Genomic DNA, 63,183 nt, shown 5'->3' with positions numbered 1-63,183 from the left:
TGCCTCAGGACACAATCCAGTCTTGTAGATCAGGTCCTGCCTTACTAACACAACTGCCACCCATCCTCCCTCATTAACATCATAGAGGCAGGTTTACAACATACAGGAAAATCACACAGTACCAGGAATCATGGCCTAGACAAACTGATACACACATTTTTGGGTGGACGTAATTCAAACCATGACACTTGGCATAGATGAGTGAGCGCATCCATTTGTTGAAACATCTAATTGGTATTCCGTCAATTCCTGGAGCCTTGTTTTTCGCCAACGCCTTCAGTGCAGCTAAAAATTTTTCCTTCAGTACCATCGGTTCCTGATCATATGCTACCTCCTGAAATGGTTGGATGTTGATAATTCTTTTTGGTACAGTGACTCTGTGTATTCCTTCCATTTTCTTTTGAAATTTCCTGTGTCATTCAATATTTTGCCCATAGAATCCATTTTGCAACTCGGGCCTTGAATTTTTTCTTCAGCAATTTCAGCTTGAGAAATGCTGAGCATGCGCTTCGCTTTTGGGTTTCTAACTCCAGGTCTTTGCACATTTCATTATTTTTCACTTTGTCTTCTTGAGCCGCCCATTGAAATATTCTGTTCAACTCTTTTAATTCATCATTTCTTCCTTTTCCTTTTGCTACTCTACATTCAAGAGCGAGTTTCAGAATCTCTTCTAACATCCGTTTTGGTCTTTTCAGTCTTTCCTGCCTTTTTAATGACCTCTTGCTTTCTTCGTGTGTGATGTCCTTGATGTTATTCCACAACTCGTCTGGTCTTCAGTCATTAGTGTTCAGTGTGTCAAATCTATTCTTGAGATGGTCTCTAAATTCAGGTGGGATATATTCAAGTCATACTTTGGCTGTTGGGGACTTGTTCTAACTTTCTTCAGCTTCACTCGCATCTGAGCAATTCATAGTCTGTCCTGTAGTCAGCCCCTGGCCTCGTTCTGACTAATTATATTGAGCTTTTCCATCATCTCTTTCCACAGATGTGGTCGATTTGACTCCTATGTATTCAATCCAGCAAGGTCCACGGGAACAGTTGTTGACAAAAGATATTTGCAATGAATAAGTCATTGGTCTTGCAAAATTCTAACATGCGATCTCCAGCATCATTTCTATCACCAAGACTATATTCTCTATCTACCAGTTCTTCTTTGTTACTAACTTTGGCGTTCCAATTACCAGTAATTGTCAGTGCATCTTGATTGCATGTTTGATCAATTTCATACTGCAGAAGTTTGGAAAAATCTTCAGTTTCCCCTTCTTTGGCAATAGTGGTTTGTGCGTGAGTTTGAATAATAATCTATTAACTGGACTTTCTTGTAGGCATGTGGATATTATCCTATCACTGACAGCATTGTACTTCAGGATAGATCTTGAAATGCTCTTTGACGATGAATGCAATACCATTCCTCTTCAATTTGTCTTTCCCAGCATAGTAGGCTATATGATTGTCCTATTCAAACGACCAATGCCAGTCTATTTCAGCTCGCTAATGCCTACAATATCAATGTTTATGCGTTCGATTTCATTTTTGACAACTTCCAATTTTCCTAGATTCATACTTTGTACATGCCACATTCTGATTATTAATGGAAGTTTGCAGCTCTTTCTTCTCATTTTGAGTCTTGCCACATCAGCAAATGAAGGTCCCGTAAACTTTACTCCATTCACGTCATTAAGATCGACTCTACTTTGAGGAGTCAGCTCTTCCCAGTCATATTTTCAGTGCCTTCTAACCTGAGGGGCTTGTCTTCTGGCACTGTATCAGACAATGTTTCACTGCTATTCATAAAGTTTTCACTGGCCAATTGTTTTAGAAGTAGACTTCCAGGTCCTTCTTTCTAGTCTGTCTTAGTCTGGAAGCTCCTCTGAAACCTGTCCACCATGGTGGACCCTGCTGGTATTTGAAATACCAGTGGCATAGCTTCCAGCATCACAGCAACACGCAAGCCACCACAGTGCGACAAACTGACAGATGAGTGGTGGCCCTTTATACTACAGTAAAAACAGCTTAGGGGCAGTGTCTGACCTCCTCTAACTTCACAAGGGAAAGGAGAACCAAGATCAACAGCACCAGGTTGATTCCTATGAGGCAGAGGTCAGACATGCCTCCTCTCTCTGCCATCTTTACCAGCTCTGACACCAACCATCCTTCCCACAGCACGCTCTACTTCTCTCCTGGGTTCGATAATTCATTGCAATGGCCACACAGAACTCACAGACCATGCTTACAATTATGAGGTGTTTTTTTTTTTTTTTTAGGGAAGTAGCAGTTACAGTTCAGGCTCTGGAACACTCAGAACACGAACAGCCTCTTCCCCACTGTGCTCACAGGCATGCCTCTCCCTGGCCCTAGGCTTCTCCCCAAAGGCACTCAGTTTTCTCTCTCTGTGGGCCAGGAAGCCCACTACACCATCTTCTGCTGCTGGGTCTCTGCTGCAGGGTCTCTCCTGCCACTGCTTCTCACCGTCTTCAGGGTTACAGCTTGCTCTATCTCTGTCTCTCTCTCTCAGTCTTCTGCTTCCAGGAGCTTCTCAGTGCAGGAATCTCCGCTCCTGGCTGTTCTTCCTTGGTGATAGTAGGATGCTCCTCTGCTCTGGAATTGGCTCTCTTTTAAGGCAAAACTGACCAATCCCCTTGGTGGGCCACAAATTACCCTATCACACAGTCCCACCCAATCACCTAGGTGGGAGTTACAAAACCATGGCTAGAAAGGCCACACGAAAGTAATCAACCACACTGCAATTACATTGTATTATTTATTATATATTACACTATATAATATGTATGTGTGTGTGTTCTTGACAGAGGTGCCATAAGAATGAACAGTAATGCATAGGAGATATTTAAAGTTAATCTTTTAATTAAGAAATATTTATAGAGTCCTGACAATGTACAAGAATACGTTTCAGCTCTTGTCTGAAAAATCAGCCAGCTGTTTGAGAAGATGAAGAAACAATTCCTCCTGGTGGTTGTGACAGCTCTTTCCTTCAACTGGAAAGAACTCTCACTTCTGTCCCTCCTGCAGTAGAAAATGAAGACTATACCGAAAGGTACTATGATGGCAAATATTATGTGTAAACTTGGCTCAGCTGTGATTCTCAGTGGTTTGGCAGACACTATAAATTACATTCCTTTTTGTGATCTGATGTGAGCAGCCAATCAGTTGAAAGGGGAATTTCCTTGGGATTGTGGCCTGCCTCCAGCATATTAATGGATGTTCTGGCATTGCTTGCTCTCTCTCTCTACCTTGCCCTCTTCCCGTCGCCTGACTTCCGTTTCCTGGGACGTAAGCCTGCAGAAGTCTCTGGCCTGCAGAGATTGGCCAACCCCTGTAACCCCGTGAGGCAGCAGATGCCACTGGCCTGCCACCTGACCCATGGATTTGAAGCTTGCCAGCCTCCACAATTGTGTGAGCCATTTCCTCACAATTTTGTAGCCATTTCCCTGAAATAAATATCTCTATGTATTTATACACACTTTACTGGTTTTGCTCCTCTAAAGAACTCAGACTAAGACAGATAGTTTCCTAGCAGCTCTATTTTTATAATTGATTGGTTATACCACTAGCTGAATGCCAGGGTGTCAGTCAGGATAGAGTAGGTTCTGCTGCTGTAACGCACACATGCACATCTCAGTAACTTAACACAGCAAAGGTTTATTTGTAGCTCATGCTCCATATGCAGTGTAGGTTGCAGGTTTGCGAGTGGAGGCGATGGGGGCACTCTCCTCATTGTAATAGACCAGGGATACAGGCTGATGGACAGAAGGAAGATCCTTCTAGGTAAATGCCTCCGTCACACTGGAAACATGTCAATAGAATTGTGCACTGGCTTTCAACATACGTAACTTCCACCCACATTTCATTGGCCAAAGCAAATCACATGATATGCTTAACTTTAAAGGGAGAACAAAATGCAAACTCAAGATGTGCCCAGAAGGGTGAAGAATTGAACAGTTTATTCATGTACAGCACTAAAGACTATGAAATTGAGTATAGAAAAATTGATGTCAGAATCAAGAAGCATCTAATCACAAAAGACCAATTGCTGTAGAGTAGAACTGCACTCCACAGAGTTCTTGCTATGGATTGAATTGTGTCCCCCCAAAATGTGTGTCAACTTGGCTAGGGAATGATTCCCAGTATTGTGTGATTGTCCACCATTTTGTGATCTGATGCTATTTTCCTATGTGCTGTAAATCCTACCTTTATGATGTTAATGAGGTGAGATTAGCAGCAGTTGTGTTAATGAGGCAGGACTCAATCTACAAGATTAGGTTGTGTTTTAAATCAATCTCTTTTGAGTTATAAAAGACAGAAGCGAGCAGAGAGTCATAGGGACCTCATACCACCAAGAAAGTAGTGCCAGGAGCAGAGCACACCCTTTGGACCCAGGGTCCCTACTCTGAGAAGCTCCTAGTCCAGGGGAAAATTGATGACAAGGACCTTTTTCCAGAGCTGACAGAAAGCCTTCCCCTAGAGGTGACACCCTGAATTTGGACTTCTAGCCTACTAGACTATGAGAAAATAAACTTCTGTTGGTTGAAGCCATCCACTTGTGGTATTTCTGTTATAGCAGCACTAGATAACTAAGACAGTTCTCAAAGGCTGATTTTTTTGGAAGTTGATTGCCAGGCCTTTCTTCCAAGAGACCTCTGAGTGGACTTGAACGTCTAATCTTTTGGATAGAAGCCGAATGCGTTAACTGTTTGCACCACCGAGGGATTTCTAGTCACAAAAAGGCCCTCCTTAACTTAATAGAAGGAGCCCTGGTTGCACAATGGCTAAGTGCTTGGCTGCTGAATGAAAGGTTGGCAGTTCAAATCCACCTAGCGGCTCCATAGGAGAAAAACCTGGCTTTCTGCTCCTGTAAAGATTACAGCCTAGGAAGTGCTATGGGGCAGTTCTACTCTGTCCTATAGGGTCGCTATGAGTTGGAATTGACTTGATAGCACACAACAACAACTTTGCAGATCTCAAGACCTACCTGCGTGAATGATACTAGTTAATATTTGAGTAGGTGGGTACGTACACGGGAAAAAGGACATGGGCGGAGCTGGTAGTTGCCAGCGAAAACAGACCCAACAGCAAAAACCTACTGCTCAGTTGCCAGTTTATGAATTTACAGCTGGGCCCTGGGTTTGTCAGATAGTTCTGGGCTCAATGTCCTGGCCACAGAGGGAGAGGCATGTAAGTGAATTTCAGGAAGAGAAATTTGAAACTACTTTACCCACGAGACAGTGACTCAGAACAAAACATCTAGAAAAACAAAGCAAACAAGTGAAGAGGCGAAAACTCAGCTCTGGCTGACCTTGGGTTTTCACTTTGGCGCTTATCTTGGAATCATTAAATTTCCAAAGTCCATGGTCTTCTCTGTGCTGGGGCAGTGGGGTGAAATGACTTTCCATTTCTAATAACATTTAACTAATACTCTTTGTGAAATAAAACACTATACAGGACCAAGAAAATGTGCATCAGGGGAAGGAAACTGTGCCACTGTCCCTTGGGGCTTTTCCCAAAAGGAGGATGTGGCCCTCTTGGGGCTGGATTTCTCTGGAAAATGGAAATGTGATTGTCTCTGATGAAACTCTGAGGAAACCAAGCTCCGTCTGCACTCTGTAACACCGCTACAAAGGATAAAGCAAACTTTTAAATCTCAAAACAAGGACTTGATTGATTGATAACAGAACCAAGCAGGTTGGTGCTAAGAAGTTAAGGTTTTTAGCTCCGGCTCTGCTTTCTGTTGTTAAGGGCTTTCTTCTTTGCTGCTGTGCACCTATTTGCTTCTATCATGGTTGCCATTTTATGGGGTGCAAACTCAATTGTGTTACTGGCTCCACAACACCAAGAGGGAGAAAAGTTACAAAAGCCCTTTCTGCCCAGGCACAAGAAAGTGCTCTAATCCCCGGCTACGCAACATGTGGTCCTCTGACCAGTAATATCAGGATGACCTGGGAGCTCGCTGGAAATGCAGAATCTCAGGCCCAATTCCAGACCTGCTAAACCAGAACCTGCATTTTAACAAAGGCCCCAAATTTTATAAGCCAGAGACCAGTTGCCATTGAGTTGATTCTGACTCATGACAATCCCATGTGTGTCAGAGTAGAACTGTGCTTCATAGGATTATCAATGGATGGTTTTTCAGAATTGGATCACCAGCCCTTTCTTCCAAGGCTCCTCTGGGTAGACACACAAAGCCAACCCTCTGGCTAGCAGCTGAGCATGTTAACAGTTTGCACCACCCAGGGGCTCCGCAAGTTATATGTATCCATATTCAAGTTTGAGAGGCACTATTCTGCAGCGTTTGAAACCACCTGTGAAAGAAGGTTTCATTGCCATCCTCTATGGAACAGAAGAAACGAGAATCGAGGCAGTTTTCTTGGCTTACCTTCTCTCCCATCTTCGCTGTAAAGCAGTCAAACTAGCACCAAATGCCTGATCTCTAATTCCCCTGCCTCAGAGCCTTTATGACGTAACCAGTGTTTATATGAATGGCAGGAATCCCTGGGTGGCAGAAACAGTTATGCACTTGACGACTAGCCAAAAGATTGGCAATTCAAACCCACCCAAAGATGCCTCAGAAGAAAGGCCTGGAGATCTGCTTCTGAAAGGTCACAGCCTTGAAAACCCTATGGAGAAGTTCTACTCTGCACACGTGGGGTTGCCATGAGTCGAAATCGACTTGACAGCAGCTAACAGTAACATATAAATGGAACTGTTTACTAAGAAAGGTCAAGTCCATTTTCAGTCTGTCCCTGTAGAATTAAAAGTACAATTCATTTTTTCTTAAAAAAGAAATCATTACTTTTAAATGCTTGCTTCCATAAACAGCATATTAATTTCTCCCAGACATTATTAATTAGGCACAGGTGTCGACTGTTTCATTTCTATCTTTCTTCTCCCCCTCCGTCAACGTTTGCCAAGTCCACACAGGGATAAGTGACAGTTTACATATCTCTATTTACAAATGTTCAGTGGAATGTTGTCCTTTTTGGTTTGTTTTGTTTGAGTCTAACTGGGCAGTCTGGACTATGTCCTGTTTTACTGTATTTATCTGGTCTAGTCTAATATCTATGTCTGTGGGCACAAATACAGTGCTGAGAGATACTGCTGGAGGAGAAAGACAAGAGACCTATTCTCTGTATTTTTAAAAAGCTATGTGCTATCACACTTTAAAATTTCAACGCTTAGTATCAGAGCAGTTTAATTGGAAAATTAGGTTTTATTGTACTATGGAAAATATCATCCTGAAGTATGTATTAATTAAGTGTCCACCTGCTTTGGGAATTTAAATGAAGCAAGTAAGTGGAGGTACTCCAATTCAAGGAGCCTACATTTAAAAAGATATTTTACTTTCCATTAGCATTCATTTCTCAACCTTTCTGCCCTCAAAAGATGGACTTGGTACAGTTGATGCAAATTTGTGTTTCAACATTACTGATGGTAATCCATAAACTGTGTTCTCCGGAAGGTTTCTATGGCGCACAGTTCTCGACAGCCTTTAAATAATCTCTAGTGAAACAGCAAAGACAATGTTTCCAGGTGACAATGAGGCTGGAAGTGATGTGACGTTTGTACGTGATGAGGTCCTCATTTTTCTGAAATGAGGAGTCTTGTGAAAGAGGAATTATGACTTGTATTTACAACAACTTTTCATAAACATCCCCAAATTCCAGGCACAAGACAAAAGGCATGAGTCACATCACAGTAGGCATTATAGCTAGGGAAGTGGACCTTGTGAAGATTGCTTCCCTAGTGCCTGAGAATGGCTCTGGGGAGGTCTGTAGGAAGCTGATAATAGGTTATTTCACTCAAGTATCACCAGTACAATTTGGTTTTTGATGAAGACCATTTCCTTAGCTAAAAATGTCACACTTCCAGAATGTGTCTTGGTTTTTTAGGATATCGTGATTGGAAAGACTGAAAACTTGACAAAAACAATGCGGATGACTTTATTTCTTTCATTTGTGTTGGCATCTGTATCCGCATGATGAGGGTTATCCTGATGGGTGGTTTGCATTCTTCTATGTCTTGCGGTTTTGGGGCGCAGCAAGGCCCTCTCCCCCTCAAATCTCTCTCCCAACAGCTTGTCGGCCTGCCTACAATTCCACTTAAAGGAGGCGCTTCTTTGAGTCAATATGGCAGTGAGCACAGGAGCTTCTCTGTACCTTCCGGGGCCCCACGCCCAGAAATCCCAGTTTACACGGTCTGAGGTGAGTTTATTGTTGCTGTTGTTGGGTGCTGTTGAGTTGATTCCGACTCATAGCGACCTCATATGACCGAGTAGAACTGCCCCATAGGGTTTCCTAGGCTGTAATCCTTATGGGAGCAGATCACCAGGTCTGTATCCTGAAGAGCCACTGGATAGGTTCAAACTGCCAACCTTCCAGTTAGCAGCTGAGTGTTTAACCATTGCTACACCAGGGCTCCTGAGTTGAAGTTAGGAACCTGCATTGCTACAAGCACTCCAGATGACCCTAAGTGGGTGATTCTAAGGAGGTGAATAAACTTAGAGAAACATTGACTAAAATCTAGCCAAAACCAAAAACACCAAACGGTTCGCAACAAGTTGATTCTGACGGAAGGCGACCACGTGTGTTTCAGAGTAGATGTGTGCTCAGTAAGGTTTTCAAGGCTGTGACCTTTTGGAGGCAGATCTTCAGGCCTTTCTTTCAAGGCAACCCTGGGTGGGTTTGAACTGCCAACCTTTCAGTTAGTAGCTAAGCCCTTAACTGTTTGCACCACCCAGGACTCCCAAACCTAGCTAATTCCTTATTCTTTAAAAAATTTCTGTATCTCTGAAAGGGGAAGGATATTATGCAAATAATAAATTTTTGGCTGTATGAGTTTGTTATGCAGGTAGGACATAGAAGAATAGGGTCAAAACCCACTTCTGGAATCCACAATTTATGGAAGTTAAGACACTTGCCCTGGATCATACAGCAAGTAAGTGATGTAGCCAGGATTTGAATCCAGAGTCAGCTGATTCTGAAGCCCATCCAGGCCTATCCTCTTTGCTGCCCCTGGATTGTTTCTATTTGGATGTGAGGAGGAGAGTGTCAAGATGACTCTGAGGTTTTAGGCTTGGGTTACTGAAAGAAGAGGGTACAGTTTACAAAAGTGGGGAATGAAGAGGAGGGCGTTACTGTGAAGAGGGAGGAGAAAGATAAAGGGTTCCATCTGGAATTCATTCAGTCTAGCTGACGAGGAAGCAACAGGCTGTTAGCAATGCTGACCTGGCACTGGATGGAGGTGGATTTGGGAACCGTCGTTGGACAGATTAGTAAGAGTGGAAGCAGAGAGTGGATAAGCTCAGCAGAGAGGGAGGAGCGGAAGAAAGGAGAGATGAGAGAAGCCAAGCAGAAGCCAAAAAAAATCAAACTCATTGCCGTTGAGTCAATTTTGACCTATAGAGACCCTATAGGACAGAGTTGAACTGCCCCATAGGGTTTCCCAGTCTACAGCATTCATGGGAGAAGATCGCCAGGTCTCTTCTCCCTCAGAGACACTGGGTAGGTTCAAACCACCAACCTATCTGTTAGTAGCTGAACACGTAACCATTTGCACCACCCAGGGACTCCTGTTTAGTTATTACCCTCCCTCAAAAAAAAAAAAAAAACAAAAAAAAAAACCGTTGCTGTTGCGTTGATTCCGACTCACAGTGACCCTATAGGACAGAGCAGAACTGCTCCCACAGAATTTTCTAGGTTGTAATCTTTCCAGAAGCAGACTGGCAGATCTTTGTTTCCGGTAGAGTGGCTGGTGGGTTGAGCCTCTGAACATTCGGTTAGCAGCCAAGCACTTAACCACGGCTCCACCAGGGCTCCTCCTGACTCAAAGCCAGAGCAGAGGAAATGCCTACACTGTGCTTAAGAAGCAGATGAGAGAGGCGCGGTGGCAGGGAGAGAAAAGGGAGAGAAAAGGGGTAGGAAAGCATCACCAAGTCCCAGATGGGGTCTCACGATGAGGCTCTCGCTGGGGCAAAATACAACTTCAGGGACTGTTATGGACTGAGTTACGTTCCCCAAAATGTGTAGTGACGTCCTAGCCCTTGCACCTGTGGATGTGACCCTGTTTGGAAAGAGGGTTTTTCTTTTGTTATGTTGATGAGGTCAGATCAGAGAAGGTGGGTCCTAAATCTGATCATTTCTGAGTTCTAAAAAAAGCAGAATAGACCCAGACACACAGAGGGAAGACAGCCACCATGTCACAATGGAGACGGGTGCATCTGCAAGTCTAGGAACACCCAGGATCACCAGCAGAGGCCAGGAACTAGCACAGGAGCCCACAGAAAGAATTAACACCCCCCTGGTTTGGACTTTCAGCTCCAGAACTGTGAGACAATAAACTTCCGTTCTCTAAAGCCAACCAGGCACAGTATTTTTGTTATGGCAGCACTAGCAAACTAAGACAAGGACTAATAATAAAATTAATATTTGTGTCTGTATACATATACATGTCTATTTACTACTACAAAAATCAAATTAAAGAGGTAATGGATGGGAATGCTCTGAGGTCTTGGGAGGAAAACTATGACATCTGAATGCAATGTGTTTGCATTATGCATCGTTGAGTGAGTGCTTTGCACACATTCCTCCTGACAGAACTTGCTACAAAATGGATAAAAGAGTCCATCTTCCCCCATTGTTATTGTTGTTAGGTGCCATCAAGTCAGTTCCAACTCATAGTGACCCCATGTACAACAGAACAAATCACTGCCCGGTCCTGCGCCATCCTCATGATCGTTGTTAATGCTTGAGCCCATTGTTGCAGCCACTGTGTCAGTCCATCTCATTGAGGGCCTTCCTCTTTTTTGCTGACCTTCTAAAGAGCCCGTCCCCTCAAAAATCAAAAGAAAACAACTCCTATAACAGAGGACATACAGACAAATGTAACCAGTTGCCATCAAGTCCACCCAGCGACTCCACCGAAGAAAGACCAAGTGATCTGCTCTTGTAAAGATTACAGCCTAGAAAACCCTATAGGGCACTTCCACTCTGTCACACAGGGTCGCTATGTGTCCGAATCTACTCAATGGCACCTAACAACAACAACAACAATATCAGTTCAAGGTCCCTGGGTGGTGCAAACAGTTTGCACTTGTCTACTAACCTGAAGGTTGGCAGTTGGAACCCACACAGCAGTACCACAAAAGAAAGGCCTGGCAATCTGCTTCCATAAAGATCACAGCCAAGAAAACCCTATGAAGCCATGAGCTGGAATTGACTTGATGGCAGTGGGTTTGGTTTTGGTGTATCAATTCAGCATGTCCAAGGAAGATACTGAAATTGCTCATGTTTAACCAATCATCCAGTCTTAAACTTGCTGGACAAATCTAGTTCATCCCTTGCGTCCCAGGCCAAGACTAAAATCACTTTAGGGAAACCTGGAGACATGGCAATATATAATCTCTGCAGAATCTTTTTGGATTTTAAACTGGCTTCGGAGAATATAGCCCAACTCAGCCCAAATCTCCCCTGGCTCCTACACAAAGCCCTGAGGGGAACTTCTAGAGCTTCACCATGCTCCAAAGCCTTGAACCTTGGCCAAACCCAGAGAAAGTGATAGTGGCTCCATGTCAGCTTGGTCTTAGTTCTCCAGCGCTGCTATAATAGAAATACCGTAGTGGGTGGCTTTAACAAACAGAAATTTATTCTCTCACAGTTCGGGAGGCTAGAAGTCTGAATTCAGGGTGCCGGCTCTAGGGGAAAGCTTTCTTTATCTGTCATTTCTGAGGGAAGGTCCTTGTTTCTTTTCCGCTTCTATTTCTTGGCTCCTTGGTGATCTTCAAGTAGCATGGCATCTATCTGCCCCCATCTTTGCTTGCTTACGCTTAATCTGCTCTTTTTATATCTTAAAAGAGACTGATTCCCAAATGGGATTATAACCATAGGTAGAAACCAAACCCAAAAACCAAACCCATTCATATGAGTTGATTCTGACTCATTGCCACCCTGTAGGACAGAGTAGAACTGCCCCATAGGATTTCCTAGGCTGCAACATCTTTCTCCCACAGAGCAGCTGGTGGGTTCGAACCGCTGGCCTTTCAGTTAGCAGCTGAGCACTTAACCACTGCGCCACCAGGGCTCCTTACCACAGGTATATGGGTTAGAATTTACAATGCATATTTTGAGGGGACACAATTCAAACTATAACACTCAGTGGGAACCTCCAGCATTTTGGCTTCTAAGCTGTCCCGTAATTTATGCCAAGGCTCCCTGTGGTCTTTAATTAGACTTAAGGCAAGCTCTATAGGATGCTTAATTCTCCGCTGATATTTACCGGCAGACAACACTACCTACCTGGTTCAACCGTGAACCTATAGAAGGCAGGGCAATGATTAGATAGCTAAATCCTGATGGTTTCCCCAATCTGATTCTGAAAAGGTTTTCATCTAAATCTCTGAGTTTCCTGTGCTAATTACATAGGTTGCATATTTGGCTCAATGTGATTTTTTTTGTTTTTTTAAGGACATATATAGGCCTCCTAGAGGAAACTGGACAGACATAAACACATTACCTTTTTGTTGTGGCTGTAGGTGCTGTGAACAATAGCAACTGCTAGTACGAGCAGAACAACGGAAAAATGTATTCATCTTTTTAGTGTTAATATTATAAACATGGAGCCCTGGTGGCGCAGTGGTGAAGTGTTCAGCTGATAACCAAAAGATTGGCAGTTCGAATCCACCAGTCACTCCTTGGAAATCCTATGGAGCAGTTCTACTCTGTCCTATGGGATCTCTATGAGTCAGCATCGACTTGACTGCAATGAGTTTTTTTATTATAAACATAATCTTTATGTTTACTCCGTACCTGTTTCCAAAGAGCTCAAAAGGCTTTGCAGACAATTTGTAAGAGGTTGCCAATCCACCACCTGCACCAAGATTGGTGTGGGAAACCTTGGGTCCAAGACTACAAATTGTTGTTGTTAGGTGCCGTTGAATTGGCTCCGACTCATAGAGACCTTATGTACAGCAGAACAACACACTGCCAGGTCCTGCGTCATCCTCACAATTGTTACTATGTTGAGCCCATTGTTGAAGCCACTGTGTCAATCCAACAAGCTTCTAAATTGCAACAATTATAACCTCTTTATTTTGCTGTCCTAGCCCTAGAGGTGGCATCTGCTTGTTGCAGTTACTAGCTCCGTGATGGCTTCCTGTTCCCTTTCTACTTTTTCAGTTTTCCAATACAATTTCCAATAATGATTCTTTACCCTGTTAAGGTAACTGGTGTTGTTTCTGTCTCCTGGCTTGATCCTGGACCAGGTGGGCAAAGTAGTATGTTTTGAGGATAAAGATGAATCAGTAAATGGAAAATTACAGGATCTCTCACTTTCTTTTAGCTCCTAAGGCCTCACGGATCATCTTTTCTTGGCTCCTCAGGAAACCCCCGTAGACTGTTAGTGACCAGTCAAGATAAAACACTCAGTTTATCTACTGTTGTGTTGTTGTTAGATGCCGTCAAGTAGGTTCCAATTCATAGTGACCCTATGTATAACAGAATGAAACACTGGCCGGTCCTGCACCATCCTCACAATCTTTGCTATGTTTGAGCCCATTGTTGCAGCCACTGTGTCAATCCATCTCATTGAGGATCTTCCTCTTTTTCATCAACCCTCTACTTTACCAAGCATGACGCCCTTCTCCAGAGTCTGGCCCCTCCTGATAACATGTCTAAAGACAAATAACACTTCAGTATTCCCCTACATCTTCTTACTAGGTCACTGTCTGGCAGGTTAAATCAAATTATCACAGATCTTTAACTAGTTCCTGATGCGGGACTGTTGCATTTAATGAAGAGAGTAAGAGATTCCACGGCTGGAGTTACCTTTGGTCACAGGACCTGGATTTCACTGTAATTTCTCCCAAAGCAAGGCCTCCCTCATCAGGTTCTGCCTAAAGTGGCCAGTGTCCCTTTCTGAGCATGTCTCCCATGACAATGACAAGTTCAGTAGGAATATATCTTATCTCTGCAACTTTAGAGTAAGGAGTGGGTTTCCTTCTTGTTATGGATTAAATTGTGTCCCTCAAAAATATATGTTGGAAACCTAACCCCTATACCTGTGAATAAGGAGCCCCGGTGGTGCAAACGGTTAAGCACTCAACTGCTAATGAAAAGGTTGGTAGTTCGAGCCCACCCAGGAGCACCATGGGAGAAAGACCTGGAGATCTGCTTCCATGAAGGTTACTGCCAAGAAAACCTTATGGGGCAGTTTGACTCTGTCACATGGGGTCTCTGAGTCGGAATGGAAGGCGCCTAACAACAACACAGTGGAGGGCACCTGTGGATTGAATCCCTTTGGGATTAGGGTTTTCTTTTTATGTTAATCAGGCCATATCAGTGTAGAATATGTCCTATACCTAAGCATCTCTGAGCTATAAAAAGAACAGATTAGACATGAACAAGCACAAACAGGGGAAGATAGATGCCACGTGAAAATCGCCAAGGAACCGAGGCACGCTGGAGCAACAGAGCTGAAAAGAGAAAGGATCTTTCCCCAGACCCGACAAAGAAAGCGTCTTCCCCTAGAGCCAGTGTCCTAAATTTGGACTTCTAGCCTCCTGAACTGTAAGAAAATAAATGTATGCTGTTTAAAGCCACCCACTTGTGATATTTCTGTCACAGCATCACCAGGAAACTAAGACACTTCTATTCTTTGTTTTCTTCATGGTACAGCGGCTGGCATATAATACATGCTCAGTAAAGAGGAGATCCTCAGTTAAATTCACTGCATTGTGATTTTCATTTCCGCAATGGTGATGACCCCAAATGTTTTCCTAGATAGTACAAGAAAGAATAAGGAAGACACAAGAAGGATTGACACCTTTGAATTATGGTGTGGTCAAAGAATATTGAATATACCATGGACTGCCAGAAGAATGAACAAATCTGTCTTGGAAGAAGTACAGCCAGAATGTTCCTTAGAAGTGAGGATGGTGAGACTTCGCCTCGTGTACTCTGGACACTTATTAGGAGGGACTAGTCCCTGGAGAGGGACATCATGCTTGGTAAAGTAGAGGGTCAACAAAAAAGAGGAAGACCCTCAATGAGATGGATTGACACAGTGACTGCAACAATAGGCTCAAACATAGCAATCATTGTTAGGATGGCGCAGGACCGGGCAGTGTTTCATTCTGTTGTACATACGGTCGCCATGAGTTGGAACCAACAACAAGAAGTGTAGGTCGGGAAGCAGTTAAGCAATTCTGGGCTCCTGGGAGCTTGAAAAGGGAGATATGTTTGACCTAAGAACAGTAGAATCAGGCATATCATACAACATTTGCTTTTATTTGCGCCTCTAAGCCCTCAAACTATTTAAGGAGGAGCTGCCAGGTGACAATGAGTTAGAACAGGCAAGTCCTACAAAGAACTTTGGAACCCTTCTGGTCAGACCCCTCCACCTCTACTTGAATCCCCTTCAATGTATGAAGACATGTGTTTCAAGCAAGCTTTAATTGTAACGATAAAGAGAGAGAGATAGTTGCTCTTGAGTCATTTGCGATTCATGGCAACCCTATATACAACAAAACTAAACATTACCTATTCTATATCATCCTCAAGATTGCTGGCATGCAGGAGTCCATCATTACAGCTACTGTGCCAATCCATCTCATTGAGGGTCTTCCTCTGTTTCATTGAAACTCTGCTTTACCAAGCAATTGATCCCTCCTGATGACCTGTCCAAAGCAAGTAAGTCAGACAGTGTTCTGCTGTGACCCATAAGGTTTTCACTGGTTAATTTTCAGAATAAAATCACCAGGCATTTCTTCCTACTCTATCTTAGTCTGGAAGCTCTGCTGAAATCTGTCCACCATGAGTGACCCTGCTGATATTTGAAATATCAGTGGCATAGCTTCCAGCATCATAGCAACACACAAGCCACCACAGGACAGCAAACTGGCAGATGGGTGGTGACATAGTAACAATAGCCTTCTTCATATGCTGCCAAAATGTTCTCCCTGGAAGTGAAATAAAGGGGAGATAGGGTAGGGGTCTGGCTCCCCAGGAAGCCGACTCTGCAATGGAGATTTGCACGCAGGAAGTTTATTGAGGAGTGCTCCTGGGTTGGACACCCGGGAGGGAGTGGAGAAGCAGGACTGGGCTGAGAGAGAAGCAGTAGCTTTACCTGTTCTCTAGGAGCTCTGGAGCTGGGGTGACCTGTTAGAGTTGTGCTGACTTGAGGCAATGAGCCTGGGCTTTGTTATCTCCTCTCCCCCCACCTGGAGTCCCTGGTGACACAAATGGTTAAGCGCTCGACTACTAACCGAAATGTTCGTGGTTTGAATCCACTCAGAAGTGCCTCCGAAGAAAGGCCTGGGGATCTGCTTCCAAAAGTTCACAGCCTTGAAAACCCTGTGAAGCACAGTTCTACTCCACACACATGAGGTCGCCATGAGTCGGAATAGACTCAAGCACAACTAACAACAACTCTCCCTCATTGACTAGGACTTGGATGTGAGTTACCCCCAGGAAGGGAGGCTCCCTTCCCCTGCATTTCCCAGGCAGAGGCTGAACCATAGGCACAGCAGCCAGTACCCAGTCTGCACGGACCGGGTCTGGGCTGCCCTCCCAGCATCCCCTACAGCAGCGTGCAGTGACAGTGCAATGGTACCTGGAGGAGAGAGCTAGGAAAACTAGGAGGAAACTACAGCAGGGGTGAGGACAGTATTGCAGAAAAGATCACAAGGATTTGCCATCAAATCGAGCCTTTAAAATATTGAATAAATTTGCATTTGTAAAACAGTATTTTGGAATCTTAAAGATCATCTTGTCAAACTCTTCATTTAAAAGCTGGGAACAAATAGGTTCGGAGAAGCTGAGAAGCTCCCAAGTTCAAGAGGCAACTTGAGAACTAAGCTGGGAACAGTTGATCTAAAGCCCAGGTGAGAACTTTAACAAATCACTATTAATGACACAACAATATGGGTGGGGACAGTGAGAATGGTGACACAGTGTGAAGTATGTCACCAATCTCATTGAACTGTTCGTGTAGAAACTGTGAATGGACGCATGTTTGCATGTGTATATTGCCACCAAAAGAAAAAAATCAGGTAAAAAAAAACTATGTATAATATGATGCCAATGTTATAAACCTGGAGAAAGACAAACACAAATAATATGTTGTTTAATCATGTGTGTTTGTATTTATGTTGTGTGTGTGTTAAGATACCTGTATAAAGTTTAGGATAGCTGGAGGAGGAACGGGTATAGAACAAAAAGGAAGATGATGCAGGAAGGGGCAAGTTACTGGTAATGTTCTACTTTGTTCTAGTTATTGGGTTGGGTAGTGCTGCTATGAGTGTTCGTTACAATGTTTTATTGCTGATGCATGTTATGTATAGCCTCCTGTAGGTATTAACTAATACATTAAAACAAAATAAAGGATACATTAAAAAGAATAGTAAGCTAGGACCAAACCCATTGCCCTCAAGTTGATCAGACTCACAGTGACCCTATAGGACAGAGTAGAACTGCCCCATAGGGTTTCCAAGGCTGTAATCTTTACAGAAGCAGACTACCATGGCTTTCCTCCATGGATCAGCTGATGGGTTTGAACCACTGACCTTTCAGTTAGCAGCCAAGCGCTTAACCACAGCGCCAGCAGGGATCCAATGTTACAACTCCAGTGGCTGTAATTTTTAAAGTTCCCAGCTCAAAAGCTGTCGAGTCAATTCCAACTCATAGCGACCCTGAAGGACAGAAGAGAACTGCCCCATAGGGTTTCCAATGAGCGCCTGGTGGATTCGAACTGCCGACCTTTTGGTTAGCAGCCATAGCTCTTAACCACTATGCCACCAGGGTTTCCTGAAAGCATAAAGCTGGATGTAGATTGTGCTGCCTGTCAAACTGGCAGTGCTATTCACAAGCTATGATTCTGCCTCTGCTGAGGACAATCCACAGGACACCTGAGTATTCATTGCACAGTCTGCTCTGATTGGCCCCTAAGAGAAAACAGAGTAAACTGCCTTCTGTGAATTTGTTCCAGGTGGGAAAAGGAAAGAGCAGATCTCCCTTTCCCTCTCCTTCTCCCCCTCCCTTTCTATCCCATTACCTGGACTTCTGAAGTAACAGAGCCTCACTGTTTAATCTGAGGGGGCAGAGCTCCAGTCCAGACATGGTCAATGAAAGTGCCATATGCCTACTGGCCCTCAACGATGTTCATTTTCTCTCTTTCTTGCTATCACATGTGTACAACAACTTCTTTATAAACATATATTTGTTTCTTTTATAGAGAATTTTTCCCCAAATAACTACTTAATAAACCCTTACTGAATCAGTGTCTCCCAAACCCTACTGCTGGAGACTTTGGCCAACGTTCAGGTATCCTGACAGAAATTCGTCCAAAAGGTGGTGAGATGTCAAAAGTGGACCCATTTGGCTGAAAGTAGCAGGAAATCCTGGCTCAAATGACTTAAACAGTGTTATGGACTAAATTGTGTCCCCAAAAAAGTTATGGTGAAGTTCGAACCACTGTATCTGTAATATAACCCCGCTGGGAAACCGGAGTTTTCTTTTGTTATGTTAACAAGGCTGTAGCGGAATAGGGTGAGTCCTAAGCCTGATCCCTTCTGTCGTTGTTGTTGGGTGCTGTCGAGTTAATTCCAACTCATGGCAAGCCCATGTAACAGAGTAGAACTGCCCCATAGGGTTTTCTAGGCTGTAATCTTTAGGGGAGCAGATCAGCAGGTCTTTCACCCGAGGAGCTGCTGGGTGGGTTTGAACTGCCAATCCTTTGGTGAATAGCTGAGTGTTTAACCATTGTGCCACCAAGATCTAACAGTAGAGTTAAAAAGATGTGTATGTGGGGGCGTAAAAGGGGGGCAGAGAGGAGAACTCATCTGTGATAGCCTCTCTCTCTCAGATTTTCAAAACGGGGCAAGGGGTATTACCTCTGTTCCCCTCTGCTGATGCAGGTATTTAGACACAGGTCAGAAAAGCGCACCAACCCCCACACTTAATCCTCTTGCTGTTCTTAGTTGCTGTCAAGTCAGCACTGACTCACGGTGACCTCATGTCTAACAGAGCAAATCATTGCCGAGCTCTTAACCATTGTGCCACCAGGACCCCTTACAGTGCCTCTTAGTTCTGAATATCAAGTTTAAACACTGTAAAAGCAGTGGCATAATACCTAGCATATTTGACAACTGAAACAAATCATTTTTTTTCACCCCCCTTAACTGCAAACAACAAAATTATTTTTGAAAATTACTAAAAATAATTTTATTCTTATAGTTAATTTTATATTTGTTTGATTCCTTCTTTAGTTTTAAAGCAATTAAAAAGGTTATATTTCCATTTGAAGATCGAATTCAAATTCAGTTAAATATCATGTAGGAACTAAAATATACATTTAAAAAAACCAAACTCATGGCCGTTGAGTCGATTCCGACTCATAGTGACCCTATAGGACAGAGTAGAACTGCCCCATAGGGTTTCCAAGGAGCGTCTGGTGGATTCGAACTGCTGACCTTTTGGTAGCAGCTGAACTCTTAACCACTACGGCACCAGGGTTCCCAAAAAAAAAAAAAAAAAAAGCATTTCTCAAAGACGAATATTAAGGCCAACCCAGATTCAGGAGAGGGGAAGTGGGCTCCAGTTTGTGGAGCCCTGGTGGTGCAGTGGTTAAGAGCTATGGCTGTTAATCAAAAGGTTGGCAGTTCCAATCCAGCAGCCGCTCCTTGGAAACCCTATGGGGCAGTTCTACTCTGTCCTATAGGGTCAGCATCGACTGGACGGCAATGGGTTTGGTTTTGGTTTTCTCCTTGAAGAGTAACAAAGAATTTGTGGACATGTTTTAGAAATGGCCACAACCAAACTAGATGTAGTGGACTCTGTCTCATGGTGGCCTCATGTGTGTCAGAGCAGAACTGTGCTCCATAGTGATGTCTTTCTTTTTTTTAATAATACTTTATTGTGTTTTCGGTGAAGGTTTACACAACAGTTTAGATTGCCATTCAACAATTTCTACACAATTTTGCTCAGTGATATTGGTTATACTCTTCACAATGTGTGAACATTCTCATTATTTCTGTTCTGATTGTTCCATTTCCCATAGGGTTTTCAATGGCTGATTTTTTGGAAGTAGATCACCAGGTCTTTCTTCACACATGGCAATTATTTAGAACCAACAGATAGCTTCCTGGGGGAGAAGTATTTGATCGCTGGTGTTGTTTAGAATAAGTGCTTAACTGAAAAGCCAGTGGTTTGAATCCACTAGCCACTCTGTGGGAGAAAGATAGGGCAGCCTTCTTCCTTAAAGATTTACAGCCTTGGAAACCCTATGGGGCAGTTCTACTCTGTCCTACGAGCAGAAGCAGATTAGCCCATAGGCAAGGTAAGCACCGTGCTTACTTGCTTACTTTTTTCACCCCATCAAAGACTCGGCTTCTATGGCTGGCATGTGTCTCTCTCCCAACCCCACAGCCCCTTTCTACAGAATCAAAGCCTCTTTTCAAATTTACAATCATTGACAGGGGTGATGAATCAGTAAGCAAGGTAAGCACAGGCTTACTTGTGCTTACTTACTAAACTTTGATGTGGTGAAACCCATGTGGAATTGTTCACTACAGATGATCTGCTAAGCAAGGTAAGCACTGTGCTTACTTTGTCTGTTGGATAATCTGCCCCGCCTCCAAGGTCGCTATGAGTCGGAATTGACTTGACAGCAGTGGGTTTGTTTTTTTTGGTTAGGCTATTGAGAACGGCTGGCCCAAGTTGGCAATAAAAAGCAGACCATCTTTTATTCGTCTTTAATATGTTTTTACATTTCACAGACAGTGTGGGCCCTTGTTTTCTGTACCTGGGGCAGAGCGTCTACTCCTCCCCCCTTGATACATCACTGAACAGAGGTCTCCAGGAAAACCCTGAAGCTGACATTTGTCATTTTGGCCACTTAGCATGTGAACACCCTTTCCGTTTGGGAAGCTGAAGAGATTAGCTACTCCGTGTCCCACCCCGGTAACCACATCATGGACCATCACCTAAGTGATGAACCAGAGTCTCCCTCTGAGACTTCGAATCTTGAGTGACTCAGTCATCAATTTGAGATTGCCTCAGTGGCTGTGACCGTCCAGGAAGTCCCTGGGTGGCACAAACTGTTAAGTACTTGGCTGCTCACCAAGATTGGCAGTTCAAATCCACCCAGGGGTGCCTCAGAAGAAAGGCCTGGCGATCTGCTTCTGAAAGGTCACAGTCATGAAAACCCTATGGAGCACAGTTCCACTCTGACACACATGGGGTTGTCATGAATTGGAATTTACTTGATGGCAACTGGTTCGGCTTTGTGTGGTGGTAGCCAAGAAGCACCACAGCAAATGTGCCAGGGCAGTGTCCTAAGTGGACCATTCCTGTAGCCAGCTGTAGGCTATGTCTTTTCTCTGACTCCTCAGCCTTCCTATCCATTCTGTGAGAGACTTAATACCTTTCTAGGAAGTTCCTTTTGCTTTTCTGCTTAAGCTAACCAGATTCAATTTCTGTTATAACCAAGAACCTTTACTAATACCCCTGGAAGTTGAGTTTTGACCCAAACCTCTATTGTAGTTTGCTTTCTTGTATTTACCTTCCTCCCTTCCCCCATCCTGTAAGACTTCTGCATTCACTTATCTGTTCATTCATTCATCTACCAAATATCTTCGTTGTTGTTGTTAGGTGCCGTCAAGTCGGTTCTGACTCATAACGACCCTAAGTTCAATAGCACAAATATCTACTGGTTGCCTTTGTAAGCCAGATAAAGTAGTAGGTGCTTAGAACATATGGTCTATTAAATAAGACATGACCTCTGCTCTGAAAGAACTCACAGCCCAGTCTAGGCTATAAGAGTCAAGAAAACAAATGAATATAGTATGATATGGCTGCCCTGGTGGCACAGCAGTTAAGTGTTCGGCTGCTAACTGAAAGGTCGAAGACTCAAACCTACCAGCTGCTCCACAGGAGAAAGATGTGGTAGTCTGCTTCCGTAAAGATCATAGCCCAAGAAACCCTATGGGGCAGTTTTCCTCTGTCCTATAGGGTCGCTATAAGTCAGAATCAATTCGATGACAATGGGTTTGTTTTTTTGGTTTTATACTATGATACAGTATTAGCATGATATAGTATTTTACAGTGCTGTGACAGAGAGTTCTATGAAAAGCAGAGGAGAGGCACCTAACTCAGATGATGGGGGAGCAGGGAAAGTAGGGAAGCCTTCCTGTGGCCATTGGCCCTTGCATTGTCTTGCAGGATAAATTGGATGGCTAGGCAAGACAAGGAGCCCTGGTGGTGCAACAGTTAAGTGCTCAACCACTAACTGAAAGATTGGCAGTTCGAACCCACCCAGCAGCTTCACAGGAGAAAGTCCTGGCAATCCATTTCTGTAAAGACTACAGCCAAGAAAACCCTATGTAGTTCTACTCTGTCATGTGGGGTCACTATGAGTCAGAATCAACTCGACCGCACCCAATAACAGCAAGGCAAGACAGGAAAGTGAAGAGGAGGGAACTTAACAGATCAGAACTTTATTGACTTGTAGATGAGTGAAAATGACCTCTGTGTATTGGCCCCAATTTGCAGGGTCCTGTGTTAGCTACCTAGTGCTGCTGTAACAGAAATACCACAGTGGGCGGCTTCACAAACAGAGACTTATTTTCTCACAGTTCAGGAGGCTAGAAGTCTGAATTCAGGGCACCGGCCCTAGGGAAAGGCTCTCTCTGTTCGATCAGGAGAAAATTCTTGTCTCTCTCAGCTTCTGTACCTCGGTTCCTCGGTGATCTCCACATGGCATCTATCTTCCCCCATCTCTGCTTGCTTCTCTGTGCCTAATGTGCTCTTTTCATATCTCAAAGATGATTGGCTTAAAACACACTCTACACTTAAGTGGCCTCATTAACGTAATAAAGAAAACTCTATTTCCAAATGGGATTGCAACTGCAGGTATGGGAGTTAGGATTTACAACACATATTTTTGGGGAACACAATTCAATCCAGAGCAGGCCCATTAGCCCAGAAAGTCCCCTGGCACCAAACTCAAATTAGTGCAAATCCAATTGTTTTAAAAATAGCCCAAATAAGCTGAATTTTAGCCACTTAGAACCCGCCTGCTTTACATCCCCTGAGAAATTTCTCCCGATACCTGCTAGCCATAAATAAGATAAAATCCTGTGGTTATAAGGACTGTAGGATGCTGCTAAGGCGCCCTGGTGGTGCAATGGCTAAGTGCTCAGCCCCTAACCGGAAGGTCGGCTGTTTGAACCCACCAGCCACTCCTCGGGAGAAAAGACCTGGTGATCTGCTTCTGTAAAGAGTACAGCCTTGGAAACCCTATGGGGCAGTTCTACTCTGTCCTATAGAGTCGCTATGAGTTGGAATCGACTCAATGGCAACAGGTTTTGTTCTTAAGACTCATACGACTTACAACACAAGCCTCAGTTCTTTCTATAGTATGGAGATAATAGTAGTACCTGCCTCAGTGGCACAACGATTCAGTGCTCGGCTGCTAACTGAAAGGTTGGCAGTTCAAACTCACCCAGTGGCTCCATTGGAGAAAGAACCAGTGATCTTCTCTCATAAAGATTACAGCCAAGGAAACCCTATGGGGCAGTTTTACTCTGTCACGTGGTGTTGCCATAAGTCAACAATCACCTCATAGGGTCATTGGGGATTACCTGAAATGTATGAAATGTATGTAAAGAACTAAGCACAGGGCCTGACGTATAGCACGTTAGCTCTCGTTATTATTCTATCCTCCAAACTGTATAACAGAGGTAAAGCTGAAACAAAGGTATTAAACCACTCTAACACCAAATCTGAGGAGCCCTGGTGGTGTAGTGGCTTGGCTGCTAACCAAAAGGTGAGCAGTTTGAACCCACCAGCCACTCTGCAGGAGAAAGATATGGTAGTCTGCTTCCCTAAAGACTTACAGCCTTGGAATCCCTGTGGGGCAGTTCCACTCTGTCTCATGGGTTGCTATGAGTCAGAACAAATTCCACAGTACCCAACAACAACATCAAGGATGCTGCTGTCCTCTGGAGCTCTCTGACCCACATACTCCCCACCTTTCCACAGAAAGATGTCAGGTAAGGTATACGTAAGCCCCCTCCCTGTCTCCTCTTCCCTCGGGTCTTTCACGCCCTCTTCCCCTTCTGGTGCCTCCCTGCTCACTTGCCTCTGGAAGACCTCCTGCTTTGGGGGACCACCCCTGCATGTGACTATCAATCCTTGTTGTGCAATGCTATCTGTGATCATGTCTCTTTTCTTGATCAGCCCTAAATTTCCAAGAACTCACTACAATCATGTTACTGAATCAGAGTTCAGTGTGTCTGTACATAACTTTGTGGATAGAGAGTGGCAAAATTGAATCTATACAGGCAGATAGAGGTCAGTGTTGCACGTCTTACTTAGGAATTTGGACTTCATCCCAACAACCTTAAAGAAGAGAGAAACCATGAAAGAAGAGAGCAGAGAAGGCCCTTTTTGTATTTGAGGTTGATTTCTCTGGTAGCAGTGCAAAGAATTAATTGGAATGTGGCAAGATTAAAAGGTAAGAAGATCAGATGTAAGAGGGTTAGAGTCATCTAGAAGATTTTGAAAAGGCAAAGGCCAGGACTGTGATTGTGGTAGACAGTGAAGATGGGGAGGGCAGAACGGACTTGAGAGCTTAGCGGATATATTCTGAATTCTCTGCTTGGCTGTAAACCAGCCAGCTCTCGGAAGACAGAGACTGGCCTCTCTTGGTCAATAATGCCTAACACAGTGTCAAGCTCATTGTTGTTGTTGTGTGCCGTCAAGTGAATTTCCACTCATGGCGACGCCATGTAACAGAGTAGAATTGCCGCATAGGGTTTTCTAGGCTGTAATCTTTATGGGAACAGATCACCAGATCTTTCTCCTGAGGAGCTGCTGGGTGGGTTTGAACCACTGACCTTTCAGTTAGCAGCTAAGCCTTAACCATTGTGCTACCAAGGCTCCTTATCTGTCACCTAGAGGTACTGAATACATTTTGACCTAGCTTCAAGCTCATTGATTATTTCCTCAGCCATTTCCAGTCTACGGATGCACTTACACAAGGCATTCTTCATTTCTGTTACAATGTTCTTGATTTCTACCATTTCCTTTTGATTCTTTCTTCATGTTTCCATCTCTCTGCTTACATTACCCGTCTGTTCTTGCATGTTGTCTACTTTTTCTATTGGAGCTCTTAGCATATTAATCATAGATACATAGATAGCTGACACCAACTCATGGTGACCTTACGTGCAACAGAGAGAAACTTTGCCCAGCCCTGCATCATCCTCATGCTGGCGTGTGTAGTTATTTTAAATTCCTGTCTCATAATTCCCAAATCTCTGCCACCTGTGAGTCTGGTTCTGATGCTTGCCCTTTCTCTTCAGATTGTGTGTTCTGCTAGCCTTTTCGCGTGCCTTGTAATTTTGTGTTGAAAGTCTGACATGATAGATAAGGTTATAGGAACCATGGTAAATGGGCCTGTAGTGAAGTTTTAAGGAGCCCTGGCGGTGTAGTGGTTAAGTGCTCGGCTGCTAACTGAAAGGTTGTCAATTCGAACCCACTAGCCACTCTGCAGGGGAAAGATGAGGCATTTGGCTTCCATAAAGGTTACAGTCTTGGAAACTCTATGGGGCAGCTCTACCCTGTCCAATAGGGTCCATATGAGTCAGAAGCCAGTTGACTTGATGGCAGTGGGTTTGGGTTTAGTGACGTTTTATGGCAGTCTGGCTAGGAGTTGGGCTGTGTTTAATCTTTGCTGTAGCAAAAACCCAAAACTCGTTGCCATCGAGTCGATTCTGACTCATAGTGACCCTACAGTAACCTTGTTGTTGTCTTCTCTTTAAATAGAACCTGAGCCTCGCAACTCTCTCAGCTGTTGTTGTTGTTGTTAGCTGCCTTGCAGCCAGCCCAGACTCGTGGTGATCCCATGAACAATGGGATCCATAGGGTTTGCACTGGCTGATTTCTCTAAAGTAGATCACCCTCCTTTCAGGTGTAATCCACTGTTATTACGCTGGAGCCCTGATGATGTGGGGCAAGATGTGTGGGAGTGGGAAGCATTCTATAAGCTTATACTTAAATATCAGTCTTTTCTGCATGTGTCCTGGGCTCAGTAGCTAAGCAAAAGTTGGCAGTTTGAACTCACCAGCAGCTCTATAGGAGAAAGACATGGTGATTTGCTTCCATAAAGATTACAGTCTTGGAAACCCTATGGTGCCATTCTACTCTGTCCTATACGTTTGCTACGAATCTGAATCGACTGGAGGTCATCAGGTTTGGTTTTGGTTTTTGGTCCTGGGCTATGACCTCTACAAGTGTTTCTTAGCTTTTCATACCTTCCCTCAGGTGAGACAAGTGGGATAGGGCTCTGGGTGCCTTTTTCCCTGGAGGCTAGGCCTTTGTTATGGAGCATACTCTGGGTTACTTCACAAAGATTACTATTCTCTGCCCTGCCAGAGCCAGGAAAGGATTTTCATGGTGAAAAGCTGGTGGGGTTCCTGGCGGTAAAATGGGCCTGAGTGTAGGGGCCCCCTACGGCTGGTCCCCCAGGAATTTCTCTGTCTCAATCTAGTCCACACTCAGCCTGCCTCAATTCATGTAAATGACCACTTAAGTGTCCCTACCCGTATATGGCTCCAGCACCTTCTGCTCCAGGTAAGAAGATCTCTGCTGTGACTGGGGATTTCCCTGGCTCTCTAGATTTTGGGGTGGTGTTATGCCCTGGGCCCTCAGTTCTCTGCTGGGTCCAAAAAAAGTCGTTGATTTCCAGTTTGTTCAGATTTTTCTTGTTCTAAGAACAGGAGTTAGTCCCTGGGTGGTGCAAACGGTTAAATACCGGATTACTAACAAATAGGTTGGCAGTTCAAACCCACCAAGAGGTGCCTTGGTAGTAAGGCCCGGCGATTTGCTTCCAAAAGGTCACAGCCATTGAAAATCCTATGAAGTAGTTCTGTTCTGTACACACGGGGTCACCATGAGTCGGAATCTACTCAATGGTGACTAACGACAAAAAAAGGAGTTATAACTTCCAAGCTCTTTACATGGTGGAGCTGGAACTGGAAATTCCTCAATCCTTTTTTTTTTTTTTTTTTTTTTTTTGAGAGAATACAGTAGAATAAACAGGTCTGAATGAACAATTTTGTGGAGGAAATGCACTAGAGGGAGGAGTCCAGGATAAACCTAGCTCTGGCTTGGATGAGGAGTGGAACACTAGATGGGGTTCAGCAGCTAACTGAAATGTCAGTGGTTCCAACCCACCCAGAGGCTCCATGGAAAAAACACCTGGTGATCTGCTCCCATAAAGATTCCAGCCTAGGAAACACTATGGGGCAGATCTACTCTGTCACATGGGATCACTATGAGTGGGAATCGACGGCACCCAACAACAACAGACAGGGAATACAGTGGGGTTGCAGATTATTTGAGGAAGGAAAGTGGAAGGAAAAAAGTCCATTAATTGAGAGTTCTGCTTAGTTATATTCTGAATCCTTGGAGACTATGTTCTGATTACCTGAGAGTTTTCTGCATATTACAAATCTATTATCAGGGTGATAGGATGACAGAAGCAAAGTAAGCCATAATCCAATTATATGAATGTTGCCAAGAGAAATTGTATCTCCTTCATTAAAAAAATAAATAAAAACGAGCCCTGGTAGCACAGTGGTTAAGCACTCGGCTTCTAACTTAAAGGTCAGCAGTTGGAATCCACTAGCTGCTTCAAGGGAGAAAGATGTGGCAGTCTGCTTCCATAAAGATTACAGCCTTGGAAATCTTATGGGACAGTTCTACTCTGTCCTATAGGGTCACTATGAGTTGGGAGCAACTTGACAGCAATGGGTATTTAAAAAATATCCAAGGACACATCAGAGCTGGTGTGGTGTGACTGTGTCTCTCTTCATAACCTTGGGGAGTGTGGTGGCCCCGAGGACACCTGTAGTAAAAACTGAGCAATGATAAGCACAGCCAGAGCAGTGAAAAGATAAGAGCCCATTTTACCTTCCGGGGCGGCACTTCAGAGAGCTAGGCTTTTCCTCCTTAAAAATGCCACTGGGTGGAGATCCCATTCATTTTTTGTCTCTCTCAACACAGGGATAGAATGGGCAATTTGCTCCGGGATGGGAGTGGGGATGGGGGCAGCGGGGGGCAGGGGGCGGGGGAGCCACACAATTGTTTCATCTTTGGTTTCTGTCTTCTTATGGGTAAAGTTGGGGGTTGGGGTAGAGAGCCCCCATGTTGTGTGAATCTCCCCGGTTTTGTGAGTCTGGCTTTAGCTCAGTTAACACAAAGTTCACTCTGGTTCCTCCTTTCATTTAGAACATTTACTTCTCCATTCTCAAGGTAACTTTTCTGGATAAAGGTCTCTTGATTGCCTGTCTGTGGTTAGCTTCCATCTCGTCTTATCTTGGGCAACTTGTGACAGTCCAATAATGTCATGTTGCCATGCGGTTGCTAATTCAACTGTAAAGCTTGTAGAGACACTGAAAATATCACCCTCTGAAGAGGTCTAAGGTTTTCTTCTAAAGCTTCGAACAAATATGACTGATTTTGCATGTACTTGTTTTACCATTCCCCTGTCTCATTTTTTTTCAAATAGTCCCTTTTTCTGGTTATAAATTAATACATGTTTATTGTTGACAATGCAGTGAATACAGAAAAGTATACTGTCTATGGTATTTAATATGCAAATAAAATTGTTAGTAATTCCGCTACTCAGAGATAAGTGCCATTAACATTTAACAGGCTTTTTTTCTATGCATACGTATATATACTTATGTATTAACAAAATTGGGATTTACTTACTCTTGTGGCTTGCTTTTTTTTAATTTTTCACTTAATATTATAGCTTGAAAATTTTTCCATGTTATTAAATATTCTGTGAAAATACAATGATCTTTTAAACACCATTATATGTATGCACTATTCCTATTGTTCTATATATGTTATATATTCAGGTATTTTCCAATTATAAAAACCTTGTGATAAAAATCCAAACAGCCAAATTGTTGTATAAATTCATTATTATTTATTCAGTAGGACTTGCTGAGTAGACAAGGTGCATCCAAAATAGTAATGGTTTTTAATGTATATTGCTATATTACTGTTCTGGAAAAAGGTTTTAGCAATTTACTTTAAACCAGCAGTGTATGAGAGTATGTTCATTTTACCTCAGGCTGGGGGCCAAATGAATTTTATATTAAAAACAAAATGTTTGCCTGTTTTGAATGTGAAAGATGATACCTTAATTGTTATCCTAATGTGCATATATTTGATTACTAGTGAAGTAAAACCCATTGCCGTTAAGTTGATTCCGATTCATAGTGACCCTATAGGACAGAGTAGAACTACCCCATAGGGTTTCCAAAGAGCAGCTGGTGGATTCGAACTGCTGACCTTTTGGTTAGCAGCTGAGTTCTTAACCTTGCGCCATGCTTGGAAACCCTGTAGGGCAGCTCTACTCTATCCTATAGGGTCACTAGGAGTCGGAATTGATTTGATGGCTGCGGGTTTGGTTTTTAGTGAAGCTAAACATTTTCTTTTTCTCTTTTGATGGAGAATCAAATTTCGAGTAGAATTACAATTCGTTTGGGAGTTACACATTTTAGATGGATTTTTTAAATAAAACTTTCCCATTCCTGACATTATTACATATCATGTTTGAATATTGTTTATAATCTTAGTTTGCGGAATATTCTGGTATACATTTCTTTTAAGTGACTCAGCAAGACAGAGCATGTAGTCGTAAACTCAGTCTCTTACAAAAATAAATATGTCAGATGATTATCTTCCATGAGTCCCAAGTGTAGATTTAGTGTGTTGTTGTTATTAGGTGCCATAGAGTTGATTTTGACTCATAGCGACCCCATGTGACAGAGTAGAACTGTCCCATAGGGTTTCCTAGGCTGTAATCTTTACGGGAGCAGATCTCCAGGCCTTTTCTCCCTCAGAGGGGCTGATAGGTTCCAATCGTCGACCTTTAAGTTAACAGCCAAGCACTTAACCATTGCGCTGCCAGGATTCCTTAGATTTCCTGTACAGTTCCGTAACTTGGGAGAACTGGACAAAACCATGTTATTCAACTCATCTGACAAACCCTGTCTGGCAGCCACCGCTCTAGATGTGGACACACAGTCATAAGCAAGTCAGCCGTGGTCCCTGCCTGCATGGAACTTACATTCTAGTGCAGAGAACAGATCCACAAAAGGTAAACATACAAATAAATAAAATAATATGAAAATATGAAGTGTGAAAGCAATCAGACAGGAAGCTGTTGAGCTAGAGAGCAGCAGAAGTGGACCTGCTTTCCTACTTGGGTAGGATGGTCAGAGAAAACTTCTCCAAGGATACATTTAAGCTAAAACCTAAAGGAAGGGAAGGAGCTGCCCATGGGAAGAGTTGGGCCAAATTGGAGGGGAGGAGAAAGCATTCCAGCAGTTAGCACAGCATTGCCAAAGACCCCGAGATGGGAAAGAGCTTGGTGCGTTCAAGACATTGGAAGAAACCCAGCACAACTCCAGAGTAGTGGTCCTGATGCTGGGAGAGGGTTCTACTGGCTGCGGTCAGATCACAGTGGTCAGGTCACCTGAGGCCTTTCAGGCCATGGTGAGGAGATTGAGTTTTATTTTGAACTCAATAAAGAAGCCATTAAAGGGTTTCAGGCAAGGGGATAATGAAATCCTATATCCATGTAAAGGAGATCATGCTTTGTTGCTGAGTGGATAATAAGTCATTGTTGTTGGGTGACTTCTAGTTGATTTCAACTCATAGTTGACCCTGTGTGACAGATTAGCACTGCCCCATAGGGTTTTCTAGGCTGTAATCTATGAGTCAGAGTCAACTCCACGGCAACGGGTTTGGTGTTTTTTTTTTAATTCTTTTTTTTTTTATGTTTATGAAAGCAGATTGGCAGGTCTTCTCCCACAGAGCTTCTGGGTGGGTTCAAATTGCCAAGTTTTGGTTAGCGGCCGAGCGCTTAACCATTGTGCCAGCAGCGTTCCTTGGAGAATGGGTCAAAGTGGAGCAAAAGTAGAGGTGGAGTGTCCAAGTAGGAAATTGTTGCCGCAATTGAGGTAAGAGACAATGGTGGTCTAGGGTAAGAAGCTGAAGATAAGAGGATACTCTAAACAACATCTATATTTTGGAGTCACATGCTCATAAATTTAACGTACTCTGCTGACATTGAACACATCCTTACTCCCACTCACAATCCCAAAAAAATTGGGATTGACTCCTCTTAAGAAAGAAAAATGAGAGCCGCTCTGAGGGGTCACAGGAAGGAATGCTAACCTGGAGCAGTGGCCAGGTTCTTCTCTATTATACGTTCTCAGACAGGGTGGGTACGTGTGTCTGATCAAACAATGCTCAGATTCAAATCCAAACATTACTGAATACCCATCAAGTGTCAGATCCTATTTCACCTGGTAGAAAATAAAGCCTCATTTAAGTTACTAGACAAATCCATTAAATTTGAGTTTCCGTCTTACTGATTGTGAGCAGTCCCTTCTTCATTCTCTGTGATCTCTCTTCCTCAGACAGTAAGACCCCCCAGAGGTGCTTATTGAGTCCTGCTTACTGTTGTTGTACGGAAGAGAAACCGAAAGTTCTGGTTGGTCTGCTTTCGGTTCCAACTTCTGCTTTGGTGAGGCTGGTGTAGAAAACAGGAAGTCCAAATCTCAGGGCTAAAGATTGAAGGTCTGCTCACCACAGACTGGGCTGCTGAGGCAAGGGCGAGATTGGTAAGGCCTGGGAGTGAATGACAGATACAGCAATGATTACTCCACAACACAGGAGACTGGATTCCCTGTTACAACTCTAGTGCCAGATATTTTCATTTACAGGTAAGCAGCTATTTCTTCCTAGGGATCCCAAGGTTCAAGGTGGTGGGTCAGAGGGGGAGCAACATCATTTCTCTGTTTCTCACTGATCCTCCCCTAGGACGAGATACACCTTGGTGTTGAGCCTGGCTCACCTGCCCCGCCTAGTTTTTTTTTTTTTAAATAATAATATTTTATTGTGTTTAAGGTGAAAGTTTACACAGCAAATTAGGTTCCCATTTAACAACTTCTAAACAAGTTATTTGGTGATATTGGTTACATTTTTCACAATGTGTTATCATTCTCACTCATTCTGTTCTGGTTGTACCATTTTCAGCACTCTAGTTTCCCTGCCCCCTTACTTCTCATCTTTGCTGTAGAGTAATTTTTGACCGTTTAGTCCCCATAGAAAATTTTTTTAAAGGACCTTATTACTCACAGGTGATAGTCTTTATTTTATGAGCCAATCTGTTATTTAGCTAAGAGGTGACCTCAAGGGATAATTTTGGTTTAAGGTTTAAAGAGTATCTCAGCTTCATCAGCCTGAGACCAGAAGAACTAGACGGTGCCTGGCTACCACCAATGACCACCTTGACAGGGAACACAACAGAGAGTCCCGGATGGAGCAGGAGAAAGGTGGGGTGCAGAACTCAAATTCTAGTAAGAAGACCAGACTTAATGGTCTGACTGAGACTGGCGGAACCCTGGAAAGCGTGGCCCCTGGACTCTCTATCAGCCCAGAAATAAAACAATTTCCGAGACCAACTCTTCAGACGGGGATTAGACTGGACTGTGGAACATAAAGTGATACTCATGAGGAGTGTGTCTCTTAGCTTAAGTAGATACAAGAGACTAAACGGGCAGCTTCTGCCCAGAGGTGAGATGGGAAGGCAGAGAGGGTTAGGAGCTGGTTGAACGGACATGGGGAATCAGGGGTGGAAAGGAGGAGTGTACTGTCGCAGTATGGGGAGAGCAATTAGGGTTACATAACAATGTGTGAATAAATTTTTGTATGGGAGACTAACTTGAAATGTAAACTTCATCTAAACTACAACAATAAAAAAGATTAAAAAAAATAAGGACTATCTCAGGACAGTAGTCTTGGGGAGTCTTCTAGTCTCAACTGGTCCAGTAAGTCTGGACTTTTTAAGAATTTGAGTTCTGTTCCACGTTTTTCTCCTGTTCCATCAGGGTTCATCTGTGGTAGCCCTGATCAGAAAATCAGTAGTGGTAGCCAGGCACCATCTAGTTCTTCTGTTTTATTCACCTTCCACCACCACCACTACTGCCATCACCACCGTCATAATGGATTTCTTCCTAAAGGACATTATTGTACATTTCTTACAACTGAGCTTCCTTTGGACCATCCCAGCCCACCAGAAGCATTGTAATAACTTGAAACCTCAAAGGGAAAGGGTCACAGTTTCCTATTTACCAGGGAACTCCTTGGTCCCTTGGCATATTTGCCCACTCCCTCTCCAGCAGCGTTCAAATTCCATTCACCCATGGGCCAATGGCAAGACAGAGCCCTGACCTTAGCAGAGCTGAAAATGAGCTGTTCAGTTCAACTGTTCCAGAACCAGGAGCCCCATCTGCCTTCTAGCCACACCCTTAAAGAAGCTATAAGATACATCAATTATATTTATGATATAAAAGTGACAGAATTTGGTGACTAAAAAGTCAAGGATGATTCCCAGGTCTGTGGCTCTGCTGACTGAGCAGGTAATACCATTAACTGAAACAGGGATTACAGGAGGGCACTGGATTTATGAGCAACATGATGGTTGTGAATTGAATTGTGTCCTCAAAAAAGAACTGTGGAGATCCTAACCCCTGTACCTGTAAATACGACCCTATTTGGAAGTAGGCGTTTTCTTTTGTTATGTTAATGGGTTATACTAGAATAGGGTGGCTCCTAAACCTAATCACTTCTCAGGGGTGTTTTATAAAAAGAGCAGAATAGACACCGACATACACAGAGGGAAGACAAACACCATGTCACAATGGAGATAGATGCATCTACAAGCCCAGCAGCTACCAGAAGCTGAGAGAGACAAAGAAGGACCTTCTCCTAGAGCCAGATGCTCTGAATTAGGACTCTAGCCCCCTGAACTGTGAGAAAATAAATTTCTGTTCTTTAAAGTCACTCACTTGTGGTATATTTTGTTAGGCCAGCCCTAGGTAACTAAGATAATGATGATGTGACTTCTGGATAGTTAACGTTTGCAGTGGTTCTTTTTAAAAAAATACTCAGGTGGAAGCTCTAGGTGTCAAATTCAAGAGAAGAGGGTGAGGTTGAGGTAAGAGATTGAGTCACAAGTGTGGATAAGATTGATGGGGAAGAAGGAGGGATGTGAGGCAGGGCTGAGGAACACCACCATTTGAGAAGCAAGCCTGCAGAAAAATCGAGAAGGAGCTTTGAGAATAGGAGGAAGACCGAGTTCTTTCATGGAACCCAAAACAAGAGAAAATATTAAGAAAGAGAAATTTGCTCAACAGTGTCCAAAGTAACAGAGGACAAGTAAGACAAGGGTTGGAATCAGGTTATAAATTTCTCAGGCAGATAAGACCTATTCAGTTCTGTTTTGGCTTATTATTGACCAAGGTCATATGATTGGATTACATTTCCTTTCAACAATTTGTGCTTGGAGCTGAATGGCATCAGACTCGTATTAGCACGGAATTGACCACATCCTTCTATGCAGTACTTGGTGTCACTGAGGTCTTTTCATCACATCCTTCTTTGCTGATTTTTATCAGAAGTGAAAAGCAATTTTTTTCTTAAAACTGACAGAATCTAGTAGCCACTATACTCCATTTTGCCACTTGAATGTGGCACTGCCTGGCACAGCACAGGTTCTGGTAAATTTAGTATGTCTATTTCTGTGTCAGGTGATGACTCATTCCTCCCACCACTTGTTATTGGGACACTGGAAAACTTCTTTTGAACAACATGATATGACATCATTTGGGCTTCACTTGTCTTGACCATATATATCATTTACGTATTTTGTCTCGTTAGTCTGAGATTATTAAAGCAGTTCTACTTGTGCCAACGTGATTATAAGCAGAAATACAAATATTATGTCATATATGATATATATATAAGGAACCCTGATGGCGCAATGATTAAGCATTCAACTGCCAACCAAAAGGTTGGCAGTTTGAACCCGCCCAGAGGCTCCATAGGAGAAAGACCTGACGATTTGCTCTCGTAAAGATTAACCCATTAAACCAAATCTACTGCCATCAAGTAGATTCCAACTCATAGCAACCCTATAGGACAGAGCAGAACTGCCCCATAGGGTTTCCAAGACTGTAAATCTTTATGAAAGTAGACTGCCACATCTTTCTCCCACAGAACGGCTGGTGGGTTCAAACCACCAACCTTTTAGTTAGCAGGTGAGCACTTAACCATTGTACCGCCAGGGCTCTTAGTAAAGACTTCAGCCTAGAAAATCCTATGGGGCAGTTCTACTCTGTCACATGGGATCACTATGAATCAAAATGGACTTGATGGCATGCAACACAGACAAGAACATGATGTATGTATCATATTATACATATTGATTATACTTATGCTTGATTGTCTATATTTAGAATATGCTTACATTAAAATTTTTAGATCATTGACCTGGAAACATAAAATTAATAGATCCTTTTGGAGACTTCTACAAGAATACATGTGTTGACCCAAGTGTCGGAAATGTGGCAAGGGAGATTAGGTCAGTTGATTCGCCACTCTTTCCTTTCATGCCTCGCCTTTATTTTCAGTTTCTTCTCTCGGAGTCTTTGGGGAGGAAGGCTTGACCACCAATAGTAGTAGGTGCCCAATGAGTGGTAGTTACAGGTCTGTGATGGTTTCTGATACTTGGTGTTGACATCATTCATTACTCCTTTCGTATATTTCCATCTTTTCTTACCTAATAAGTGCAATTTTTTTCTTCAAATAACATTTTGTTGTGCTTTCTGTGAAAGTTTACACAACAGTTTGGGCTCCCATTCAACAATTCTCCACAAGCTGTTCAGTGACACTGGTTACATTCTTCACAATGCGTGAATATTTGTCAATACTTCCATTCTAGTTGTTCCGTTTCAATTCATTCAGTTTCTCTGCCCCCTTACCTTCTCATCTTTGTTTTAAAGTAATTGTTGACCGTTTGATCTCGTATAGGTGATTTTTTTTAAGTAGCACAGTACTTATGGGTGATATTCTTTATTTTTTGAGCCTGTTTGTTATTTAGCTACAAAGTGACCTCAGGGGTTAGTTTCGGTAAACATTTTTGATGATTGAGCTATGGCGTATTAACTTCTTTTGCTTCATCCACAGTGCCCAGTTACTGCTAGATTCCAACTGACAGTCAGTTAAAGGCTTCTTTAATTTAATACACGAGAAGCCCTTGTGACGCAGTGGTTAAGAGCTTGGCTGCTAACAAAAAGGTCGGCAGTTCGAATCCACCAGCTGCTCCTTAGAAACAGTTCTACTCTGTCCTATAGGGGCGCTGTGAGTCAGAATCAACTCAATGGTAATAGGTTTTGGTTTTGGTTTTTAATTTAATACATAGTCGAGCATTCAATACTACTTGGGAAAAACAAAAAGGGGCGCTTACACACTGATTGTTGTCATCATAGAAGTGGGCCTCAGAACCAGTTACGGCCTGCCCTTCTTCTTGGTGTGGATGAGTATGGACAGCAAAGCATGGAGTATATTGGATAGTCATTCTTTCAGTCCCATAAGAAAGAGCATCTTCTAGATGCATTTTCCATTCTATTGGTGTTCATGAGAAATCATGGTCTGGTAGTGTGGAAGTCATTAGAGCTGTTTACTGATACAGTAAAACCTGCAAAAGCCAGAACCTGTGTAAGGTGGAAGCCTGTCAGAGAAGGAAAACTCGCTGGCTGTTTATGCGGTAGGATTCTTAATAGAGAGCAATAGAAAAGTGGTAAGATTGCATCCTGTCAAAGGTGGAAAACTTTCGAGACCTGGAAAAACAAGGCAGTCCCGTCAAGCTCCGGCTCTCAGAGGTTTCACTGTATTTCCTCCTCCTTTGGAGCCGTGTTAGGATCGCACGTGTTCACATGGGCCTCCGACTTGTTTTTGCCCAATCGAATGAAAGCAGAAGCGATGCTTCTCATTGCTAGGCGGGAGCCTCTAAGAGTTCCAAACTCACCGTATTCTCCCCGCTCCTGTAACATTCAGATGATGGCTCCATCAGCCTCTGTCCTTGAGTGAAAACAATAGGGAATAAAGCCCCCCAGTGACCAAGGTGGGCATGTAGTTCAAGAGGTAAATAAAAATAAACCTTTGCTGTTTATTTATTTGCTGCTTATTTTTTTACTGAGATTTGGGACATTACATCTTGATTTTAAGAAGCCCTGGTGGTGAAATGGTTAAGCGCTCAGCTGCTAACTGAAAGGTCAGCAGTTTGAACCCACCCAGTGGCACCTCAGCAGGAAAGACCTGGAGATATACTCCTGTAAAGATTACAGCCTAGGAAACCCTACGGGGTAGTTCTACTCTGTCACATGGGGTAACAACGAGTCAGAACAGACTCCACGACACCCAACAGAAATTTATTTTTTTATTACTGTACTTTAGATGGTTTACAGAACAAACTTGCTTCTCATTAAACAGTTAGTACACATATTATTTTGTGACATTGGTTACCAACCCCACGACACGTCAACACTCTCCCTTCTCGAACTTGGGTTCCCTATTACCAGTTTTCCTGTCCCCTCCTGCCTTTTAGTCCTTGTCCCTTGGCTGTTGTGCCCCTTTAGTATCGTTTTGTTTTATGGGCCTGTCTAATCTCAGGCTGAAGGGTGAACCTTGGGAGTGACTTCATTACTGAGCTAAAAAGGTATCTGGGAGCCATACTCCCAGGGTTTCTCCAGTCTGTCAGGCCAATAAGTCTGGTCTTTTTTTGTGAGTTAAAATTTTGTTCTACATTTTTCTCCAAGTGTCTGGGACCCTCTACTGTGATCCCTGTCAGAGCAGTCAGCAATGGCAGCTGGGTACCATCTAGTTGTACTGGACTCAGTCTGTTGGAGGCTGTGATAGTTGTGGTCCATTGGCCCTTTGGACTAATCTTTCTCTTGTGTCTTTAGTTTTCTTCATTCTCGCTTGCTTCCGATGGGAGGAGACCAATGCAGTCTCTTAGATGGTCGCTCACAAGCTTTTAAGACCCCAGATGCTACTCACCAAAGTAGAATGTAGAACATTTTCTTTATAAACTATGTTATGCCAATTGAGCTAGATGTTCCTTGAGACCATGGTCCCCACAGCCCTCAGCCCAGTAATTTGGTTCCTCACGGAGTTTGGATGTGTCTATGGAGCTTCCATGACCTTGCCTTGTACAATCTGTGTGGCTTCCCCAGTATTGTGTACTGTCTTACCCTTCACCAAAGTTACCACTTATCTATTGTCTATTTAGTATTTCCCCCCTCACCTCTCCCATCCCTCATAACCATCAAAGATTGTTTCTTTTTGTGTGTGAACCTTTTCATGAGTTTTTATAGTAGTGGTCTCATACAATATTTGTCCTTTTGTGATTGACTTATTTCACTCAGCCTAAGACCTCCAGATTCATCCATGTTATGAGACGCTTCACAGATTCATCATTATTCTTTATTGTTGCGTAGTACTCCATTGTGTATATGTACCATAGTTTGCTTATCCATTCATCTGTTAATGGGCATCTAAGTTGTTTCCCTCTTTTTGCTATTGTGAACAATGCTGCAATGAACATGGGTGTGCATATGTCTACTCTTGTGACAGCTCTTATTTCTCTAGGATACATTCCTAGGAGTGAGATTGTTAGATCATATGGTATTTCTATTTCTAGCTTTCTAAGGACGTGCCATATTGTTTTCCAAAGTGGTTGTACCATTTTGCATTCCCACCAGCAGTGCATAAGAGTTCCAATCTCCCCACAGCCTCTCCAACATTTGTTATTTTCTGTTTTTTTGATTTGTGCCAGTAATGTTGCGGTGGCCAACAACAATTTCTTAATTTTATGGCCATTAATTTTAGGGCCAGCACCTAACTTGGTCTTTTTATTCCTAATAGGAAAGATAGTTCACAAGAGGGTCTAAGCCAGCCAAAAACTTTAGAAGTAAACACAGCAAGCATAAAGATATGTTACCTACCCCATTGTTGTCAAGTCAATTCCAACCTACAGTGAACCTATAGGACAGAGTAGAACTGCCCCATAGGGTTTCCAAGAAGTGGCTGGTGGATTCCAACTGCCGATCTTTTGGTTAGCAGCTGAGCTCTTAACAAGTGTACCACCAAGGCTCCAAAAATAGGCAGCTATTTTAATAATGATGACGTTGATGCTACAGTGTTTTGCAATGCTCACAAACACTTTGGCATAGGTTGTTTCACTTATTCTTCATTTTGTCCTTGTGGGGTAGTCAGAGGTACTACCACCCCACCCAGACCAACTCTTTCTGGTCAGAGTTGGCTGTTCATTCCTCATTGTTCTCATCCTACTTTTTTTTTTTTTTTGCCCCCTTCCTCCATCTTTAAGCCAGAAACATTGCATTTCTCTGACCATTTTTCCCTAGTCACATCTCCCTCTCTCTCTCCTCTTCTGCCTCCCCCTTTCCACTTTTGAAAAAATAAATTTATTTATTTTTATTGTGGTAAAAGACATAGAACATAGAATTTGCCATTTGAGCCATTTTCCCATCCCATTGTGGATTTGCCTCTCATCTAGCAAATATCATGTTGCACTGGAATTTAAGAAGTGGTACCTCGCTTCCTAGGGAACTGTATATCGTATTCATCTTTGTACCTTCTAACATCAGTGTTCCACTGTTTTCAGACTCATAATCTGTAAGTGCTTCATACATGCTTATTTGAAGAAGCTGAGAAGTAAGTGGCAAGTGCAAGGTTATAAGTTCCCGTCAAGTCGATTCTGACTCATAGAGACCCACAGGACAGAACAGAAATGCCCCGTAGGGTTTCCGAGGCTGTAATCTTTACTGGAGCAGGCTGTCACATCTTTCTCCCAGCTGGTTGGTTTGAACCACCGACATTTCCATTAGCAACCCATCACTTAACCATTGCACTACCAGGGGTCCTAGAAAAGATTGTAGCCTAGAAAATCCTAATCATGGCAATCCCATGTGTGTCAGAATAGAACTACACTCTACAGGGTTTTCAGTGGTTGATTTTTTTGGAAGTAGATCACCAGGCCTTTCTTCCGAAGTGCCTCTGGGTGGGCTGCACCCTCCAACCTTTTAGTTAGCAGCCAAGTGTATTAACTGTTTCCACCACCTAGGGACTCCTCAAAATCATCAAACACAAATCCAAATCCTGTAATGAATTCTAACACTTTATCACTGAGACATGCCAAGCTTCCCCATGGTGTGCATTCCCTGCAAGACCCAACAAACACCCAAAGGTGTGTTCCTGGTGGGCTTGGCTGGAGGGCACGGACAGCTCCTTCTCTGCCCAAGGGCTGTGCTGTGTACACCTTGTGGAGGGTTCAATTACAACAGCCCTCTAAGACTTTTGCATTACCTGCACTTGACAGGTAAAGAAATCGAAGTTCATAGACAGTAAATAATTTGCCCAAGGTCAAACCATTAGCAAGAGGCAGGGACAAGATACCAACTTCCGGCTACCCAACCTCAAGGTCCAAGTGCTTTGCCTTGAGCACTGTGTTTCCCGCGCCCTTCCCGGGCGCCACCTAACCCCTACGCCTCCCTTTCCTTTCTTCTGCTTGCACTTGTTCAAGGGCAGACTAGGATGATACAGAGAGCTGCCTCACAGACACGTTACGTTTCCCGCAAATCTTCCGTGTGCTGCTGAAAAAAGATTTCAGACCCAGAAACGCTTTGCAACTGCAGAGGCCCTTGATAAAGCCTGCGACGCAACCCGCAACCCTCAGCGGCGGGAATGTCGCACCTCTACTCAGGGTCCTCCCCTCGGCCTCTAGGCGCGGCGAGAGTGCTGTCCGGCTCGACCAATCCCCGCGGGGAACCGCCACGCGGCCCAATCGCAGGAAGGCCGGGGCGGGCAGTGGTAGTGTGGGCGGGACTGGGGCCCGGCGGGCGGGGCGGGGCTCGGCGCTGGCTGGAGTTCCGCTCCACCTTGGCCCCGCCTCACCCCAGCGGATCGCAGCCGAGTCACCACCGAGAGAGGGCCGGACCGATGGATCGCAGACCCACGGACTGACTGACGAGCCCACGGTGCAGCCCGGTGTTTTGGCGCTCCTCAAGCTCGCCGAGGCCGAGCCCGCAGGGCCTGCAGAAGCAGAGGGCTGCGCTGGCCGAGTAGACCTGACCCCTTCCGCAGCGCTGGCCGTGTAGACCTGCCTCCTGCCCTCCCCCGCAGCGCTGGCCGTATAGACCTGCCCCAGCCCCGACTGCAGCCAGTGCCCGGCGCGTCAGCGGCTGCCCCTCACGCCTCTGGGAGCTTGGCCATTGCCCTAATCGCCACGGGAGCACACAGCATCAGAGGAGACAGCCCGCAAAGATCCGGGCCCCGAAAATGCTCAGACTCGCGCCTAGCCTGACAGAAGGATTGTAATCGTGGGGGTGAGTTTAAAAAAGAAAAAAAACCCCTTCGCTCGTGAGCTGCTTTTTGAAAGGCCTTTGTTACTGAGCAATAAAATGATATCAAACAATCGCACAACTGTCATGACCCAAGAGGAACCTCATTGTTTACTTTATGAAAAGTTGCTGGTAGTGCATAATGTGGGATCCGCAGTGCAATCACTGGACAACCGAAATGGGTGACAGTTTATAAAGATGATTTCAAAGAATCTTAAAAGTGGCTTGAGTCCTAAATGGAAAAAATGGAAAACTTGGCAATCTCAGTTTACTGAGTGCTAACCAGGCAGTTGCCTCGGAGCGGACCCCGTCTCATAGTCACCCCATGTGTGCAGAGTAGAATGGTTTTCAATGATTGATTTTTCATACATAGAGTTTTCTTTTCTTTTTCGTTGTTGAGAAAATACACAGCAGAACATACACCAATTCAACAGTTTCTACATGTACAGTTCAGTGACATTGATTACATTCTTCACGTTGTGCAACTATTCTCACTCTCCTTTTCCCAATTGTTCCTCCCCGTTAACATAAACTCACTGCCCCCTAAGCTTCCTATCTAATCTTTCGAGTTGCTGTCGTCAGTTTGATCCCATATAGATAGATTTTAAAAGAGTATAATGCTCAATCAAGGTAGAAATTCTTTACTAGTTAAGCTAAAGTATTGTTTTGCTTAGAGAAGACTTCAGGGGATATTTTTGGTTTAAGTTTTAAAGATTATCTCAGGGCAATAGCTTCAGGGGTTCATCCAGCCTCAATGGCTCCAGAAAGTCTGAAATTCATGAGAATATTAAATTATGTTCTGCAGTTTCCCCCTTTTGATCAAGATTCTGCTGTAGGATTTTCTAATCAAAACGTTCAGTAATGGTAGCCAGGCACCATCCAGTTCTTTTGGTCTCATGGCAGAGGAGGCAGTTGTTCATGGAGGCAATTAGCTACACATTCCATTTCCTCCTATTACTGACTCTCCTTCTTCCCGTTTTCAGTGGCTGATTTTTTGGAAGTAAATCACCAGGCCTTTCTTTTGAGGCACCTCTGGGTAGATTCGAACCTCCAACCTTTCAGTTAATAGCTGCATGCTTTAACTAAGTGCTTTAACCGTTTGCATCACCCAAGGACGCCACTGAGTACTCCACAGTTAAAGTTATTCTTCTAGGACATGCTTACTGCTCTCTGTTCTCTAGCTGGTTTTTTTCAATGTTTACACCACAAAATTCTTCAGACTTCACCCTCATGTCATTGAAAATCTAGCCTTTGAGATAAGAATGCAGCTGATTATCACTCTCCTTTAGTTTTCTTACAGGATTCAACTACCTACCCAAGCAATATGAAGGTTTTATTTGTAGAACCTGCGATTTTCCTTAGCGCATTTGCTATGAGTTTGACCACGCCACTGACAACACAATATGTTTATAGGAGAATATGGGAAGAAACAAGCAACTACAGCATTGCATTTGACAGCAATATTTCTGAGTGTGAAAAAAACAAAAGCAGCCCCATTTTTGTACTTCAGAAGGTAAGAAATTAAAATAGCCCTAAAATGTAATAAAAAGGGACTGTGTAACTGGGTTTTAAATGAAAGAAAGACATTGCCCTCATTATACAATGGTCTTTCAAGGGTGACCATAATCCATTGCTGTCAAGTCGATTCCAACTCATGGTGATGCCGTGAGTTACAGAGTAGAACCACCCCCTAGGATTTTCTTGGCTGTAATCTTTACAGAAGCAGATTGCCAGGCCTTTCTTCCGTGGCACCAGTGGGTAGGTTTGAACCACCAACCTTTAGGTTAACATTTGATCACAAACGCTTATGCCACTGAGGGACCCTAACACAGTATCCAAACCAGACCCATTACCATTGAGTTGATTGCAACTCACAGTGACCCTGTAAGACAGAGCAGAATTGCTCCATGGGGTTTCCAAGGTTGTAATCTTTATAGAAGCAGACTGCCACATCTTTCTCCCATGGAGCGGCTGGTGAGTTCAAACCACTGACTTTTCGGTTAGCAGACGAGCGCTTAACCAGTGTGCCACCAGGGCTCCTAACAAAGTATGAAACCAGAAAAACCAAACCCACTGCCGTCGAGTCAGTTCCGACCATAGTGACCATACAGAACAGAGTAGAACTGCCCCATAGAGTTTCCAAGGAGCAGCTGGTGGATTCGAAGTGCCGACCTTTTGGTTAGCAGCCGAATGCTTCACCACTGTGCCACAGCATACGGGGCACCAGAAATACAAAGAGGAACTTTGTATTTGCTTTGAGGAACTTGCACTCTTTTAGAGATGATGGAACCTATCTATGAAAAATAAAAATGAAAACCCTGACGAGGTAGCTAACTGCTGGCTGAATGGAACAGACAGTAGGCCCCTGGACACTGAAAAGGTAGAGCTCGTTGACAGCTGGGATGAGCAGTGGGGAAGACTTAGGGAAATGAGACCATTGAACTCAGCGTAGAAGGAAAGACAAGACAAGTGGGAAGGCAGGACAAGCGAAAAGGAAAGTGGCTGAGGTTAAGAAGCATACTGCATGTTTTGGAAAGACATGCAGCTTGGAGCAACAGTGGTGGATGAGAAGAAGGGCCAGATTTGGAAGGCTGTAACATCACCCAGGAGACCTGGCAGCGCAGTGGTTAAGAGCTTGGCTGCTAACCAAAAGTTGGCCTTGCGGGTCCACCAGCCGCTCCTCGGAAACCTACAGGACAGTTCTACTCTGTCCTGTAGAGTCGCTATGAGTCAGAATCGATTCAGTGGCAATGGGTTTGGTTTGTTTTGGTTTAAACATCATCCACGGAGCCCTGGTGGCACAGTGGTTAAAGCACAGTGGTTAAAGACTGGGGCATATAGGGTTGCTATAAGTCAGAATCTACTCGACAGCAACTAACCACAGAAGAGAATTCAGGCTTTATTGGAAGATGAGCTGAGGTGGGGAGGAAATTGTGAAAACTGGCCTTAGAGGGAAGGCTGTACTACTTCTTGAGCGTTACCCCAGTGCCAGGCGGGAACTTGCTGGGTTGAGGCCTGGCTGCTCAGCAGAGCCCCTGTTCTTACTCATCTCCTGATGTCTGTGGGAGAAATGTCCTTGGAACTGATTCTTTCTGGGCAGCTATGAAGACATCAAGGTTCTGGCCTAAAGTGAGGTCATGTGGGAAATAGGCTGAAAGAAATTAGGGGTACTGGGGCCTCAGACTAAAAGAGAAGGGCCAAGGGACTCATGGCATCATCTTGTCTTCCTTCAAGAATGTTTCCTATTATACATCATTCCCTGGGAGTGAGAAGGTTCAGGTTTCATCGGTTTCTGTATTTGCTTCACCAGATCTCTTGGAACAGGTCCCCTAGTGCTAGTGGGAGGGAGGAGAGGACTTGAGTGACTAGAAAAGTCTGCTGCTCTTGTCCTCCTAAGGAGCTCTGGTGGCGCAGTGGTTAAAGTGCTCTGCGGCTAACCAAAAGGTTGGCGATTCAAACCCACCACCCACTCCACGGGAGAAAGATGTGGCAGTCTGCTTCCAGAAAGATTACAGCCTTGGAAACCCTATGGGGCAGTTCTACTCTGTCCTAACAAAGTCGCTATGAGTCGGTGTCGAGTCAACAGCTATGGGCTTGGTTTTGGTTTCTTGTCCTCCTGGATAAGTGAGGTGAGACAAGCTTTGATCTAGTTGGTGGCCAGTCCTCTGTGTCTGTACAGGTGACACGTGCCACCCTGAACTCCAGCCTGGCCAGCTGCTCAAGCCCCCAGTGCCCTCAACAATGGTCTCCTTTTGAAGACGTTTACAAAATGTTTAAATGGGTTGACCAGTTTTCATTTATTGTTTTCTTGATCAGATTAATTTTTAAGGGAACAGCTGCCCGAGAGCACTTCCTTTATAGCTGGTGCTCAAGACCTACAGGTGCTGTGCTTTTCTCAGATTGGGGAACCAGAAACCACCCTATCATGCACAGCTGGGACAGGGTGTGGCGGCACACCACCATTTAGTCCTTAGGACAGAGGGGCTTGTTTGTTTCCCAGGAGGCACTGCCTCTGGCCCCTTTTCAGGGTCTGTCCCTGCTCAGCTTCTCAGAGAACATTCTCTTCCCTCAGAGACAAGAGCAAATGCTTCCTGTTGTTCCCTAAATGCCTTTCTCTAGCACCCGCTTCTGCTGGATGGGCTCCACCACTTGCTCACTCAAAGAAACTTAAGGGTTTGTAGACTATCCTTGTAGCGCCCAAAATGCGTGATGTCATGCAGTACAGGGTGAGTCCCTAATGGCATAAATAAACATTTTTCTCTTACCGCTCTCCAAAAGCAAAGTTGTGTGTAAGAAGACAGTGCATATTATGATCATGTGTTGGACTTCTTACTATGATATCATATTTATTTATCCTAGGAAAAACTTACAGCTAACACGATAACCCCCAAACGAAACCCACTGCCATTGAGTCGATTCCGACTCATAGCAGCCCTACAGAACAGAGTAGAACTGCCCTGTAGGGTTTCCAAGGCTGTAAGTCTTTATGGAAGCAGACTACCACATCTTTCTCCCATGGAGTGGCTAGTAGGTTGGAACCACCGACGTTCCGGTTAGCAACCATGCACTTAACCACTGCACCACCAGGGCCCCTGCTAGATGATACTTAATGGTTAAAAAACTGAATGCTATTCTCCTAATACTGGAATAAGGCAAGGATGTGGATCTCACCACTCCTTCCCACATGACAAATACAGACATATTGAGATGCATGGTAATGTATATTTCAGGGCATGGGTATAAGAGTCCAAACTGAGCTATCTTACTTATATTTAACATTGTGAAATTCTATATGGATGAAAGTCTTATTTTTCAATTTATTGGGACAGATAGATGACAGACAGATGGACAGACAGATATTTGTGTGTGTGTATACACACGTCCATTGCATTGCCGTCGAGTTGATTCTGACTCATAGTGACCCTATAGGACACAGTAGAACTGCCCCATAAGGTTTCCAAGGAGTGGCTGGTGGATTCGAACTGTTGACCTTTTGGTCTTAACCAGTGTACAACAAGGGCTCTGTAGCAATCTTATGCAGACGTGAATAACTCAGTATTGATTAGATTACTAGGCCTTTCTTCCGAGGTGCTTCTGGGTGGACTCGAATCTACAACCTTTCAGTTAGCAGCCAAGCAAGTTGACTGTTTGCACCACCCAGGGACCCCTGTTTGGAAACAAAGTGAGGGTAGTGCTGAAAACTTAGGTTGGGCCCCATCTTGAAGACCTTCAATACCAATCTAAGGATATGAACTTTATCTGGGAGGCAATGGAGCGATAAAGAGCCCTAGTGGCACAGTGGTTAAGAACTCGGCTGCTAACCAAAAGGTCGGCAGTTTCTAACCCACCAGCAGTGACCACATGTCATCTTTATGATGATCTGCTTCCATAAAGATGACAGCCTTGGAAACCCTACTGGGCAGTTCTACTCTGTCCTATAGAGTCGCTATGAGTCGGAATCGACTTGAGGGCACACAACAGCAATGGGGAGATGCGGAAAGCTGTTAAACAAACGAAGGACGTGCTTTGACAGGAGTTCCCAGGATCAGGTGTCTGATTTGCAGAGAGGACTGGCAGTTGTATACTCTACTGAATAGAGACCAGCTTGATGCCAGGGTAGTCGAGGCGAAAACTAATGAGGGTCATTTGAGGGACAACTGTGGGACTATAAAGAAGGCGAAGGGTGTGAGAACAACTGAGTGACTAAGATAGATTGTATTGGTGGTGGGGGGAGAGGAGTGCAGGAAGAACAAGAAGCAAAGAGGACAAGGTTTGAATTTGAGAGACTTAGGACATTACCTGGAAACATGAAATTGCTTGAGTTACATGAATATGTTGTTGTTATTAGGTGCCGTCGAGCCAATTCTGACTCACAGTGACCCTATAGGACAGAGTAGAACGGCCCCATAGGGTTTCCTAGGCTATAATCTTATGGAAATAGATTGACAGGTCTTTCTTCCGAAGAGCTGCTGGGTAGGTTTGAACTGCCAACCTTTTGGTTAGTAGCCTTGTGCTTAATTAACTGCTGCACCACCAGGGCTATAAAAACAGGCTTACTATTAAAAAACATTAATTCAATATTTGATATTATTGAAGTTCATCAGTTGTTTAGGGTGTGTTATGGATTGAATTGTAACCTCCAAAAATCTGTGTTGTAAATCCTAACCCCGATACTGGTGGGTGTAATCCCATTTGGAAATAGAGTTTTCTTTGTTATGTAAAAGAGGCAAGATCAGTGTTGAGTGTCTCTTACACCAATTACTTTTGAGATATAAAAGGAGCAGATTAAGCACAGAAGCAAGCAGGCATGAATAGGGGGAAGATAGCTGCCATGTAGCCATCTCCAAGGAATGCTAAGGAGACTGCTAGAGAAGCTGAGGCAAAGACCTTCCCCCAGAGTGGACAGAGATGCCTTCCCTAGAACCAGCACCCTGAATTTGGACTTCTAGCCTTCAAAACTGAGAAAATAGATTTCTGTTCATTAAAGCCACCTACTTGGAGCATTTCTGTTATAGCAGCACTAGGTAACTAAGACAGGGTGCTTTCTAGATTTTACATGAATACATCTCTCTCTCTTTTGAATGAGCTTATGAGCTTAGTATTTCTCATGATAAAAAATGGTACATACTCTATTACCCTTGCAAAATACAGAGACGTGGCAAGCCAAAAATGCTTTAAAATTACCCAGAATTCTTCCCGTCAAATAACTAGTGCGACCACTGTGTGTTTTGTTTTTGTCTTGGTCTCCAGGGGAGTTGAGTCTGTCTTACTGCTTAGTTCATGCCATGCTACCATCTTTAGTTGATTCGGAGCTCCTCTTTGGGTTTCATTTTATGTTTCATTTTCTTTTATTTAGTAAACAAAGGAATAAGTTTCTCACTAATCTATTTCTGGAGGCACATATGTAAAAAGGGCAACCAAGCTCTTCCTAACTACAGCTCTATCGAGCGTGGAATTTACCCGTCTCATTCATTCTCTCGTAGAGTCGATCGGAAGACGTATCATGGGAAAGGGTATTGTTCTTGCTTTAGAACAGTTGTCATAATCTCTTAGTGCCAACTGTTCAGAGAAGAAAGAGAAATCATTATAGAACTAGTACCAAAAGCCTTGGGGTTTTTTTTGGGATTCTCCCCATGAATCCTCTATATAAGACCAATAAAAGACCAATACTCTAAAGGACAGGCAGAAGGAGAAAAGACAGACACACACCAACACACAAATTTTTCTTTTCATGGGTGAGGGCCCCCATCTTGGTACTTGAATATTATGACTGAGAGCTGATATTTATCTCTCGATATTTGCTTTGTGAGCCGGATGAAGATTTAAGCTGTTTCGGACCCAAGTTCCAGAATTCCCATCCACGACCTACTGGCGAGGCGAAGAAAAGTGTGCATGATGACTGCCTTTATGCACATTGTGTTCAATGTCTGTAAACACATTTTCTTCTTTTTCTTTGCAGGAAGTTCAGAAAAAAGTGTCTCTTTTTAGTCTGCAGATGGACCTAAGTGGGTTGATTCCTGGGGTAGTGTCCACGTTCTTACTTCTGTCGCACAGTGATCACCAAGGACGGAAACTGCCTTTGGTCTTGTCGTCTGTGGGGGCTCTTGCCACCAGTGTGTGGCTCTGTTTGCTGGCCTATTTTGCCTTGCCATTCCAGCTTTTGATTGCATCTACCTTTATTGGTGCCCTTTGTGGCAATTCTACCACATTTTGGGGAGCCTGCTTTGCCTATATAGTGGATCAATGTAAAGAAAAAAGACAGAAAACAATTCGAATCGCTATCGTGGACTTCATACTTGGACTTACTACTGGACTATCAGGACTGTCTTCTGGCTATTTTATTAGAGAACTAGGTTTTGTGTGGTCATTTCTAATTGTTGTTCTAGCTCTTACTGTTAACTTGATCTACATTTTATTTTTCCTTGGCACGCCCGTTAGAGAGACTCCATCTCAGAATGTTTCCATGTCATGTAGCGAAGCCTTTAAAAACCTCTTTTACAGAACTTACATGCTTTTTAAAAACATTTCTGGTAAGCGAAAGTTTTTGCTCTGTTTGTTACTTTTTACGATGATCACTTATTTTCTCGTGATAATTGGCATCTTCCCAGTTTTTATCCTTTATGAGTTGGACTCACCGCTCTGCTGGAATGAAGTTTTTATAGGTTACGGGTCAGCTTTGGGGAGTGTCTCTTTTGTGAGCAGTTTTCTAGGCATATGGATTTTTTCTTACTGTATGGATGACATCCATATGGCCTTCATTGGACTTTTTACCACCTTGGGAGGGATGATTATGACAGCTTTTGCCAAAACAACGCTGCTGATGTTTTTAGGTGAGTAAAAAAATGTAGCCTGAGAACTCACCATATATTGATTTTTGCATAAAATGAATTTAGTCTGTTGGGTGAGAAACTTTAAAGTTTTCTATTTAACCCATTCTAGTTTGATTAAGTTATTTGTTGAAAGCTAGTTTGCCAGAAGCCAATAAGCCAACAGCCAATTTGCTAAAGAAATAAAAAAAGAATTCACTGAATCACCACAATTTTCCAAACATGTTTTGAGGCACATTCTTCTTAAGAATCAATTCTTCAATATCGCTTTCACCGACTTGACCATTTCTTAAAATGTTGCTAAGAAGACTTTCAATAAGTATATTTAGAATGATTATACTAAGTATACTCAAAAAAGATTTACAGCAAGAAGAAATTCACCCTTATTAAATATATTCAAGAAGAAAATCCTTTGAAACAAGGTTTTGCAAATTGATCTTTTAGCAAGTAGGTCATTTCATGAATTGGCTTTTTGATGGATTACTTTTTGGCAAATTGGCCTGCTTTCTTAACCATCTACCACTCAAGTGTTTGTGGATGGCTTGTGTCAGAGTTTGCAAGGGTTATCTGAGCTGTAAAGTGGGGCCTTGGGAAAGGTCAGTTTGGTCTTTTCTACAATTGGTAGTAACCCTTTTCTCCCTTGCAGGAAAGTAGTGTGATCAGACAGAACTGGGCTAAATTTCTGTCTATAGAAGTAGGTGATCTTGGGGCAAGTTACTGAGCCTTGATCTGTGAAATGGGCAGAGTAGTACCTAATTCAGAGAGTTATAATGAATAGTAGAAGAGACAACTGTAAAGCACCTAGCACTATGTCTAGTAGTCAATACATGCTAGTTTTTCTCCCTGTCTCCCTTAGTGCTGCCAAGGCCAAGTAAGTTAATATATGTGAAAACACTAGGAAAACTTTAAAGTGATTGGCAAATGTAATATATTGCTATTTTATCATATAACTAAAAATGCTACTGACTATTGTCGTTGGGTGCCTTTGAGTTGATTTTCAACTTATAGCTACCCCATGTGACGGAGTAGAACTACCCCATAGGGTTTTCTAGGCTGTAATCTTTAAGGAAGCAAATTGCCAGATCTTTCTCCTGCGGAGCAGCTGGGTGAGTTCGAACCACCAGCCTTTCAGTTAGCAGTCACACGCTTAAACGTTGCATCACCCACCAAAACCCAAAAAGCCCATTGCCATCAAGTTGGTTTCAACTCAGCAACCTTATAGAACAGAGTAGAACTGCCCCATAGGGCTTCTAGGCTGTAATCTTTACGGGAGCACATCACCAGGTCTTTCTCTTGTGAAGCAGCTTGTGGGTTTGAACCGCTGACCTTTTGGTTAGCAGCTGAACGTTTAACCACTGTGCCACCAGGGCTCCTTTACTGACTATTAAGGGTCATAATTTCAGACGAGGGGCGATTTGTGTTCATGAAGCTATTCAGCCATGAAGATTAACAAGCATGACTGTATCAAACTGGTTTATCAGTAAATGAATCAATATAGTAAAGGAATGCTAACAGAATGCCCAGTCTGAAAAAAGCAAAAACCAATCAACCAAACAAAAAACTAATTAACAGTCACAAGTTGCTAAGCAAAAGGTTACTACCGTAATTAGCGGAAAATAGGCAGATCGGTACCAATTGGCAGATAATACAGATCTGGACCTAAAACTTAGAACTCTTGTTCTTAGCACTGGAATAACAATTCTGGAGTAAACTAACCTTAAACTGACTTGTCCACAGTCTATTTTAATCTGTTAAATAGATTTCTACAAGTAATTAATTCACTTTTTAGATGCAGTGAGTTAGGATGTTGGTAGAATTAGAGAATGTTTCACATTTGAAAGTGACCCTTAGTTTTCTTATTTATTTAGCCAATGATTTCCAATATTTCTCTCACAGTCAGGCTGCTGTTCATTTTTATGATTGTGCCGCTCTCTGTTCTACGGTCCATGTTGTCCAAAGTGGTTTGTTCTTCTGAACAAGGTGAGTTTCGTTTGCTTAAGGAATACAATGAATCTATAATCTATCCCAAGTCAAACCTATATATGATCCATATTTGATTCTTGAGAATATTCTACACCTCTTTTCCTGAATGCAACTCCTTTTGAATTAAGTGATAGCTGTATGTTAGGAAAGGGCTTTAGAGGGCTCCCTGTGCCCCAGGAGGAGAGGAGACCATAGGACCAAGGGGATATACCCACTGGGAGTTCATAACCTCCACCTCCTCAATGGGACTACACTCTGGCTACGTGAACTCCCCTAATTCCCAGCTGAAACAGCTGTGGCCTCACTTCCATTGAGTGCCTGGAGGATCCTCGTCCTCGAGCCCTTTCTCCTAGGGTACATACCTCTAGGCCAAGGGGTGGCCAAGAAGAGACTCTTTCTAGGGGGTTCTACCCTGAGCTTGGACTTGCAGAGTGGGATGTCTGTACCTATGCACAAAAGACTCTTTCTGAGCAGGATGGAACAAGGAGTAGAGCAGAATGGGAGTGGGCTTCAGGCTGGGGAAAGAGGCTGAGGGATTTTCCAGAATTTTCATGTTCCTCCATGGAACTCTTTAAGAGTTACATCTGAGAATTCTAAAGTTGTGCCTGCCTTCCCGATCATTATCAGGTGTGTTTTTCAAGGTAGGGAGACAGAGCATATTTCAGTTAATGGTTTGTTAGAATTGTTAATACTACCAATTCAACAGTTCCTGTATGTACAGTTCAGTGACATTGATTACTTTCTTTGAGTTGTGCAAACATTCTCACCCTCCTTCTCTGAGTTGTTCCTCCCCCATTAACATAAACTCACTGCCCCCTAAGCTTCTTATATAATTTTTTGAAATGTTGTCAGTTTGATCCCATATAGATAGATCTTAAAAGAGTATAATGCTCAAGGCAGACATTCTTTACTAGTTAAGCTAAACTATTGTTAGATTTTAAGATTTCAGGTAATATTTTTGGTCTAAAGTTTAAAGATTATCTCAGGGCAATAATTTTGGGGGTTGATCCAGACCCTATAGCTCCAAAAAGTCTAGATTCCATGAAAATTTTAAATTCTGTTCTGCATTTTCCCCCTTTTAGTCAGGATTCATCTATAGAGTCTTTGATCAAAATGTTCAGTCATGGTAGCTGTTGTTATTTTTTAAAAAAAATGGCCCTTTTGTGAAAATATTATTCACTTTAAAATAATCAGAGGACAGGGAAGTTGCTGCAATGCTTTCATTGTACTCAAAGAAGATACCTCTCACTAGCTCTATTAAGAAAAGTGAGAAAACGGAATTGGGGTATTATTTTGAAATGTGCTCTATATAGCTGTGGCAGTCGTTTACCTCATCATCACCCAGGTATTCCTTGTGAAATTGCAACACGGTAAAAACTTGATCTTTTTTTATTATATTTGGTTTATTTACATTTGATTATATTTGCATTTAAAAAATTTTAGAAAATACGCTATTTTGCATTTATTGTTTAATCCTATTCATCTCAACCATGAAACAGGGTAACTGCTCCAGGAAGTTAAGCCACGAGCTAAGGCTACTTCATAGTCGCATGTTGCTGGTATCAAAGCAGATGGTGCACCGTCTGACCTCATTCCTATCAGGGATGGATTAAAGCTGTTGCATAAGAGGACCAGGTCCTGTGCAGTCCTCCATAGCACTATTTGTGGCTGTAGCAAGGGAGCCAGAAATAAAACGATGATGTAGTTAGACAAGTAGGAGGACTTCCTCCCAATTAAACTGAATTAAAATATTACTATCAATCATGGAGACAGTATGCCCGTATGCTACTGTCCTTTGCAAGTGTAGTAGATAGACTCCTTAGTCAGTGTGGACTTGAACTCCAGACAAAGCCAAAATCGGAGGACTGGCCATACAATCATGTCACAGTCTTGGACAATGCTTAATGGCCCCTTGTCATTTGCCAAACTCGCTGTGTAGGAATTGCGAATGGCAGCAGAATCCCCGTTCTTCTTGATCTTGCAAGCCACCTTGGAGCAGAGGCAGTTACAAGCACGTGAAACAGAAAAATGGTTTAATCAATCGCTTAGCATCAAACTGTGGCATGAACCTTCACTAGCACAGGGTAGTTACTTAAGGTAGTTACTTAATGAGCCAGACAGAGTAGAATCTTCTGGTGACTGAATGTTTTTATCAGTTGGGAGGGAGGGATCAAATTCACATGGCAGTGTGTGTGGTCAAGAACTCACCTCTCTCCCTTCAACTATTCCTGTAGCCAGACCTGAGAACCGTGCTTGCCAGGGGCCACCCTGCCTTTACAGGGTCTCACAGATTAGCATGGGAGTGGAGAGTGGGAGAAAGCATCTTGAAGGACAGGGTCAGTTGTGGCTGTGGCTGAGGCCTTGGTGGCTTGGAGAGACATCACGGTTTTCAAATGAGGTAGCTGCCACTTGCCATTGCCTCTTTTGGCTTTTGCCTTTATGGTCATTGGAACCCAAGCTATTTTGTGTTTTCAAATTCTCCCACATCAAGTTCACAAACATTTTTTTTTAATGTGATTTGTTTTATTGTGACAAAATATATATCACACAAATTTGCAATTTTTACCATGTTTCCATTCTTTTTGTTGTTGTTGTTGTGAAGATACACAGCACATACACCAGTCAACTGTTTCACATGTACAATTCAGTGACATTGATTACATTCAAGTTGTGCAGCCATTCTCACCTGCCTTTTCTGAGTTGTTCCTCCTCCATTAACATAAACTCACTGCCACCTAAGGTTCCCATTTAATCTTTCGAGTTGCTGTTGTCAGTTTGATCCCATATTTAAAAAACCCGTTGCCACTGAGTTGATTCTGACTCATAGTGGCCCTTTAGGACAGAGTAAAACTGCCCTGTAGGGTTTCCGAGGAGCTGCTAGTGGATCCGAACTGCCGACCTTTTGGTTAGCAGCTGTAGCTCTTAACCACTGTGTCACCAGGGCTCCAATCCCATATTAAAAAAAAACAAACCCATTGCTGTCAGTTGATTCTGACTTATAGCGCCCCTATAGGACAGAGTAGAACTGCCCCATGAATTTCCAAGGAGCGACTGGTGGATTCAGACTGCCAACCTTTTGGTTAGTGGCTGTAGCGCTTAACCACTTCGCCACCAGGGTTTCACCAATCCCATATAGATAGCTCCTAAAAGAGCACAGTGCTCAAGGCAGACATTCTTTATTAGTTAAGCTAAACTATTATTTGATTTTAAGAAGACTTCAGGGGGATATTTTTGGTGTAAGGTTCATTTTTTTTTACCATTTTTAAGTGTACAGTTTGGTGACATTCATTAATTCACCATGTTATGCAGCCACCACCACTGTCCATTTTCAAATGTTTTTCATCCCCCTAAACAGAAACTCAGTACCCCTTAGGGAATAACTCCCAGTCCCCCTCCCCCCAGCCCCTAGTAACCACTAATCAATTTTGTCTCTATGCATTTACTTATTCTGTTTCATATAAGTGAGGTCATACAGTCTTCGTCCCTCTGTGTCTTTCATTTCACTCAGCATGTTTTCACGGCTCAAGGAGAACTCTTTACCTCAATTCGTTCATCTGCAAAATGGGTTACTGACCTCTCTTGGAGATTTTGAGGGAATAACTTTGTTCACCAAGAAGTGCCCCCATGTTTGCTGTTTTCAGTGATTCACCGTTTTCCTCATTAAGGTTTTGTTTGTTGTTTTGTAATGCAGCCTTTCATTGTTCTCCTTCCACCCCCTGCCCCCAACAGGTACCCTGTTTGCTTGCATTTCTGTCTTAGAGACACTGGGTGGAGTCCTTGCTGTTTCTGCTTTTAATGGAATTTACTCAGCCACTGTCGCTTGGTACTCCGGCTTCACTTTCCTGCTATCGGCTGCTCTGTTGCTGATTCCAGCCATCAGTCTGTGGTATGTACTTATTTTTTATCATGTTATCAAAGGGTAGCTGGATTAAGTGAACTCCCTAACACCACCGGTAAAAGCACATAGGTTTACTGAAGTTTTGCCTCAGATTATGCTTTTCTCAAGAACTTTTTAGACATGAAGAGATCCATCAAGAATTTTGGAGACTTAGGAAGAGACAGTGACATGGCTGACCAGAAATGGGCCAGAAATTGGGTTAGATCACGACCCCAGGAAGTTATCCCATCCCTTTCAATATGAAAAATTGATTAAATTAACACGTAAGAATAGATTCAGACTGTGATTTCCTATAGTGTCATGTCCTCTGATCAACACAGTAATGACATGTACTTTAGTAGGATTCTTGGGTAGATGACAAGGATCAGCTAGAACACACCGAATATTAGGATACCTGAGCTCTCTTTCCAGAGAGTTGGCTTCTTTAATGACTCCCCTTTTTAAATGCAAATTTTCAATTAAATACAAAGCACCACATTTTATTCATGAATAATGGGTTAAACACTCAGCTGCTAACCGAAAGGTTGGCAGTTCGAACCCACGCAGTGGCTCCTCGAAAGAAAGACCTAGCAATCTGCTTCCATAAAGATTACAGCCAAGAAAACCCTACGGGGCAGTTCTACTCTGTAACACATGGGGTCGCCATGAGTCAGACTGGACTCGATGGTACATAACAAGAAGTATGTACAATAAAGAGCTAGACCAGAGACATAAACGTAGAAGAAATAATATATTTATCCCTTCACCTTTGAGTTACCAAAAAGCATGAGCCAACCAGATAAGTGGTTGTTGAAACACCCAAGCAAATGCACTTGACACAGACTGTGGTGCCGAAGCATCGAGCTGGAAGTTCCTTCTCCCGTCTCTGCTGGGCTTCGTCCATGGTGAGTGGCACAGTGGTGGGACTCAGTAGAAGAGGGGTCAACATGTAGTCAGGACTTCTCGGCTTTCCCTTGAGCAGTGTGGGGGATGGCTGTGAGTAAGGGAGAAAAGTGATGCCAGGACCATGGGTGACCTATGAGCACATGCTTTAAGCATTCTAAACCCAAACCAAACCAGTTGCCGTGGAATCGACTCCAACTTATGGCGACCCCATGTGTGTCAGAGTAGAATTGTGCTCCATAGAGTTTTCAATGGCTGATTTTTTGGAAGTAGATGGCCAGGCCTTTCTTCTGAGGTGCCTCTGGGTGGACTCAAACTTGCAGTCTTTCAGTTAGCAGCCAAGTACCCAGGGATTCCTTAAGCATTCTACGAAGACTACACTCTTACTTAAAGGGCTGAACCTATGTCTTATTAGGAGCGCAATACTTATTTCTCAATGAATTCTGATACTTAGTTCTGTGTAAGACATGAACCAAACCAAAAAACCAAACCCGCTGCCATCCAGTCAATTCTGACTTATAGAGACCCGACAGAACAGATTAGAACTGCCCCATAGCGTTTCCAAGGAGTGGCTGATAGATTCGAACTGCCGACCTTTTGGTTAGCAGGCGAGCTCACAATACAATAGTATTTACAATTCCTCTGTGCTGTTGATGAAAAGTCATCTTTGTTAGGTATCTTTTTTTAAAAGAGGCTACTCACCAATTGAATTGGCCGAATTAAAAATACATGCAAAGCTAGTGAGCACCTGACGAGGCGTCAGTCTCCCGCCTCGGTGCTGGTTGTGTTGTTCAGCACTATCATGTTTGGAAAGCAATTCACGAACTCGTATCGGAACCGTTCTGTAGAAAGTTCATAGTGTTTAATCCCCCGATTCCTTTGAGAAACCTATCCTAATGAAATAATCAGGAATGCTGTCAAAAATGTATATATAAAAAAGCTTATTATGGAAAAATAATTAAAAACAACCAAAATGTCCAACAATAAGCAAATGGTTAAATTATGGTAAACCAAAAAATAAAAACCAATTCATTGCTGTTGAGTCGATTCCGACTCACAGCAACCCTGTAGGATATAATAGAACTGCCCCATAGGGTTTCCAAGGCTGTAATCTTTACGGAAGCAGATGGCCACATCTTTCTCCCAGGGAGCGGCTGGTAGGTTTGAACCATTGACCTTTCAGTTCGCAGCTGAGCGCTTAACCACTGCACCACCAGGGCTCCTTTAAATTATGGAATATCCATGTAGTGAAAAATTACTCAATTAAGAATTGTATACATGAGAAGTAAAATGGGTAATTTTAATTTTCTTCACATATGTATAAATACTCTATTAAGAACATATATTACTTTTGTAATTGGATAGATGAATGACAAGGCACCACTTCTAATAATAAGGTAAATATTGATGGGCTTCTGAGATATTTTTAAGCCTATGCTGCTACATATTTTTAAAACTAAAATTACACGCTCTTTTAATTATTTCCAGATGTCCTTGTTTTCTAACTTTGGTTACAGTCATTGGACGTGAACTTCAGTTATAGTTTTAGTTATAACTATTTATGTGGACTGCACAGAGTACGCAGTCGGCCAGGTGGGGCCTCTTGGCGAGCTGGCAGAGGAAGAACTCATGTAGGTTTTTTTTTTATTTTCCAAACATTATGCATAAAGAGTCAGTTGGATTAAAAAAGGTCAGTCTGCAACTTCTATGCGTAATTTGTAAAAACCAAAAACCAAACCCGTTGCCATTGAGTCAATTTTACTCCAAGTGACTAAATGTGACAGAGCAGAACTGCCCCCTAGGGTTTTCTTGGCTGTAATCTTTGCGGAAGCAGATTGCCAGGTCTTTCTCCCACATAGTGGCTGGGTGAGTTGGAACCACCGACCTTTTGGTTAGCAGCCAAGTGCTTAACCACTGTGCTACCAGGGCTCCTAAAAGCCATGTAACTGGGGAAAAGATGGACTACAGATGACTTATGTATTGCCTTAATGTCAATTTTAAAATGTCTTGTTTGCTTTTATAGTATTGTCAAATGCACCAACTGGAATGAGGGGAGCTATGTGCCTCTTGTACAAGAAGAATCCGGGGAGGACGCTTCAGACAGATGATTGTGATTTTAAAGAAACTGAATGCACATATCATATGCTGTGACTTCTGAAGAATGTAAACTAACTCTATACTCAACGCCTTATTAATACACATGTCCTCTCTTCTAGAAGCAACAGTCTGAGAAACAGCTCCTAGCTTTTGCTTTTCATGGCACCATGCACTTGGAGCACTTTGTGAATATCACAGTCATGTATATCCAATAGGGAGTCCTTGTGGCACAGTGGTTAAAGCACTTGGCTGCTAACCGAAATGTTGACGGTTCAAACCCACCGGCCACTCCAAAGGAGAAAGATGCGGCAGTCTGCTTCCATAAAGACTACAGCTCTGCCCTGGAAACCCTATAGGGCGGTTCTACTCTGTCCTATGCGGTTGCTATGAGTCAGAATTGATTTGATGGCAGTACGTTTGGTTTTTTGGTTTGGGTGTATCCAATACATAAAACCATACGAATCCACTGTCGAGTCGATTACGACTCATAGCGACTGCATAGGACAGAGTAGAACTGCCTTATAGGGTTTCCACGGCAAGGCTGTAATCTTTATGGAAGCAGACTGCCAAATCTTTCTCCCATAGAGCAGCTGGTGGGTTCAAATTGCAGACCTTTCGGTTGGCAGCTGAGTGCTTAACCACTGTGCCACCAGGGCTCCTGTCCGGTACACAGAAGACCAAATCTCAAAATACTTTCCACTTTTGGACTTATAAAAGAAATTGAAATTTAAAGCTATAAGGAGGGATTTGAAAACTTGATGAAGACAAAAGCAATAATCTCTGACATGCTGCAGTCTCACATAGAGTCAAAGGAGAACGCTTTACCTCAGTTTCTGTATCTGCAAAATGGGTTACTGACCTCTCTCAGAGATTTAAGAGTGTAACTAATGGAAATTATGATGCATCACTGATAGGAAAACAATGATAGACATTTGAAATATCTATAAAAGAATCCTACCTATACTTGAATAATGGTTTGTTTTACAGAAATGAAGTCCTTAAAAGCACTTTAGAGAACATATATTTTTCCCTTTTCCTAGTATGTTTCATTAATGAAAGACATGATAATATTTCTATATGCAACACAGTGGTGATTGGAGAAAAAAATAAGATTATAAATAAAATTTTTTCTAAAGATTTTAAAACTGAGTAACCAGCTAATCATTGTGTAAAGTAACTAACATTATAAGGCCAGCATTCACTCCTTATTTCAGTAGGAGGACATCCACATTACATAACCCCTAGCAAGGAGTTCTGCTGCTAACTAGTCTTACAGTGCTCTAGTTCACCCTCCCCACTGCATTGAGTCCATCCTTGTGACTACTGTGCCAATCCATCTCACCGAGGGTCTCCCTCGCCCTCACTGGCCCTCTACTTCACCAAACGTGATGTCCTCCTCCAGCGAATGATCCCTCCTGATGACGTGGCCAAAGCAAGTGAGCTGAACAGTGTTCTGTCATAGCCACTAATGGACTTGAAATTACTGAGATTCTACATAAAACCAAACCCACTGCCACCAAGTCGATTCCGACTCATAGCGACCCTATAGAACAGAGAGGACTGCCCCAGAGGGTTTCCAAGGTTGTCATCCTTAAGGAAGCAGACTGCCACATATTTCTCCCCTGGAGTGCTGGTGGGTTCAAACCACCAAACTTTTGGTTAGCAGCCAAGCACTTAACCACTGCGCCACCAGGGCTCCTTGAGATTCTGCATAGCTGGGATTTATATGTAACAGATTATAAATCCAAAAGCAAGAATTATATTTTGTATAGTATGAAATGACCCCGAACACATTAGCACTCTGTACCCAACAAACTGTACAGTATTGTTTTTGAGGATAGACAAGATGGTCTATAAAGTCAAACAGGGTGTTCAGCATTCCATAATTCTGCACATTTCATTTGAAGAGGGTGCAGATGGTATTTAATACAGTTGAAGGATTGGCAGATGGTTTCTCAGTTGAGCAAAAGCTCTGTTTGAGATGTAGTGAATATATCAGGGGACAGGACAGAGGTGGCCCAGAATCAAAATATAGCATGAGTGAACTTAGCCATCTCCAGAAGTGTCCCATCCTAAGAGATTCCTATATGCAATCTTAAGAGACTGGAAACACTCAAGCTGATCGGGTGGTGGTAGCTTGCGTGTTGCTGTGATTCTGGAAGCTGTGCCACCAGTATTTCAAATACCAGCAAGGCCACCCATGGTGGAAAAGTTCCAACAGAGCTTCCAGGCTAAGACAGACTAGGAGGAAAGGCTTGGCGATCTACTTCTGAAAACGTTCACAAGAGATCTTGTCTGATTTGCTCACTTTGGCCACATCATTAGGAGGGATCAATCTGTAGAGGAGGACATCATGTTTGGTGAAGTAGAGGGCCAGTGAGGGTGAAGGAGACCCTCAATGAGATGGATTGGCACAGTAGCCACAATGATGGACTCAATGCCAGCAACCAAGGGGATTATACAGGACCAAGCAACTTTGTTCTGCTGTACATAAGGTTGCCATGAGTTGGGTTGACTTGTTGGCAGCTATCTATATCTATCTACCTACCTACCTGTCTGGATGGTTAAGATTGTGTGTCAACTTGGCTGGGCCATGATTCTCAGTGTTTTGGCAGTCATATAATGTTGTAATCACTTCCCTGTTCCTGCTCTCCTTGCCGGGGCTTTTGCTTGTTCTGGATCCTGCAGCTGGCTCCTGTTTGTCTGACCTCCAGTTCTTGGGGCTTGAGCTAGCAGCTTACCTGTGGTCTTTCCTGCTGATCTTGAGATCCGCCGATCTTCACAGCCTGTCAGCAACAGCCCTGCTGTTGAGCCCGCAGATCTTAGGATTGCCGGCCCCTGCAGCTATGTGAATCAGGAGATGCCTGCAGCAGACTTGCTTTCTGGCTTGCCAATCTTAGTTTCGCCAGCCCTGGTGGCTACGTGAATCAGGAGAAGCCTCTTTCCTGCCCCACGGACTTGTGACGTTACAACCCCTAAAAACCACGTGAACCATTTCCTTGATACAAATCTCTCTATATATACATATATTTATACACTTTACTGGTTTTGCTTCTCTAGAGAACACAGCCTAAGATACTATCTATCCTCACTAACTAATCCTATGGTTACTAATTCAGTGTCCAAAAATCTTGATAATAAGAATAAAAAAACAAAAACCAAACCACTGCTGTCGAGTTGACTCTAAATAGGGTGCTTAAAAAAAAAAAAAAGACTTACTGGACTGACTGAGATTGGAGAACTCTCCAAGACTGCTGCCCTGAGATATTCTTTAAACCTTGAACCAAAACTAGCCCGAAGTCAACTTTTAGCTAAATAACAGATTGGCACATAAAATAAAGAATATCACCCTTGGGAGAAAAAAAAAAAAAAAAATAGGATGCCCTAGGTTCAACATTTTTTTTTGTTTGAACATTTTAAAGTCATGTAGAACCTGTACATATGCCAAGAGGCAGTTGTTCGAACACAACAAGGGGATGCTACCTGGTTTAAAGTCAGGAAAGGTGTGTGTCAGGGTTGTATCCTTTCACCATACTTATTCAATCTGTGTGCTGAGCAAATAATCCAAGAAGCTAGACTATATGAAGAACGCGGCATCAGTATTGGAGGAAGTCTCATTAACAACCTACGATATGCAGATGATACAACCTTCCTTGCTGAAAGCAAAGAATAGTTGAAGCACTTCCTGATGAAAATCAAAGACTACAGCCTTCAGTATGGATTACACTTCAACATAAAGAAAACGAAAATTCTCACAATGGACCAATAAGCAACATCATGATAAATGGAGAAAAAATTGAAGTTGTCAAGGATTTCATTTTACTGGGATCCACAATCAATGCCCATGGAAGCAGCAGTCAAGAGATCAAACAATGTATTGTACTGGGCAAATTTGCTGCAAAAGATCTCTTTAAAGTGTTAAAAAGCAAAGATGTCACCTTGAGGACTAAAGTGTGCCTGGCCTAAGCCATAGTGTTTTCAATTGCCTCATATGCATGCAAAAGCTGGACAATGAATAAGTAAGACTGAAGAAGAATTGATGCCTTTGACATATGGTGTTGGTGAAGAATACTGAATATACCATGGACTGCCAGAGGACAAACAAATCTGTTTTGGAAGACGTACAGCCATCATGGTCCTTAGAAGTAAGGATGGTGAGACTTTGTCTCACATACATTGGGCATGTTATCAGAAGGGACCAGTCCCTGAAGAAAGACATCATGCTTGGTAAATTAGCGGGTCAGTGAAAAAGAGGAAGCCTCTCAACGAGATGGACTGACACAGTGGCTGCAACAGTGGGCTCAAACATAGCAATGATTGTAAAGATGGCGCAGGACTGGGCGGTGTTTATTTCTGTTGTACGTAGGGTCGCTATGAGCTGGGACTGACTAGATGGCTCTTAACAACAACAAAAGGTGAAAGTTTTGCACAGCAAATTAGTTTCCCATTCAACAATTCATACACAAAGTGTTCCGTGACATTGGTTGTTATCCCCACAATGTGTCAGCACTCTCCCCATTTCCCCCTTGCCTTTCCTGTTTCCATCTGTCCAGTTTCCCTGCCCCTCCTTGCCTTCTCATCTTTACTTTTGGGCAAATGTTGCCCATTTGGTCTCACGTAGTTGGTTGTTCTAAGGA

The 63,183-nt window shown here is 43.2% G+C and overlaps 1 protein-coding gene across 4 annotated transcripts; it reads left to right on the top strand.

Moving 5' to 3' along the window:
• The first annotated feature begins 8,023 nt into the window (after positions 1 to 8,023).
• SLC46A3 (solute carrier family 46 member 3) lies at positions 8,024 to 58,850 on the top strand. Of its 4 annotated transcripts, none has more exons than XM_023738505.1 (6): positions 8,024 to 8,216; positions 42,649 to 42,872; positions 48,819 to 49,689; positions 51,583 to 51,666; positions 55,399 to 55,555; positions 58,473 to 58,850. In XM_023738505.1, exons 2-6 carry the CDS (start codon positions 42,684 to 42,686, stop codon positions 58,555 to 58,557), a joined length of 1,386 nt encoding a protein of 461 aa, XP_023594273.1. In that variant the 5' UTR covers positions 8,024 to 8,216; positions 42,649 to 42,683; the 3' UTR covers positions 58,558 to 58,850. The 4 variants fall into 4 exon arrangements, with proteins under 4 accessions (XP_023594273.1, XP_023594274.1, XP_004384206.1 ...); XM_023738506.1 differs by lacking the exon at positions 8,024 to 8,216 and adding an exon at positions 16,795 to 16,888; XM_004384149.2 differs by lacking the exon at positions 8,024 to 8,216 and adding an exon at positions 31,404 to 31,819.
• The last annotated feature ends 4,333 nt before the right edge of the window (positions 58,851 to 63,183 follow it).

The sequence above is a fragment of the Trichechus manatus genome, unplaced genomic scaffold (genome assembly GCF_000243295.1).
Source record: "Trichechus manatus latirostris isolate Lorelei unplaced genomic scaffold, TriManLat1.0 scaffold00118, whole genome shotgun sequence".
In the NCBI taxonomy this organism is placed as follows: domain Eukaryota; kingdom Metazoa; phylum Chordata; class Mammalia; order Sirenia; family Trichechidae; genus Trichechus; species Trichechus manatus.
The sequence above is the reverse complement of the archived record's forward strand: the minus strand, read 5'-3'. Positions and strand labels throughout refer to the sequence as shown.

Bases quoted from the DNA above. Each gene is read 5' to 3' on its own strand.
- SLC46A3 (XM_023738505.1), top strand. From the start codon at position 42,684: ATGAAGGTTTTATTTGTAGAACCTGCGATTTTCCTTAGCGCATTTGCT. The intron at 49,690-51,582 runs GTGAGTAAAAAA...TTTCTCTCACAG, and splicing joins AACGCTGCTGATGTTTTTAG to TCAGGCTGCTGTTCATTTTT. The intron at 55,556-58,472 runs GTATGTACTTAT...TTGCTTTTATAG, and splicing joins ATTCCAGCCATCAGTCTGTG to TATTGTCAAATGCACCAACT.